Source organism: Bidens hawaiensis, unplaced genomic scaffold (assembly GCF_021521415.1).
Source record: "Bidens hawaiensis isolate Kalapana, Puna unplaced genomic scaffold, B.hawaiensis_p1.1 tig00000602_1, whole genome shotgun sequence".
NCBI lineage: Eukaryota > Viridiplantae > Streptophyta > Magnoliopsida > Asterales > Asteraceae > Bidens > Bidens hawaiensis.
In genome coordinates, this window is record NW_027491037.1 from 43624 (window position 1) to 115712 (window position 72089).

Sequence of the window (72089 nt, forward strand, 5' to 3'; positions counted from 1 at the left end):
CTCGAATCCTTTTTGTTATCTTCGTAAACAGTGAGTTTCACGGCCCCTTTTACTATTTTTAAACGTTTTTATTAGGGGGGGAGATAACATACTCCAACAATGTAGATTTTGTTAATTTATTATATATCACTTGTAAGGCTAAGCGGCAAACAAACCAACTAAAGTCCTTCTAAACATCGAACCGGTTAGTATTTGGATAATAGCAAGTCACCTTTGAGTAGTACTACTGGGTTTGACAAACCCCACCCAACTCTAAACTCGACTGTTGGTCGAGTGAGTGTAATCTTTTCTAACACATTACCATGGTCGTGGTTGACATGGTGGCAAGGCAATTGATAAACAGTCAACTTCGGTGTCGAACACTTAGTAATGCATGCTTCATAGGTTAGCTACCTATTGATATATAATTGACTTAACACTATCTGGTAACGCTAAAACGCAAACGCTTTATTTGTATAAACTTGTGAACTCACCAACCCTGTGTTGACACTTTTAGTATGTTATTCTCAGGTAAACGAGGCGGGTATGCGGTATAGGACATGCATTCGCTAAACACCATTGCTTTAAAAACTTCTTTAATTTTTATCTTGATAACTTGGGTTTTTAAGTCGTCCTGTGTGGCACAACTTTTGGGTTTATAATTTACGCTTCCGCGTTTCATTTAAGACTTGATGTCTTGTTGGTTTTGAAAACTTTAAATATGGTGTTTGATTATAACTAATGATTCTGATCCTGTTAGTTCACACCCTCTGACGGTAAAACTCCGTTAGCGGATTTTGAGGGTGTGACATAGATACATCAGTGATCCAATCTTGGCTCTATATTAATGTTGGTCTAAAGTCTCTCCCTTTTCATTTGCTGCCATCTTCTCATGTGTGTCCATTAGAGTAGAAGTTGTCTTCAAATCTTGGCACTTGAACTTGGTTAAGATGTCTTGAACATATTTGGATTGGTTGATGAATATTCGATCAATTTTCTGTTGAACTTGCAATCCAAAGAAGAAATTCATCTCTCCCACAGAGTTCATGCTATACTTTGACTTCATGACACTTTCAAACTCCTTACACATATCTTCATTGGTATAACCAAATATGATGTCATCAACATAAACTTGAAGTGGAAGTAAATCTATGCCTCTCTTCTTATAGAATAACGTCTTGTTAATAGCTCCCCTTTGGAATCCATTAGTAAGTAGATGGTTTGACAACTCATCATACCAGACTCTTGGAGCTTGATGTAATCCATATAGAAGTTTGTTAAGTTTATACACTCTATATTGATACTCAGGATCTTCAAAACCTGGAGGTTGAGTGACATATACCTCCTCATCTATTTTTCCATTTAGGAAAGTAGATTTTACATCAATTTGAAACACTCTTATATTATTTAATGCCGCATATGCCAAAAAGATCCTTATATCTTCTAGTCTAGCTACAGGAGCAAACACTTCTTCAAAGTCAATCCCCTCTTCTTGAAGACATCCAAGGGCAAGCATTCTTGACTTGTTCTTTATCACAATCCCTCATTCATCCATATTGTTTCTGAAAACCCATTTGGTGCCATTGCATATTTACCACTTGGTTTATCAACAAGCTCTCAGACTTGCAAGCTTCAAAAGTGTGCTAATTCCTCCTGCATTTTTTCTACCTAACTGTTGTCTTTTAAGGCTTAAACAATGTTCTTTGATTCAATTTGGGATAGAAAACATGAGTATAGACATATATTTGCAGTTTCAGAAGCACTTCTGGTCACTCTTTCATGCATGTCACCAGTTATGTTTTCAATGGGATGATTCCTTTGGATAGGAGAAGTTTGAAAGACTTGAGTTGAGCTCAGATTTGTATCCAAGTTTGAATCATTTAATTCAGGTTCATCAATGATCAAATCTTGTACATCATTGTTCAATTCAGCTTCTTCCACATTCTGATATGTGGTGTTAGATGTTGAAGCACCAGTATTGGAGAAATTGAGGTTTTGAAACAAATTTTCAAAAATAAACTGAGTGTCATGTTGAGTTTGGTCAGCTGGATTTCAATTTGATCTCCAGGTGTTTCATTATGATCTAGCTCAACATTTTGCATATTATCTTCATCTTCTTCAGAAATCTCCTTTTAAATAAGAATTCAGTATGAATGTTCTTCATTGTCTTCATGATAGATTTTGAAATATTTGATCAACTTCTCCTAATCAAATAGGCAACTTGTTCCATCAATTATAATGTATGATGATTCAATCACACTCAAGTGATCTTTTGCATACACTTTCTATGCCTTTGAGTGTGAAGAGTATCCAACAAAGAAACAGTCCAGTGATTTTTCTTGGAATTTGTTTAAATAATCCTTGGTTTTTAACAAAGAACATTTCATCCAAAATGTTTGGAAACCTGATTTAGGGCTTCCTTTTAAACAAAATCTCATAAGGAGTTTTGTTTTGTTTCTTGTCGAGATGGACTCTGTTCTAAACATAACAAGCAGTGTTTATAGCTTCTACACAGAATGATACAGGTAGATAAGCATCAGCTAGCATTGTTCTTGCAGCTTCAATGAGGGTGGGTTCTATTTCTTCTTTCAGCTACCCCATTTTGTTTAGAGTTCTTGGAGCGCTAAACTGTTGAAATTTTCCTTTTGCTAAACAAAATTCAGTCATCACTCCATTTTTGAACTCTGAACCATTGTCACTTCTCATTTGCATCAAGTTGATTCTCAATTCTTGTCGCACAACTCTTAATCAATTCTGCAGCTTCATCCTTTGAACTTAGGAAATACACCCAAATAAACCTTGAGTAATCGTCTATAATCACTAAACAATACTTCTTTTTTCCAATGCTTGGAACACTTACAGGACCAATGATATCCTTGTGAAGAATTTCAAGCACTTGTTCAATAGAGTTAATGAGTTTTGTTTTGTGAGATGATTTGTGTTGTTTTCCCTTTTGGCATGAAACACGGTTATCTTCAAGTATAAACTCCATTGTAGGTAAACCAATGGCATGTTCACCTATCACAAGTTTGTTCATGTTCTTCAAATTTACATGACACAACTTTCTATGCAATTGCTTTGATTCATTTTCAGATGCTTTAGACACAAAGCAGGTCCCACCTCTTGAAATAGCATTTTTTATCCTTAATTCATACAAATTACCATTTCTTTGTGTCATCATGATCCTTTCTAGTGGAATCACAAACTCTGATTTCAAAATGAAGCAATGATATTCATCAAAGCCAACCTTATAACTTTTATCACATTCTTGTGATATGCTTAAAAGGTTATGCTAGAGACCTTCAACATAGAATACATTTTATCACATGAGACTTTCCCATTTGTGGGAATTCCTTTGCCCACAATCTTCTATCTATTTTCGTCACTACCAAAAGCAACTGGGCCTTCAAACTTCTTTTCATAGCTGACAAGTGACCTTTTATCACAAGTCTTGTGCCTGGAACATCCACTATCCATGTACAATATATCATTGATCTCTGTGGATTCCTGCACACCTAAAAACAAAGTTGATTAATTTTGTGATGAATCACAAGCCAAACTTGCTTGTAAATCATCATAAACATAAACGGAATCAATAGTTTAAGATGGTTTGGGATCTTCATAGACTAATTCACATGACTCATCAGTATCATATCCAGTCTCAAATTGCCTTCCGTAATAAAGAACAATGCTTGTGCACTTTTCAATAATAGTTTCCAATTTTAGGATCATTCTTGGAGACTCGTCTTTGGGCTTCCACAAGAACCCTCTTGGTTCATAACCACTTTTCAAAAGGAACTTCTCATCATCATATAATTTGTGTCCTTGTTTTCTTTCAAAAACTTTCCTTTTGATTTGTCTTTTCTTATCAGTTGCTGTTGAACCATTAGAGTCAACGGATTTTTCTGAACTTTGAGATATGAATGATGATTTCTTTTTCAGCTTCATTACAATCACCTTTTCTTTCTTCTCAGTCACTTCTTCATCCTTATTCTTACCTTTACATGTTCCATCATCAATTTGCATTCCTTTCTCCAAGTATTCTTCATACCTTTTCTGCTACTGTGAAAAGGTTAAGGCATAATTCTTTCTTGACATGAATCTGTGTGATGTCCATACACATCACACTGTTTGCACCAAACCTTAACCTTATGTTCAGTCAAAGAGTTTCCCTTCTTAAATCTCTCACTAGGTCTTGGGGGTTCAACGCCAATGGTTTTCTGATGAGTAATTGGTTTTCCCAAATCAATTGAGATTGATTGGAAAACATCAATTTTTTCAGTGCTTCCGTCATCAGACCCCTTGACAAAAATGACCTTCTCTAGCTTCACACATCTATCATTTATTTCTCTTTCCTTCTTTGGGCTAACATATCTTTTTGCGAAGTACTCCACATCCCCAACATTAAAAAGTTCGTGATTAGAGAATACTGGGTAAATAGGTAAATACTCATTTTCTCTTTGTTTCTTCATGCTTTTTGTATATTGTGACACTTGGTTTCTTGTGAGGACTTATGTTTGTATTAGTGATTGCACTACTTTTCTTTCCTTGATATCCTTCACAAATGTCAAAAGGCTTGTGGTCTCTTCTCATTTGTTCATTATGTTTCTTCTTTTGGGTGTTATTATGGGTAATCTATAAATCTTGTTTTTTGATCTTTTGTTTTTCTGATCTTTACCCTTGCTACTTCCACAGCTTGAATATTTATCAATTGAATTGCTTGAATCATCTTCAAGTGATTCAACTGACTCAATCTTTTTCATAATGACTTCAACATCAACTGAATTTTCACTCTCACTATCTTTTTTTTTCCATCATTCAATACAAATTATCCATCATCAACTTTCAATGAATTCTTCCTTCTCACTGAATATACTCTTAAACTAATTCAAATAAGCCTCTCTTTTTTCTTTGTGAATCTTTAAGGAATAATTATCATTGAAAGGTGGTGGTACAACCTCCTACTTGTCTTCAGGTGTTATCTTCCCCGTTTCCCACATATATTACAGTGGCTACCAAATTCTAGAGAAAGTCAACTTCAACATGAAGTTGAGTGTTCTTCAATTTTCATCCATATATATTTTTTATAAACCTTCGATCTTAGTTGTATATCTTGACTGAGTCTCATAACTATCCAAACAGTCTTCTTCTAGACTCTTGATCTGGTTTTCATATGTCCTTTCACTTATTTCATACACATTTATTATGCTTTCTTTCTTGAAGCATTCACCTTGCCACTTATTAATATGTTTTCTTAACGAATCATTCATTTCAAGTAAATATAAGACAAAGTGATTAGAATGTACCAGGGATGTTGAAGGTTCTACCTTCTCATTGATTATAAACATGAATGCCACATTAGCCTTTTTGTATTTCATCTGCATGGTTGCTCCAGTTAAACAAACCATCTTGTGTTTCTTTAGCTACATCAACATTCCCTTGGTTTCTTGGTTGATTTGCATTGGCTCTGTTTTAATTCACAGGACTTTGGTTATATTATGTTGATTTCTTTTGTGTGGTAGTTGTTGTTGGGGAATTAACTGTTGAATGTTTTTCTATTGATGGAAATTGTTGTTTTGAAACTGTCTTTGTTGTTGACCCTGATTCTGATTTTTTGTTTGAAAATGATTTCTCTGAGGATAGTTCTTGTGGAAATTGTTGTTCGGAAACTGACTGGGTTGACTACACTCTATAGCAAAATGACCAGACTACTAACGGTTGTAGCATATTTCCTTTGATTTATCAAATCCAATCTTGTCATTTTAACCATAAAAAGTTGATCTACATGTCCTATTGTACAACCTCTTACTTCTCAATGCCAACATAGAAACTTGCCACTTTAAATCCATGTCCTCTAAGTCATTAGCATCAATTTGTTCTAAATCTTCTTGCACAACACTTGTGTGGATCAGGTTCTTGGCAACAAATGCATTATATGATTCAGTAAACACGGAGAATAAGGTTTGGTACTCATTTCCTTGAGCTGAACTACTTGGAACATAAGGAGCATGTCCACTACCCATAGAAGAGGAATCTCCATCATCAATCATTTGTACATTGAATCTTTGTTGTCCAGATTGACTGCCTGATGCTTGAATTTATGGATAAACTCTACGAGTTTCAACGTTGAAGTCATTTGGATCTTTAATTATGGGAATCTGTTGTTGATTCTTTGTGGACAGATTTCCCATTGGAGAAATCAAGGCATTTGCCACTTTGGAAACTTGGCTTTTCTCCTTTAATCATGTTATTCTCAATCATCTCATGCTTAGCAGCTTGAAGGAAACAGATCACATCATCAAGCTTAAAGATGGGAAAATTGGCTTTCTCCTTTATGAACTTGCTGGCAGTGTACCACTCATCAGACAATGATGACAACAATTTCTTGTTAAGATCAAAGTTTGTGATAGCAAGATCAATTGTTCTTATTTCATTAACAATTGCCACAAATATTTGCAACACAGATTTTAGCCTTTCTCCTTCTTTAAACTTGAATATGTCCAGCTGTTGTTTCAATCTGTCATTCTTTATGTCTTTCAACTAAGTATTGCCTTCAAACATCTCCACAACAGCATCATACATGGCATTTGTAGTAGTATGATGGTTCACACTAGTCAGAATTTTCCATGAAATACCTATTTCAGCATTGAGAGTGCCTTGTCATCTCTTTTCTTCATCTGCCTCTCAACTGATTGATTGTTATTTGTTCCTTCAAAAGGAACATAAGGACCATTTTTTATGGAATTCCACGGTTGAGTATCATTGTAACTCACAACGGCTTCAAACATCACCTTCCATTTTATATAATTTTCCTGTCTTAATTATTTTGGAATTTTGTTAGTTGACACTTCTTAGTCATCCATTTGTTTGAAAATTTTGTCAAGTGAATGAGGAACAGAAAAGCTGATGTCACTTTTCAATGAAACAATGCTCTACTTATGTCTTAGTCTTCAACCTTAAATCAAATTAGATTCAACGAAAGCTTCTCAATCAAACTTCTTAAGCAACACAGTGGTCTTCACATGAGCAAATACAAGCTTTGATACCACTTGTCAAGACCGTTAATCTCGTAATCCACAAATACTATTGACAAGAACAATTACAAAATGAGAATGTGAAACCCCCTAGATTAAAGTTGGCGGAATCAACAATAATCAGGGTTTTTCTTAATAACACTAATCTGTCAAACATACTATAAACTCAAAAGATTTCCATTCATAATATTCAGTGAAATACAATAGGAAATTACTTTTAGGGTTTTAGGTAGAATGCTAGGTGCGGCTCTGCCTTTCCGTATAAAATATTTTGTATGCCTAGAAAAGTGTGTGTTCAGCCGTTATCATAAATGTGAGATAGTATTCTATTTTATAGGAACTCCTGCAAAATCTTCTAGAAACCCTAATCATTGTAAAAACATATTAAACATATTCTGAGTTATTACAAGTGTCAAATAGGTCTTCGAGTAAACTTTTGTCCCTATCGAGCAGACCTTGTAATCCTTGAGGTGCTTGAACATTCCTTCGAGTATGCTTTTACTTAGAATATTTTCCTAAAAACATATTCTTCAAGCAGACTTCAAACTTCATGATATAACACCAACTTTGCTCGGAAATATCTTAAGAGCAAACTTGTTCTTCTTGATCTCTTCAATATTTTTTCATAAGACTTATTCCAGCAAATATATTATACTCTGGTACTGAAGCTTGCTCGAGATTGAACTTTTCTTATAGAAGTCCATAAAATAATTCATTTTACTTCTAACAAGTATGCTTGCGATCATCTTATTGAATCCTTGCCCGACCCACCAAATTACTTGCTAACTTGGTTTAAGCTTGGATAAGTCAAGAGTATGCTCTGAAACAAACCTTGCTCAATTGAAGAACAACCTTGCTTGATGAAGTGTAGTTTTCTCGAACCTTACACTTAGAAGAATTCAATAAGATAACCTTACTCAAATAACATGCCTTTCTTGAATAAGTGCAAAGCTTTCTCTAAGTTCCTGGTTTGCTCGAATTCCATACTTAGCATATTTTTGATGAGGTTGACAAGATTTCAATCTTCCTTGATCATACTTTAGGCCCAACATTTCTGTTGGATAGAACCTCTTTTAAGAACTTAGGATATTTTGGCATTTGGGAAATGTCTTCTATGAAAGGAAGGTGAATATGCAATTGCTTAAAGAGTTCTAGGAATTTGCCATATTATGCCTTCATCTTTTCCTGCTTTAGTCGGGCTGGATAAGGAATTAGTTGAACATATGGTTTCACAAGTTCTTTGCAGGTTTAGGAATGGTTGGAACAATTTAATTATTGGGTGTGTTAAGAACCACAGTCTCACCCTCAGATGGGATATGTGTGACTTGTGAGTTGTTTGTAATAGTTCTGTCTCCTTAGGGTTATGGCATTGACTTGAGCGTTGGGGTTGGTAATTGTGTTATTAACGAGTCGTCAAGGTTGTATTTCAGAAAGTATTTGGGCTAACTGACCTACTTTGTTTTCGATGTTTCGCAAAGAAGCCTTCTGTTTCCTTAGCTCCACTTCGTTCTTTAGGAATCGGTCTTCGGTCAATTGGTGTGAAGCGTCGGTACTTGCTATGAGTTGTCTTAGTAGAGTCTCCATTGTAGATCCACCATTCGGTTGCTGCCTGGCACTTGCACCTTGAATATGGTATGGAGATTTAGGTTGATAGGGTTTGATTTGATTAAAAGGTCGTTAAGTAAAGCCAGGTGGAGCATGATTGTTGGCTCTATCCCTCCAACTAAAGCTAGGGTGGTTCTCCAACCATGTTTGTTAGTGTTGCCATACATGTTATTATGTCGGCTTACGATATTACATTCTTCGATCGTCATACTTTGGCAGTATTTTGTGATCTCCCCCACACTTGTCACACTTTACCTTTACTTTGACCAGCTCAGACTGAAGTTGTTCAAATTTTTTCGAGAGTGCCTCGAATTGTGCAAAGATAAAGGTATTGTTGTTGATATGGTGTATGCCTTTTTGTGATGGGGTTGATCGAGGTGCATTATAGGCAAAGATTTTCCTGGCAGTTTTTTTTAAGATCTCGAATGCCTCATTCGGAGATTTGGTTCTGAGATCTCCACCAGTGACGTGATCGATTGCTTGTTAGTTTTGGCTAGTTTGAGCATCGAATAAGGTTTGCACTTGAAGCCACCTGTTTAGTCCATGGTGCATACATCATCAAAGAAAGCTCATGTATCTCTCCCATGATGTGTGTAGTGACTCGTCCTCATCCATCCGGAATCTGGTGATGCTGCTGCGATACTTGGCAGTTTTGTTAAGTGTAAAGTATTTATAAGAAATTGCTCTACCTTGGTTGTTTTATATCCCTCCAGTTCATTCTTACTCCTTCGGTTGCTTTTCGTGTCGTGTGGACATCGTCAAAGAAAGCTCATGTATCTCTCCCATGTTGTGTGTAGTGACCCGTCCTCATCCATCCGGAATCCGGTGATGTTGCTGCGATACTTGGCAGTTTTGTTAAGTGTAAAGTATTTAAAATAAATTGCTCTACCTCGGTTGTTTTATATCCCTCCGGTTCGTTCTTAAATTCTTCGGTTGCTTTTCATGTCGGAGTGTGTGTTCTTCGGTGAAAGTGGCGTTCGGGTTTGGAAAGTGGTGAAACGAGTTTGGGAGTAAATGTAGAGGACATACACTACTTAGGAAAGTAAATAGATCTAAAGGGCCTAACTAAAACTAAGCTAAGGTAAGCAACTTATGAAACTATAAAGATAAAATCAAAACTAAAAATAAAGAAAATAGAAAATAATTTTGTTCTTTTTGATAGGTTATTAAATATATACACAATAAACAACGGTTTAATAAATAATTGGATTATTTGTAAAAATTCACCGTGTATCCCCAACAACGAAACGAAAAACTTGATGTGTGCGCGATGGTATAGAAAAAGTGTGTAAGTTTTTCCTAAAGGTTGTTCACACAATGTGTTGTTTAACTAAACCACACACAAATAGGCAAGTGTACCCATCGTATATGTACTAAAGTATAGGTAAGAACCAAGTATCGATCCATGGACACACTTGTTTGACTTTCTAATCGTTGTATTTATTTTAACCGGAAGTAAACATCATAGTGGATTATGGGTTGATAAATAAGTTTTAAAGAAAAATTTAAAAGCATAAATTAAAGGCTATATTATTGTGTTTTTATTTGTTTTTATAGAAATGATCAAGGATATAAGTGTATCATCGTGGTTAAAACTCCTCTTAACTTAGTTTAACAATTATTTGGTAAACATGTGATATGAGCCTGACTAAATGTAAGATATGTTTTTTTCATGATTATTAAAGAAAAAGATATGCATAACTTCATGATCTCCACTAAAACAACATTTTATGTAAGCAAGTAGTTTATAATAAGTATTTATAATATAACTTACTTTAAAGATAAGACAATCTCTTAAAAATACTAAGCGAATTGCCATTGATATTTTAGTAAAATTAACTTTTGTGTTATACTTAAAATATCATTTAAGATTAGTTAAGTTGTAAAGTATTAACCTTGAATTATCAAGTATTAATTCACACAACTCTTGAACAATTATAGAACTCATGTAATAACCACCCAATGGTTGTTTAAAATAGGTTATGTTGTACACTCACTTGACAAATAATTAGCTGATTTTAGTGAATGAACATCAACAATCCATTTTCACAACATTGTCGATAGTTCCCATTTTTAAATTATCAATTACTACTAATACTTCATTTGGTCCATATCAATATTGGGATTTATGTTTTTTTTTCCGACAAGCCCTTACAAGAATGGAAGTTCCCCAGGTTATCATCAAGCTTGGTACTCGGTGTCTCTTTTACGTTGTGTTCCTGAGTTTACTTAAGGAGAGAAAGGAAAAGAAAGTGTATGTTTTTCCTTTCCTTTCTTTTCTCTTTCTTTTCTCTCCGTTTTTCCTTTCTCCCCAACTTTCTGTCCTTCCTATTCTTTCCAATTTGGAAAGAAACCAAACCCCACCATCTTACTCTTTACTTCCCTACTATTTCTTTTCCATTCCTTTCTTTTCTTTCATTTAATGAAACTCTGGAACACAAATATTCTTCATTCCTTTCCATCCATTTCTCCTTAAATGAAACTTGGGAACAAAAACATCTCATTATTTCCATCCATTTCCTTTCCTTTCCTCTGTTAAGTAGAAATCGGGAACACAGTATTAAGGTTAACCTAGGCCTCACAAGACTAGCAATTTCTCGGCTTATGGTAAAGCTCAGCACCTGGGGTATATTTTAAGAGTAATTTAACATTCCTCATCAATTGATAATTATAGCTTAACCTTTATTTGTATAAATCGATCACATGTTTAACCAATATTATTAAATGTCAATTAGGATTCATTGTAAACCAAGATGATACTATGAAAGGTTAGCCAATAGTAAGCATAATGTTATACATCGAGGTAATATATAAAACATGATCAAATTAGAACAATCTAACCAATTTGGATGACTAATCTTTAATGTTAATGACTTCTTCTAAGAGCTTAATATCCTTGATCTTCAAAGGTTGGATGGATGGGATAATTCTCTTATTAATAGTAGTGAAAGTGAGTGGGTGGAGTGTATTAAGTGCTTATCCAAGTCCATTGAATGTGGTCAATGTTCATTCAATTTTTAGGCTGATCGTTGCATCAAAACACACCCGTGTTTTGCTAAACACGACCATTGTGCCCTTTTTGTCACATTGTACTTAATGCTCGTTGTCAAATTGTACGTCAGTAAAGAGTCCAAATTTTTCTTTTTCTCTTGTACTTTCAACAAGTGGGCTGTTTTGGTAAAACATGGCCTTGTTTAGCTTCAGAATCTTCTATTTTGTCTTTTCCTCTTATTTTTTTAAATATGGGTGTTTCGAGGTTAACATGACCATGTTATGATTTCTTGAATTTTGTCTTTTCTTAGTATGCTCTAGACATGGTCATGCTTTGATTCACCATGGGTGTGTTGAGTTGGTTCTCACCTTTTTTTCTCCGTTTTTTATCGTATATCAGCTCATTTTATTCTTTAAAGCTATATTTACCTACAAATAGAAATTACAAAAACTAGTGGTTATTTATTCAAATATAATTGTCGATATTTCGCTTATTTGGAGGTATTTTATTGTCGAAAAGATGTATAAATCATTATACGTCAATTTATCATTTCATTTGTTAAAATCTAACATACGTCTTTATTTGTTTAGGATAATCAACCGTGATTCTCAGCCTCTTTTGTTTGACTCATCATACAAACGTCCTCATTTTCAAGGTGAGTTTTTCATAACACATTTTTTATCTTTTAACATTATTGGGGTGTAACATGATACCATGCTTCTCGTTATTTCATGATCATTGTTTACAAACCGATTTGCAATTATGTCATGCATGTTAATAATATTCTTTCATATTGTTTATTATGACTATATGTGTATAATGTGCAATGTTTTTTATCTCTTTATGGTTGGGACATCAAACATCAAAGCGGGAGGGTCCGACGGGATGTACCTGCGCTACCTATCCTTCAATTTCGGTTGTTGAAAATGGTGGTATCATTATCGTTCCGCTAGTTGGGGCGGTATGTTTGGTTGCTTTCCATTTTCTTATGTTTGAATATATTGCATTCATGACAGGTGAATCGACAAACGTTTTACATATATATATTTACGCAAAACTTATAAAAGCTCACCAACACATGTTGTTGATTAACATATATTATTTTAAACGTGTTGCAGGTTGAATTCAATGATGTGCTAAGGCGAAGATCATTAGTCGACGAAAATGCCCCTCAAGTTAAGTAATGAATAATATTTGTTTTAATAAGATGTAATGATAGTTGTCGTTAATAAACTATTTGTGTAATTGCGAATTTATGAAATAAAATAATTATATTGTCACTATTAATAGTGTTAAAAGCTTATGAGTGATCTGTATGTTACATCTTGGGCGTATTCCTCCTAAAGTCGGAATGTTACATGAACGACTGCTACTGTGTGGAATCGATTTTGGGGCCTTGAACGATAATGGTGGTGGTCCTGTTGAGAATGCTGATGGTGGCGGTTGTGGTGGGTGGTGGATTGCATATAGATGAGATGGTTAGATGATAATGATGCTTAGAAGATGACGAAGGCATATGATTTTATCATCCGTTTTAATTTATAGAGTAATAAGACGAAAATGCCCCTCAAGTTAACGTTAAAAATAGATGGGGTTATTGAATTGGACGAAACTGGCAAGACTTGTTAAACGATAAGGGTCCAGATGCTTAAAAACAAACTTTTTAGACGAAAATCACATAATTGGCCGAACATCAGGATGATTTCGGCACTTTACTCTTCTTAAAAAAAACATTTACATATAAAAAGGTTTGTCACATTATTATATATATTAATTACCAACTTTCTTAAGCATAAGGGTTATACTCCTAGCTAAAGGGGTTATACCCTTTACTTCACATATACAAATTACAAAGCAAAAACCTTTTAGCCTTTTCTTTTTTATTATTTACGTTTCGATTTAATACTTGAGCGTACACGCCCCAACGGACGTGCATATTGAACGTTTTACATATAACTTTTGTTAGGATTAACTGTCTCGATGCAAAGCACGGGTATGCCTGCCTTCAACACAAAACTTGAATAAAACGTTTTAATATTACTTTTTCATAGGTTTACGCCCCCCACCGCAACGCGGGGGCTTAGTACTAGTTTATACTAAATGATCACTAAGTTTAGACTTTGTTTATAATTTTTCTTATTGGATTTCACAACATAACGGTTTAGAAGTCTTTCAATCTGATTGCCCCTCTGACGTGGTTGTAGAAACAAATTCCAACTCAACTATGGCTACATAACCGACATCACGTGAGTTAAAAAACTTTTAAATTGAAGGACCAAAAATATTAAAAATTATTGTTAAGTTTCTAAACACACATACACACACATAAAAGAAAAAAAAAAAAAAAAGAGCCCAAGTTTTTTCACCAAATAAACACCATAAATCCCAAATAAACAAAACAAGTTGTTTTAGTTGGGGTTTTTTTTTTGCTAGTAAAATCATATACTATACTTATGAGCCAATAAATATATATTACTGGAAATACATTAGTTATATTTACCGAAAAATATAGAGACTACCTTTAGAAGTTTAGAGCTCAAAAACAAGAGAGACTGGAGCACCTTCCACCCCTACAAAGTTCCGTCCATGCATATGTTGTACCGTGTAGTCATGTAAACAAGATCCAAGCTTCTAGCAGCAGCAGCACATCATGTCCCCTTGTATAATATTACACATGGTACATAAAATCTATACAAAAAGTGAACATGTACGTATGTTTTACTTACAAAATCTTACCCACGTATCAAATTCAGAACTTGGCACACCGTTACATTTTATAAACATGCATAACTTACACCATAATTAAACAAAAAGAGGTAAAAATATGGATCACAAAATACCCTAACAATTACATTATAATTCAAAATCAAAGCCCAATTCCCAATTCCAAAATCTCAAGCACAATACATAAATAAAGTTTTTCGTAGTTTTAGTGATTTTGCGTTAATGCAAAACTTATATGTATCATACTGGTTGTGTGCCGTCTGAAGTGGAATCTGGAAGAAGGTGATGGTGCTGCGATCCGGAGTCTAAGTCGTCCGAAATATTTTTAGACGGATTTAATTTGCTGTAAATTGAATAGAGTGTAAGTTGTGCAAACCCAAGGATAAATCCAGTCCCATTTGGTACCTAATAAAATTAATAGAAGACAGTTAGTGTGATTTATATATAATGTGACCGGGTTAATTATTTTTACAAAATTAATTTATAAATATATAACGGATTGTTCTCTTCGTAAAATAGTTATATACATATCTTAAATTTAGTGCCAGGCTAAACGTATCTCCCTCCCTTACTAACCATACCCCCCCCCCCCTCTCGAACTTTTATTTTCCCTTAACATTTGTAATTGACATTTTATTCCCTCTTATTTTATTTTATACTTATCTCAAAATATCAAATAAAAAACCATTAATTTTTATTTTATTTTACAGTATTTTTATAAATTTTTATTATTGATTTATTATTTTATTTCTGTAAGATCTTATTGAATGTTTGTTTATTTTTTTACATGTATTAAAAAGTTTTGTATACTTTCTCTAGATAGTTTTTTATTTTATTTTTTATAAAATGTATTAAAAACAATTTGAATTTTTTTTGTTAGGTTCGGATACATGAGATTAATGTTACATGAGAAAATAGTTAAATTTGTTTATCAAGTTGCATTTATTTCACCATTTTATTTAAAAAATAATAATATACTTTTTTATAAGAGAATGTAAGCAATCTCTTAATTTTTTTATTAAATGCTTTTAAATATACATAAAAAGATAAATAGCAAAAGAAACAGTAAAAAGAAATTAATCGTATTAATGTAAAACTTGAGGGAGGTGTATATTTGGTAAAAATAGATGAGTGGTACGTTTAACAGCATCCTAAATTTACTATTATAATATACAAAAACCGTTGTTGTGTCACATGACACCTAATTGTCCCAATTTTTTGCAAAGTGGCATCATTGTTGTTAAATTTTAAAAATTATAACCATCTAATTAAAAAAGTTAATAAATATATTAAACATTCCATATTAACGATTTATCTATAATTTTTAGTAGTAAATAAATTAAAAAAACATATAAATAAAAAAACATGTGTAGAAATTTTAAAACTCATTTTAGTGTTTGTAAATTTGTGTTGTGTGTTTTTAGTTTATTAGTGAGATAATTATTTGTTGTGAATAAAATCTTTGGAACATTTCGGGCAAGTTAAACTTTTATTCGACCTTTTAAGTAAATTGGTCAAATTTGCTACTTGTGTTCTCTCATAGTTGGCAAAACGGACAGGTCGTGTCAGTCGGCGCAACGCATAGAAACCGTTTTGGTCGGTACAAGTTAGGGTCAAAACTGGTTATTTTAAGAAAAAATATTCATTTTGGTTCCGAGCATGTTTTCTTCACACTTTTTTTTACATTTACCCAAAAAAATTTAAAACTCACTATAACTGTTAAGTTTCTTATATGTTGTTGAAGTTAAGTAAAATGTGTGTAAAATATGTCAAGATCATATAAAATTAAAAGTTTAATAAGATGGCATGTTTGAAAACGAAAAAATTGTGATAAAATGCCTATAACTTTTTTAGTGTTACACTTTTTTAGGGATATATAGACAATTAATAACCGATTTTTTTTAAAAAATAAAATATTACTTATAATTAAGAAACAATTTTATAGTAAAAAAATAAGCGGGTCATAGGTCTCACCAGACCCAGATAGCTTTAAAATAAGTTATAACATCTCATTTATTTGTGAAACTCTTTCATAATCAAAGGGGGATAGGTGGTCGACGGCCACAGGCCCGACACCCCGCTAGGCTCGAATTTATTTTTAAAAAAAATATGTATATTTGTTAAAAACAATATGTATATTTGATGTTTAAACTTAATTACATAATCACTAGCTTGGTCTAGCCTAATTTGTGACATGTTTAATCTTTTTTTATACAAAAGTTTATTACACAACGTAAATTATAATCAAGTAAGCTTATTTAAAAATTAAGGCCCAAAACTTTTGCTTTCTGTCCAAATTTTTTTTTGCTTTCTCAAAGCCGACTTTGTCATCAAACCCTAAGTATTTTATTAACTTTTTTCCAATAAAAAAATTAAAATCCAAAAAAATATATAAATATCAAAAACGAAAAATGTAAAACAATCTCTATAGTACGGAGATAAAATTAGTTTGTCAGTGTGTGTGTGTGTTAACTGATTACTTGTAAGGTTTGGTAACTTTTTTTCTCTTTATCAAGAGATTTATAATGAGATTAGAATTATCTAAAATCGCTAAGATAACAACCCCCCACAGAGATTAGAATTCTCTTTCAACATACAGAATATAACCCCACACAACCCCCCACCCTTAAAAAAATGAAGATTGGCGTCGTTACCGGGGACACGGTTTGAGGTGATTAGAGAACGGCCCGAGTTTGGAGACTTGCCTTTTGTTGTTTTATAAATATAGATTAATATAGTTTAATTTAGTTTTCTTTTCTTTTAAATAGTTTAAATTTAGTTTTAATTAATTTTCTTCCACTACTATCTAGTGCCCGTTATCTGTTTTTGTTTAAGTGTGCAGTAATGGAGACTTACGGGAATTGAGTCAAAGAAGAAAAATGTTACACCATTTGGCAGATGGAGATAAAGAGGATTCTGGATTGCAAAGAGAAAAATCGAGTGAAACCTCGGTTACGTTTAATGTTTGATTTAAGGGGGAATCTTCTGGGTTATGAAAACTCATCTGGTGAATTCATTGAGCAAATACCAGATCCGGATGAGGTACTGTATGATTGGTTACGTATCCATCATGATACAAATCCAAATGCCCCATTTCCGACCCAAAAAGCTTTAGATGGAATTCGGTTTGGTTTAATGAGTACTTCGCAAATTAGTGAGCCGGTCATCAAATTTGAGAATGATGGGATGGAAAATCAGTTAGAGGAGTATGTTCCTTCCTGGGAAGATGAGTTTAGGGGTGAGTTTGGTGACGAGTTGATGGATTTTACAGTGATGGATGATGGAGAGTTTGACCCACTTGGTGATTTGAAGTTGCTCGAAGATCTATTATATAATGAGCCAAGTGTGGGGATCAAGAAGGAGCTTTGTGAGGAGAGCCATGAGGTAGTAGGTGATTTAGTTCTTCCGACAGTACTCCTTGATTATGAGAAACCAAAACATGAACCGTACTCAATCTCCATTCGGGACGTGTCGAGGTTTAAAAAGTTGGCTAAAAGAGTTAGAAGGAGGATATCTGGGCTCAAAGATTATGGTTTGATAACGAGTTTGAATTCCCCACCTCACTTTACTTAATCATTCCAGGGGGAATTCACGAATTGGTGGTTCGAGCTGAATTCAAATTTTCAAGACCACATGAGTTTTGCAGTTGGTTTCTTCCCTACTAATTGTAAACGGAGAGTGTTGAGGAGCATTGATGGGAAGCGGATAAAGGAGAAGCCTCCTGATTGAGGTTTCGGGAGCAAGTATGGCTGAGACTTTTTGTGTAAACTTAGCGCTTCCCGAGAGGCAACCCGGTAATATGTTTCATTTTATTTTAATTTTGGTTTTGTTTCTCCGATACTCCAATTGGTTCTTTTCTTGTTTGCAGGTTATTCTATGGTTGGTTGATGATGACGGTTGATGAGATGATTATAAACAAGTGTGGGGATACCACTTGTTTTAGAGGAGTTGCGTTCGTTCGTGAGTGATAGCTTGGTATAGAGCAATTGAGTTTTAAGCTTGCGTTCGAATTGGATGCCATGGAACACGATTCATGAGGCATATCGTCATATTTACCAAGGGAGTCTGTTCCACTTTACTTATATATGAATGTGTTTTAATTTTTGTCTTTTTCCTGTCTCATTGAGGACAATGTGAGATTTAAGTGTGGGGATGGGAAACTGCGTTTTTATATTAAACCAAAAAAAATCAAATATTTTAAATAATAAAAAAAATTGAAAACTGTCCCAGATTTTAATGAAATTTTGCAGATAATGGAAAATGATAGAAAAATTTGAAATTGGTTTCTTTAAAACTACTATTATATAAGAGATTAAATAAAGATAACGCACTAAACTTGGGATGTGTCGGTAGGTCCAACTAGCTTTGATATTCCTCTTTAGCATATTTCATATATATATATATATATATATATAATAATTTGAAAAATGGTGAAACCAAATTTCGATGCTTAGGGAGGATTACCATAATCTAAAAACTTTGATATGGTAAGACTTAGATGCACTCAAACCAGCACACTACTACATGTCCATCTTTGTACGAGCTTAGAAATAGTTATATACTTTAGGGTGATATAAAAAAGAGAAAAAAAAAGATGAAAAAAAAAGAAAAAAAGTATGTTATGAAAGTTATGAGTATTCCGAAAAGTTGTTCAAAAAGCAAAAGAATGAGAAAGTTATGTATTGTAAAATGCCAAAGAAGCATTCTCAAAAATAGAAAAAGAGGCCAAAGTTGTCCATACTAGACAGGATTGAGAGTTTACGCGTTGCCAAGGGGATAATGACTCTGAGGTTATCGCTATTGGGGCTCAAGGTTCTTAGTCAATAAATATCAAATTAGGGATTTATAGGACAAAGTCCAATAATATTTAGGAATAGATCGTACGATCTTCACATGACCATTCATCCATCAAATTTCACCGAGTGCATTTAATTAGTACTATCAACGAGTCATTGGCTTATGGTGATTTGTCAAACCAGTCTGCTTTGACTCTAGTTTTTCTACCTCTCTTTGTCTGAGATGGGGTAGGTGTAGCTGTGGTTTTTGAACTTAAAACGCTTAATGCAATTGAGTGCTTGATAGGCTAGTGGTCGGGTTTAAGTGGACAACAATATCGGCAATCGCAGTTTTTGCGTTTATCTGTGCTTAAAAGATAACCTATATGTTTTAAAAATCAGTTTCGAATTCTGATTCCATTGCAAAATACTTTTTCAGGGACGAAAAAAGGTTCAGATGTGGGGATATTTGATGTGGCCTAAAATATATATAATTTATATAAATGTTTACCATATTTTTAAGTTGTTTTGAATTGGTTTTTATTGAAAATTACTCGTTTCTAGTTTATATATAAAGTTTATAGGTTTTATGAGACAACAAACTAAAATGAAGTATTTATTTCTAAACTTGAGAGTAACGAGTAAATAGTTAAACGAATGTATTGCTGTTATTATTTTTATTCTCATGGAATCAATTTGAATTGTTTATAGAATATGCATTATTATCTATGAATTTAACATTTTAAATTTATGAACATTAATTTCAAAGTCTTTTGTTTGATTCGTACAGGAACAATCATCGTTTTTAGTGGACCATCCACTACTCGAAAACTAATTAAGGCTGAGGGGTGTGGAGCGCGAGAAAGGGCACGTGAGGCCATCCGCTCGCGCCCCGGGGCGCGAGCACCACACCACCGAGGCGCGAGAGGGGCGCGAGAGGGGCGCGAGCGCGGATTTCCAGGCGAGCGCAAGGGTGATCGCGGGAGAAGAGAGAGGAAAAGCTGGTGGGCCCACCCAAAAGAGCCGTTGAGCTCGGGTTTTTTTTTAAAAAAACCTTTACAAAATCCTATATAATACCCCTAAATCAACCCATTTTAACCATATCAAGCACAACTTCAATCTCCAAACTCATATATAATATCCCAAACTCCTTTATAAAACCCAAAATTTTTTTCCTATATATAACCCATTTCATATAAATCAATTACCACAACTTCAAAAAAAAAAATCCAAAAACAACCCATCGTCCCAATTTTTTTTTTTAAAATAATGTCGTCGTACTCGTCTGATTCCGACTCCTCCGAAGAGGATGATTTGCTTCTTCATGTAGGGGGAGTTTTGACCGCAACCGTGGTCAATCTCTTGCAAAATCAAGCCCATCAACCCCGACTCCCGAGGGTTAGAGCACCACCTCGTGATCGTGATCGATCGGGTGCTAACGATACTTTGATGAGGCATTATTTTAGCCCTCAACCGGTATACGCGGACTCGGATTTTCGAACTCGTTTTCGAATGAGCAGACAATTGTTCACGCGTATAGCGAGTGATTTAGAGGCACGGTATCCCTTTTTTCAACAAAGGGAGGATGCTAGGGGTCTTCCCGGTTTTACCCCTCTTCAAAAATGCACGGCTGCTATCCGTCAATTAGCGTACGGCATCTCGTCGGACGCTTTGGATGAGTATTTACAGATGTCGAAAAGGGTTGCACGTGAATCCCTTCATTTTTTCTGCCAAGTTAAAAAACATTAATTTTACTTTTTATTTAATATTTATTACATTTTTAATACATATTGTACTTAGGAGTCATATCGACTTACGCTCGGAGATATCTGCGTAAACCTACAACGTATGACATCCAACGCATATATGAGGTGCACGCAGAAAAACATAGTTTTCCTGGGATGCTAGGTAGCATCGATTGTACGCATGTTGGATGGGCTATGTGTCCAACGGCCTGGCGAGGTCAGTTCCACCGTGGTGATCATGAAGGGCCGACCCTCATACTTGAGGCGGCGGTGTCACAGGATCTTTGGTTTTGGCATGCTTTTTTTGGTGTTGCTGGGTCAAATAACGACCTTAATGTTATCGATCAGTCACATTTGATCAACGACCTTATCGACGGGGTTGAACCACCTCAATCTTTTGTTGCAAATGGAGACCTCTTCAAGTACGGGTACTATCTGGTCGATGGTATTTACAACGAATGGGCTGTGTTAGTTCAAGCTTTTACAGATCCAATCGCCGACAAACGGAAGTATTTTACGAAGAAGCAAGAGTCTGCTAGAAAAGATATTGAAAGAGCTTTTGGAGCTATAAAAAAACAATATTATGTTCTGACGAACCCGATACGTTATTGGACTCGGGAGAGGATAATGGACGTCGTCTACACGTGTCTTATCCTACACAACATGACGTTAGAAGACGAGGGCAAAGCTATATGCCAAAACTACCAAGGTGACATTCCGCCACAACCGTCCACAATCAGTGATCAACAAAAACTTCATAACATAGCAAATATCAAGAGCCGTGAGATACACGGGGGTCTTCGACATGAGTTGGTTGAACATTTGTGGGCGAGGCGACCAGATGATCTTGTATTAGATTAGTTTTATTATTAAATATTATTGTTTGTTTAATTTTTAGTATGTTTTTTTTTATTATGAATTTTCAAAAAAATGTGTGTTTTTTTAAATAATTTCTTGTTTTTTTAATAATACGTTTTTTTAATACATTTATAAAAAAATAAAAAAATAAACCGCTCGCGCCCCCTCTCGCGCCCCTCCACACCAGGGCCAGGGGCGCGAGCACCACAACCAACACCCATCTTATCAAGTTTCTCTCTCTGCCACACGTCACAATATTATTGGCTGGAGCCCCCACTCGCGCCCCCTCTCGCGCCCCCCACACCCCTCAGCTTAATATTTACAAGGAAAAAAAATAAAAGATTAGAGCAGCCCGCTAGCATGTTATAAAAAGTAATTGGGGGCCTCTCATATGTATGGGCCGTGGATACTAAGTCCACGTAAGAAAATAAAAAGGAGCTAGAGGAATATTTGGAGGGGCTGAGTGGGTTCATACCCTACTGCCGCAGCGAGAGACGATGAAAGAAGCAAGATAGCTAGGAGGATTCCAGCCACTAGAGGGTTCGAAGTTGATTTTAAAGGGGGACAAGTTTCTGGTTTGGAGTTTTGAAGTTTTAATCAAGTTTGTAAGTTCAGATTTGATCATTAAACGTAACTAATAATCTGATTTTTAAAGACATGATGATCATTATTATTGATATTTCCTACTTTTCTTTCATCATGCTTGGCTAAAACACTTAGAACTACCTAGGTTTGGTTGATTCACGATGTGTTAACGATTGTTTTGGGTCGAGTAACGAACATGTAATTGATTTTCTATTGTCAAGTTCATATTATTATGATTTTATTCTGTGATTGCTATCGAGTATGCTCAATATTATATTAATTAAACTCCGTGTTATTTTATCTTTACATGAATTAGTTTTGTGTTTGGTTTAGGATTGCATGTTAGACTAATTACTTGGTGTTTTTGGTTGTTTGTGGTAGACGTCACCATAGGGTTTGATTGGTTAAAGACTTAAAGTTGTTTATCTCAATGGTTCATCTCCTTTTAGTTGGACCAAGACATTAGGAGTTGGTTTATCTCTTTCGTCTATTCGATTTAGTTTGCCGTTGCAAGACCACGTGCGGTTTTCTAGCCGTTGATTAGGTTAATTTGTAAGCCGAATTATTTAATCTTTAATATTGAATTACCCCTTATTCCCAAGGTTTGTTAGGATTACGGGTCTCAGAGGAATTTGTGATTTTGATACGGACCAAGTAATAAATCAATTGGGTACTTAGAAAATCAATTGTGTTTTATCCTTTTTTCTAGACGTTTTTAGGGGTCTTTAGTAAAGCTAACCATGGGGACCTATTTTCCCTTATTATTGTCTAGTGAGATCATCTTTAGAACCCAGTTTTATGTGTTCGTTGTCACCCGAGCGTCGTTGATAGTCGTCAAGATACCTTACCTAGGTGGTTCACCTTCATCATATTTGAGAGCTTCGTTAGTGCCGTTAAGTCTCGTTAAGTTTCTTGTTAGTTTCGTTAAGTTAAGCAAGTTAGTTAAATTAATTAAAATAAAATAAAAATTTATAAAAATCAATTAGTTATTAAGGTAGGACTTGGATTGGGGTTTATAATCTGAGCCGTTCTCACGTGTCTTCGAGTTCGATATCCGGACTTTCCTTTTCTTTGCTATACGCGACCGGTACACTTGCCGTTTGTGTGAACTAGGATAGATTGTTTGGTTTTTTAAAGCTTAGTTGCGATTCGTGATTATTATATATATATTTTCGCACATCAAAGATAAAGTAGAAAAACCTCCGATAATAAAAAACGCAAGTATAAAATCCTATTTTTCGATAAAGTATCACTAAGATGACCCATTTTCACCTATAGTTTCGGTTGTTATATGTCAGGAACAGTTTTGTGAGAACGAAAATTGTTTAAGAGGAATATTTAACACATTCTCAAACAACTATTGACATAATATAGCTGGAGATATTCTTGAAAATACTGTTAAATTTTCTTTAATCATATTTATGATAAATATTTTGTAAAAGATATTATATCAAGTTGTTTCTAATAAATAAATGTGTATCTTTATTTATTTTATAAAAAAAGAAACACACAACTAATAAAATTTTTAATCAGATTGAAGTTTCAGAAATTGGAAAGCGACGTTGGATGCGCGTCGTGGATCACGTTATATCCACAGCTAGTTTCTTTAATAATTTCATGGGTTATTAATATTTTAATTAATCAAGACATTTTTAATAATTGTTGATCTTTATCTAATATATTATCCGCTAGGTGAGGTGATATGATGATACAGTGTTTGAGAGCCGTGGCAGAACTCAAACACATAAATTGAGGGCGTCAAAACGTAAAAAAACAGATTTTTATACACTTCTTAAAATACTAATAGTACGTTAAGTCTGATTTATAAATTAATAGGTTTTATCCCTTGTATTACGAGGTTTTTTTTACATTATTCGCTTTTAATTTTTATATATATGTTTGGATTTTTTAATTTTATTTATTGTAAGAAGGTTAATAATGTAATTAAGATTTGATGATGAAAGAGTTTAACAAATAAAAGAGATGTTAAAACCCGTTTTAAAAGCTATGATGAGATCTATGATCCGCTTATTTTTTACTATAAAATTATTTTTTAATTGTAAATAATATCTTTTTTAGGAAAATAAGATATTAATTTTTAGTATATCCTATTTTATGGGATTTCATATCAAATGTTTGGTGATATTAGTTTTAAATTTTATGAGATATAACGCGTTTAAGTAATATTCGGGTTTGGTAAGACCATACTCGTAAATTCGGGTCAAATGAATGAGAAACCTCCATTTACAAATAATGCAATATGGTGGCTTGAGAAAATGTAAAGAGCAACAACTAGAGAGTTTTTAAAGCTTTCGTTTATATATATTATAGATTATAGGTAATATAGTATTACATAGCATTAAAAACAATATCTTTTAGTTTAAATAGTTTTTATAGTTTTCATGATTAACATTTCAAAATAAGAAAAAGACTAGAATAGTAGATAGAAATAATTAATGGTTGTAGTTATAAAGGGCCCACATTTGTAGATAAATGATTGTACTACCTTCAGTTTTGATTTTAAAACACGTTGTTCGTTTCAAATATGAGGGAGAAGTGACCACGTCTATCATATAATTTGTTAGCCTATCTGGTAGGTCGCATGTACCCCTCCCTTTATGTATTCTATCTTAACATACAAAATTTCTTGATTTGGCTGGATCTTTTTGAACGACCAACTATAAAGAATAAACTGTAGTTTTTCGGGGTAACTCAAGTTTAAAAGACGACCAATACACCCACAATCATAGAGAGCGTTAAGTAACCTAAACCACCATCTCTTGTTTCGGTAAAAACCAGCCCACAAAGATAGAACCAGGTTCAGGGAGGGAACCATAGGAGGGTCCGGGGGGTCACCGGACCCTCCGACGACTAAACTTTGAATAGGAGTAATTGACACCAAGATCGTTTTTACAGGTTTTGGCCCTCACAAATATACTAAATAATTTAAGTGAAGAGAGAAAAGGAGTTCAGAAATTCTGATTCATATATTTTCTGGCTAGCGGCAAAGGTAGCGGTGCTTCAACTGTAAAGTAAATGTTGGAATATGTGTGGGAAAGGTAAACTGAGATGATGGACTTCATTTGTCTTTTTCTGTTTTGAATTATTAACTATTTTGTATTTAGTAAATTTGATGATCAAACTAATATCAACTAACAAGTCAATAATAAATAAAATATACAACTAACACAAGTAAATAATGATTATTATGGTGAATTTCTAAAATTCCTTTTATTTATTACTTTTAATTTTAAAACTTAACTTGAGTTATTTACATTTTACTTAATTTATGGTACAATCAATTTATATCTTTATTTGATATAGGGTTTTATTATTGTTTAAAATAACAATTTTCACTTTGCTATAAATAGAAAAGGTAAGTGTCGTACGGCCGTTCTCATGTTTGCACCAAGTCGATTTGTTAATAGAAATAGTTGTTACGCGTTAGAGAATATAAAAATTTTATTTTGACCCTCTTGTCGTAAATTTCTGGTTCCGTCACTGACCAGGTTTGATCGTATTCAAATTTAAGACTCTATGGCCTTTGACCGAAATTTCCACCTCCTCTCCAATCCTAGTTAGCTAAATCTCATTAGTTGTTTGAAACTATCATCTATTCAACTCACACTTTAAATTATCATAAGTTATATTATTTTAGTTTATAAGGATTTTTACATATATTCCATTGCTAAGAGGGCTTATTACACATTTCCTCAATCCTTAAAAGCTAATAACATATTTCTCCATCTCACTTGTCATTAACATATTACCCTAGGGAACAATAAAGCTTATTTCTTCCCAGACATCTCATCCATGACTCTGTTCCACCTGCAAGCAACCCTAAGCCGCCGGCGACTAGCCCTAACTGGGGATGCTTATTTCACCTGCAACTCAAGATTAGGAATGGTGGAATCAAACGGCGGTGAGAATACTAGAGCTAGTGTATCTAGTGTGGTGGTGGCTGGTCAAGGTGGTTTACGGTACGTTTCGGAGGCAGTAACCGGAGGAGATGTTATCGGTACTTCCTTCCTATCTATGCTGCCAGTTTTGTTGAAAACCTAGAAATCTAAAATGGTTTGATTGGTAGCAACATGGTGTAGGGTAGTTTGAAGATGATGATGAAAGGGTAATTGTTGTTGTATGTATTGGTTTGTATTTCCACCTTAACGTAGATGGCTACTGTTGCCTCTTCCTCCGAACCATACAACTTCAATTTCTTGTTAAATATATCAAAGCAATTAAGCATAAAGGGTATATGTACATGAACTTAGAATTAAACAAACATAAAGCATTAACAATAGTTTTTGTTTATCGATTTTAATTTTGATTATTGTAAAAATACTTTTTAATATTTTCTCACGTTAAAAAAAATCGACTCAAATTGAATTTATTAGCTTCAATATGTTCGTCTTAACACCGATTCGGTTTGGGTTTAACATGGGGATATATGTAAAATTGTTATTAAGAAGGGGATATATGTATTTAGTTTTTTAGTTAGTTTATTAAGGGTAAAATAGTCATTTAATTAGGAAATTTTAATAAAATGAGAAGATATGTAATATATGTGGTTTAGAGAGGAGTAATATGTAATTGATTTTTAAGGGATGGACAAATATGTAATAAATGAACTTAGAAAGGGGATATATGTAAATGCCCCTAGATTATATGTATATACACACTAGCGGTGCTTAGTCGAGTATGTACAACACTTGAAAGTTGTTCACGGTGCTTAGGCACGATACGATAAATTTATACGTAGCTAAATAGTCGAGTATGTTATTTATACAACTTATTAATTTTTGCATAGGCTTACCTTTTTATAGAGTAATGTGGTCCCTCAACTTTCTTTCTTATCAGTGTGGGATAAAAAAAATAATGAGTTATTCTTGAACTTCATACAAAAAGGTAATAGTTGTATACTTTATAGTACTGTACAATAACACTTATAATAACTTAAATTTTAAATTTACGTATAATTAACTTTTTTTATATGTATTTATTATAATGGAGATATCTATACTCAAGCTTTTGGATCAAGCAATCTGGAAGTCATAAAAACAATTTCTATGGTTAAGCCTTAATAAATTAAAGGGACGAGGGAGAAACAACATACCAAGAGGAACCAATCTTGCACAAGAATGGCGTAGAAAGTCCATACCCCGCCATTAAGTAAGAGAAAGAGGCTTAGAAGAAACGGCATGTACTCTACACTTTTAGTCGTCAACACTAGTTTCTGCATAATTAAATGATATAATCACATTACAAACATGCGAAGCAAGATCGATCAGTTTTTTTTAAAATATATCTTGATATGATTCTATAAAAGGGAATCATTCAGTTAATAATTAATAATTCAAATTTTAAAGAGTACGTTTGGTTGGAGGTAATGAAATGTAAGGGGAATGAAATGAAAGAAGGAATGGAATTGATCATTACCACTCATTTATCTTATTTGGATAACCTATTAGAATGAAATGAATTATTACTTTCAAAAGAATTGTAGGAATGATATATAAATCATAAAAACACTCATATCTCAAAATACTTTATTTTACCAAAAATAAAAACTACAATGGCAATGGTGGTGGTGGTAGCTTCGGCAACGAAAATGGTGATGGCGGTTGTGGTGGTAGGGGGTGGTCAAGTAGTGGTAGAATTGGTAGTGATGGCGATGGTGGGGTGGTAGCTAGCGACGGTGGTGGCAGTAAAGTGGTGGTGTCAAGCAGCAACAACGGTGTGGCAGCGATGGTCATGCGGTGGTGGTAGCGCTGGTGGTGAGGTGGTGGTGATAGTGGCGGTGGCTGTCAGATGGTGGTGGTGGTGGTTGTTGTTAGGTAGTGGTGTTGTTGAGAAAGTAGGGTGCATGAGGAATAAAATGAAAAAAATAGGGGGGGGGGATGAATTGTTTTGATGAAATGAGATTCCGTATGTAATGGATGATTCCATTTCATTGATCAAACAAACACAATTTTTTTCATTATCACGCAATGGATCATTTCAATCCCCTTGTTATTCCGACATACCAAAAGCTACCAGAGTGTCACACAAAAGTATTCACACTTTTTTCTATTAATAAAATCAGTCAAATTTAGTGTGGTTCCAAATCTTCTGAAATATATTTATATATGTATGTATGTTAAAAATCAATTTAACTAATTGACCTAAATAAAAAATATTTAAAACTTGATTACTACTTGTGTTAATAGTGCAAGTTAATTACAATAACCAACTCACTAAATTTAAAAATAACTTCAATATTTATAAAAAAAACAACTTCAGAAAATGTAGTTATGGTTGTTAGAAAAGTAAATAGTGTGGAAAAATCTTAAAATATTATTATCGTCTCATGATATTATCCCAATAAACAATTAAAGCGGAAGAATATTGTTAATGACAAATTACAGTCATGTTAGTTAATAAGAAATTTTATTTCTATTAACAACAATGAATCTGTATAAGCCTACCTGTTGTGTTATGATATGACACGTATATACGCATGTGTGTATGGTTTCGTTACAATATTTCTAAAGGAGGTATCAAAATCTTACCATGGCAGAAAGAGGGGAAGCATACATGACAATATTAAGAGCTGCACCCATGAAGCCTATCACATCAATCCTCATTTCTCCCACCATTGCAAATTGCGTCACCAAAACTACCCCTGCGAACACCAACACATCAACTATCCCAGCAAGCTTAGCTGTTTTCACCTGAGTGACATAATCAAACTAAGTGTTAAAACTGAAATAAAGAGACTAGTGTCTTTGATAATATTTTAAATTCCCGTAGATTATAGAATGAACTGATGCATGAACACACACATACATACAAATTAACGGGTCAAATAAATACTATTAAAACTTTAAAAATTTTAAAATTACGTGTTAACTTGTAAGTAGATTAAATCGATTCACATATAATTATTGACGAGTGATCATACATTATACACAAACTAAAACACAAAACAGAAATTTACCTTTAGTTGGTATGTTCATAATATATGCGTTAACATGTGAGTTTGTTCAAATAAGAAAGACTCAAAGCATGTATGAATTCAATTCATACAAAATTTTACGGTATTTAGAATTTTTTTAAAACTCTTAACTATAGGCACATATATATTCAGTTAATTACATCTACAATAATTTTCATATTAATTTAGATAAAAATTTACTTTATTACATTTAGGGAATATTTTTCAATGTAAAAAAGAAAAAAACATGATCTCTCTGTTTGGAATGGGTAATGGAATGAACACATGAATGAAATAGACGAGTTATTACTTGATGCATTGAGAATTTGAGATGTTTGGAATGGATCACTACTATTCTATTGAGATGTTTGGTTACCATATAGGAATGAAATGAGTTATTACTTGACGCATTCCCTTTGGGTCTTTTTGTTATGAGGTAATGAAATGGACAGAGGAATGAAATGAACGGGAGAATAGAATAGATAAAGAAATGGAATAGATCATTACTATTCAATTGTCTTTGTTCGATTACAATGTAGTAACTAGGAATGGAATGGCTCATTACTTTATGTTGTTAGGTAAACAGTAATGATGAATAAATAAAATTGGTGGAGAGCGGCGATAGTGGTGGTGGGCAGTGGCGATCGAGGATGATGGTTGGTGGAAGTGGTAGTGGTAATGGTGGTAGGTGGTGGCGATGGTGGGCAACAAGCGGTGGTGGAGAGAGGTGGTAGGTGACGGCGGTTGGCGGTGGTTGGTGATGTTGAGTGGCGGTGGTGGGTGTTAGTGGTGGCGAGAGATGGTGGTGGCGGGAAATGATGGATGGATGGCGGAGATGGTGGATGGTGTGGGTGGCGGCGACAATGGTGGGTGGTGGTCGGTGGTAGTGGTGGGAAGGCGGTGAAAGTGATATAAGGTGAAATATGGGACGAATTAACGAAAAAGGGTGGTAGATGGAATTAATTTGAGGTGTTTTAGAGAATGTACAAGATAATATGATTCCATTTCCTTAGTTTACAAACACTTTTTTTTCATTTTTTGTGATGGCTTATTTCATTCCGCCCCCATTTTTGCATACCAAACACTACATTTAAGTAATAATAATGTTTTTAAAATGATAAAATTGTCTTTTGGAACCACTAATAATAAGTATACATTATTTAATAAAGCATAGCTAGTTTATTCACTAGCTTAAGTAATACATATTTAAAATGTATGTCTAATTAAAATTAAAAGGTATAGTACATACAGGTTGTTTAATAATCTAGTACTGAAACATTAAAATATCTAACTACTAAAATGTTGGGAATATTTCATGGAATAATAACTAAGTTTCAAAATTGTTCTAATTAGGTTACTCATACATATTTTTCCTAAATAGGGTAACTAAATCTTCAAATAGAGTCTCACCGATTTTTTGTGCATCAAGAAAGAAATGAAGAATAAGATGTGGGGGTCGGAATTTGCAATATATGTAGTTAAATTTATAAAATTTTAAAAAACGTTAATTATATTAAAATTCAAAAATAAAAAATAAAATTCACGTCGCCAATCATCGTCAACATAGAAAAACAAAGATAAAAGGATTTCTTATGTGAAACAAAAAAGAAAAATGCAAAAAAAAAATGTTAAAAACTTTAATTTAATAAAATATAAGAGTTAAGTGACTTAATTAGAACACTTTTTAAAGTTAAGTGACTTAATTTAAACACTTTTATAAATTAGTTAGTATTATATGTAGTTTCCACTAAAATGTTTCACAAAACATTAAACACCAAAGAGTGTAACTGAATGAACCACACATTATATCTCAAACTGATTTAAAGATATTATCTTAAGAGAGCCTACCAAACAAATGAACAGCCCCATAACCTTTAAAATTTTGAATGGTCGTAATGAAGTAGAACATAGAGAAACATCAATGAATGGATATAAAATGGTCAACTTGTCAGAATTATTAATTTACAAGTATCATTGTGAATCAGTCCAACTGGCTTTAGCGCCAGGCGGCCAGGTAAGGCGCTATTCGACCCTCGACCCCTCAATGTTGAAACCTCTGCTGGAATTCCTCTAATCGTATGTTCTGATGAGGAATCCGCAGATGGTCCTCCGTTGGTGCGGAAGAAGAGGGCTGCCGGCGGGAAGGGGAAGGAGAAGGTGGCCTCCACTGCCGATCCGGTGCCTCGGTCTGATTCGGAGACCGAGAGCGAAGAGGTGGTGGGGAATCCCGGTGGGGAATCCCGGTGGCGATAAGACCACCATTCCGGAGGCTATGACAACTGTCACCGGAGAGCCCAGGATGACAATGGTGAGCGGCGTGAAGAGGCCGGCTCCATCGGGTTCATCCCCGCCTGTCCGTACATTTAGGCTCAAGAAAACCCGTAAGTACAAACTTCCTTTATCTTTAACTTCATAGCTTAATATCATTAACACTTATCTTCTTTGTGCAGGCGTGGATGTTGACGCATTCCAGGGTGGAGCGCAGAGGAGTACCTCCCCGCCAATGACGGCAGGCCCGGTCAGCCTACCTGAGGCGACGACCCAGGCGGCTGCGCCTGCTTCCACTGGTTCAGTTGCTCACTCCGTTGAGCCGACTGTTCCAGCTGTGATGACGTCACCGCCGGCTGTCAGTGCCATTTTTACCACATCTTTCACTGAGCCGGCGGTTACCTTTGCTGCGGATTCCGCGGCGGCGACCGCGGCGGCTGTTACCATGCCTCCGTCATCGGCAACGACGGCCGAACCTTCAGGTATGCATGGGGCTTATCGCCAACCTCTGCCTCCTTCCCATCTGCCTGACCTTTTGGATGGATTTCCCTTGGGTTCAGGTGATGGGTTTGGCGGCTATCGGCCTGTTATTGACCCTACAGGTGCGTAGGGTTCTTTTGGCCCATTTTATATATTTTTTTATCATCTTTTCCTAACTGCTTTATGTTTTTTGCAGTGTCGGATTCCAATGAAGTGTATGTTCCACGATGGAACATTCGCCGAGGAACAACCCTTCGCACCCCTGTGGAGTGTGTGGAGTGGGCTCGTCACGCTGCTCCCGGTGGTGCGTTGGGGGAAGCCATGGCTAGCTACCAGGAGGGTAGGCTAACCAATGAGCTTCGGGTTCTCCTGACCCGGATGCAGCCGCGCGTCGAGCTGCTTTGTCGTGAAAACGACAAGTTAAAAGCAGCTCGTCTTCAAGAAGTAGCTCGGGCGCGGGCTGTCCGGGAGGAGAACGTAAAGCTTACCACAGCTGCTGCGGAAAAGGAGAAGGCCTTCAAGGCCCTCGAGGTTGAAGTTCAGGCCCGGCTCGAGGCCCGTTCCAAGGCTGCCCAAGCTGTTAATGAACAGCTTCGACTGGCTAAGGAAACTGCAAGGAACGCAACCGAGAGGGCCACCAAGGCTGAAGCTGTTGCTGAGCCTCTACGCGTGGAGAATGAAGAGCTTAAAGCCAAATTAGAGGCTCTCCAGCAGGCTCATGATGCCTTGGCGATGGAAGACGCCAAAAAGCTCCAGGAGATCTTGGACCAGAGGGGGGTGCTTGACCATACTGAGCGGAAGCTAAAGGGCGTCGAAGAGGCTGCGGCTAAAGAAGTGTTGCTTGCCAACCTCAACAAGAGTGAAGCCGAACGCGCCCGTAACGAAGCTCAAGCTGCCCTCCAAGAAGCTCTGGTTGCCAAGGAATGGCTTCTTCGAGAAGCGTTGTCTCAGGTATGCTTTTCATGTCTTTACGCTTTTCTTTGTAAATAGAAAAGGTTCTGATACTTGTATATTTTCTTGTAGGTTGTGCATCGGGTCTTCACGGAGACGTCTTATGACGATGCTATGAGCGCAGCCCTCAACGCTTCTCATGAGGATGGGGAAAAGGCCGGCTTCCTGCTTGGTCTAGGGTTCGTTGAGAAAGGCATCCCGCCTTCCAACTTCCCTTTGTACAATGTTGATACTGAAGCTGTTTACGACCAAGCAGTGAATCAGTATGCCGCCTTCCCGCATCCGGTGGTGGAGAAGGTGAACCAAGTTGCTGCTGCTGATGATGGGCTAGCTATCCTTAAAGCTTTCCTTGAACTGCCACGCTCTACTGACGGTGCTGGTCCAAGTGGAAGTGGCCCTGAAGCCTGATCCTGAAGATCCCTTCCCACTGCTAGGATAGATTTAGCTTGTATAGATTTATATTCTTGTAGGCGGGTAGTACCCGGCCATTCTTGTAACTAATCATTGTGAAATATAAATCTTTGTGCGGGTAAGACCGCTACTTTTACTGGATTCCTTGCTTTATAAACGTTATATGACTTGCATACTTTAGTTTAAATTAGCAATTTTCCAAGTGTTTAGAATAAGTTAACCTTTGAACGTGGTAGATAATAGGTTGAAGTTTTGCTTCCTCTTTCGTGATTGTGCGGGTAGGACCGTCACTTGCACTTAGTAGGATGGCTAAACTTTACCTACATCTGACCTGCGTGGAGGTTTTCCTCATCTTTTTTGAAATTTCTAAGTGTTTAGGATAAGTTAACCTTTGAACGTGGTAGATAATAGGTTGAAGTTTTGCTTCCTCTTTCGTGATTGTGCGGGTAGGACCGTCACTTGCACTTAGTAGGATGGCTAAACTTTACCTACATCTGACCTGCGTGGAGGTTTTCCTCATCTTTTTTGAAATTTCTAAGTGTTTAGGATAAGTTAACCTTTGAACGTGGTAGATAATAGGTTGAAGTTTTGCTTCCTCTTTCGTGATTGTGCGGGTAGGACCGTCACTTGCACTTAGTAGGATGGCTAAACTTTACCTACATCTGACCTGCGTGGAGGTTTTCCTCATCTTTTTTGAAATTTCTAAGTGTTTAGGATAAGTTAACCTTTGAACGTGGTAGATAATAGGTTGAAGTTTTGCTTCCTCTTTCGTGATTGTGCGGGTAGGACCGTCACTTGCACTTAGTAGGATGGCTAAACTTTACCTATATCTGACCTGCGTGTAGGTTTTCCTCATCCTTTTGTTAGAAATTCTGTTTGGAATAAGTTAACCGTTCGACGCGCGGTTGTCAATAGGTTAGTGTTCAGTTTCCTCTCATGATTCATGCGGATAGACCGGCACTTTCATTTAGTAGGATGACTGAACTTTTCCCCTTCAACTGACCTGCGTGAAGGTTTGCCGTTTTTTGGGTTTATGCGGGTTTTGCCGCCTTCCCCATGCAACGACTTTCACACTTATGTATGCGGTGAAAACCGGCATCAGTGTTGATAGTTCATAAAGTATAAATGTAAAATCATCAGCGTCGATGTTCTAAGGAGAATCATTTCCATTAGAAGTGGCTCTGGGCCTTTTCTTTACAAATTTGGAATTGATCTACATGCAAACTGTGTAATTGAGCTCCCTTCCATGTTGTTGGGATGGGAGTGCCATCGAGCCGATATGCACCTGGTTCGGGATCTCGTTCTTTACGCAGCATGTAGTCTCCACATTGAAGCTGGAAATTTTATTCGTGTTTTCCCCAGCTGGGGTTCTACACGGATCAGCCTGCTCAGCGTTCATTGCGCCACGAGGTGCGCGAGCGTCCCATCTCTGACAAATGCTTCGACCATGTCTTTTACGTCTGTGCATTCTTCAGTGTTGTGGCCTTTTGTCCTGTGAAAGTCGCAGTATTTGCTCCGATCAGCATTGGGACGATGTCGGATTATTGGAGCCTTTGGCCATGGGAGCTCCTCAGTGGCGAATATCTCGGTGACGCTTTTGGTGAGTGGCGTCCATCTGGAGTTCTGGTTCGACCGTACGTTATCCCTTCCGCCTAACCGATGTTGCAAGCCGGATGAGGTGTCAAAGTTTACCCTTGACTGCCAAATGCCTAGCTTCCGCTTTTTGTTTAATCGGGCACTGAGGACGTTGTCTTCTCTTGTTTTCTGGGTGTAGAGGTTTGTGCTCTGTGGGAGATCTCTACCCAGTTGCCTCTCAGTTTCCGCAAAGCGTTTAGCTGCTGTCATGATGGCATCCCATGTGGATGGCATGCCATCTTTACCCGTTAAGGTGCGGATGAGCTCTGGGTCGTTCGCGCCCTGAATAAAAGCAGCGCGAACAAGATCTTTGCTAATGTTACCCAGACTTAGCTTCTTTGAGTTGAAGCGAGTGATGAAGTCTGGCAAAGATTCATCTTCCTCTCGAATGCATTTGAGGATTGTCCATTGCTCCTCGGTATACTTTCGTTGTTGGCTGAAGTGTTGGCTAAACTTCTGTTGGAAGTCTGCCCAGTCGTAGATGTGGTTGACCGGTAGACGATCGAACCACGCTCTAGCAGCCCCGACAAGCGTCATTTGGAACATGTAACACCACGTAGGTTCCGTCCAACTACTGACGGTTGCCCCCGCTATGAACCTGTTCAAATGATCGTCTGGATCAGATATACCATCATAAGTGCCGATGTTGGACATCTGTTTGGCACTTTTTGGGGCGATTGCTTCCGCAATGTCCCTTGCAAATTTGGACGTTCCCGCATTTGCCACAGTTGGTCTGAATGTTTTGGAGAAGTCACGTGGACTTCCACCTGTGTTTTTTGGTTTGAAGGCTTATTCAAAACGCCTTCTCGGTTGGGAGTCCGTTTCCTTACGCTTCCCTTTTGCCCTATGGCGAGGGTTCGCGTCGGTGTCGGATTCCTCCGAGTCATCTTCCAAGTATTCTTCGAATTCGTCAGCCTGTTGGACGGAACGCAAGCGTTCGTCCAACTCAGCTTGGAATTCCCTCTGACGTGCCTCCGCCCATGCCTTAACTTCATCGAGTGTTTGGCGGGGGAGTCTTGTTTGTTTCTCTAACTGGGTATCGGTGAATCCCAGTGAGCGATTATTTACTTCACTTGCCCCAGCTTGGGTAACTGGGGTAGTGTTCGTAAGATTTACTTCACTTGCCCCGGCTTGGGTAACTGGGGTAGTGTTTGTAAAAACTATGTAGCCGGTATTCCCCCCAGTAGCTGGGGTTGTGGTTACCGGAGTTTCTTTAACCATCTTTCCAGAAGTTTGAAAAAACTGAAAAGAAATGAAGTTCTAGCTTTTATGCACGGATGGCGCCAATGAAGAAACACTAACCGGACCCCGGGCAGATTACGGATAACCTGGGGGTTAGATAGATGTTTCCCACGAGGGGTTAGACCCAGAAAAGATGGTTCTTCTGATAACCTGCAAAACAGACACCGTGAGCTTGTCACTGAGAAGGGGGGGTTCCTCCTTGTGACCACCCTCCGGCGTGAGAATCAGACTAGATTGCTCTTTAAATATAAATGTATATTAAGAGATTGCTAGAGCAGATATCAGGTATAATATGATGATAATATGATAGTAATGTGTTAAGATAAGATGATCATACCATTTGGGGTATTTATAGCCGAAGGTAGGTTTCCAAGGAGGTGTGGCCGGCTGAATAGTATTCCTGTTCTACCAACTGTGGCCTACGCACGTGCCCTGCTGGTAGTTGATGGGTAGGCAGCGGCTGACAGTGACCAGGCCTGCTGTGTAGTATTCCTTTTCCACCAACTGCCGGCTATGCACGTGGTATGACAGGAGTTGGTGAGTAGGCAGCGGCTAATAGTGACATACAGTACAGGAGTATGCTGCTCGCCATACTGTTGTCAATAAGCTGTCGTATCTTTAGTCAGATCTTTTGCCCATACCTCGTCAGGTACAGTACAGAAGATCTTCCCGTATCGTACGGACTGGCTTAGTTGGGCGGAAGTATTCCCCCTCCCGCCCTTGTGCGGGATTGTTCCCGGCTTTGCTCATTCCTTCAGGTGACACTGAATGATTGAGAGCTAAGTGCCTTGTGCGTGTAGCCTTGCTGCGCGGGTGGCCTTCCCTGATGGCTTGTATCCGCAGCTGCGGGAACAGGCAGAGTCCACCATTGGGAGGCATTTCCTGCGGGAACAGCTTGCGTACTGCGCGTAAGGACGTCACGTCTCTGAGCATGGTAGGTCCTGCGGATCCAGTTGGTTTTCTGCGCAGACGTCCCTATTCAAGGTGAGTCTTGCGGGTCCAACTGGGCTCTGCTGGACCTACCTCTTCAAACCAAAAGTAGTAACTAATGTTTTATAATCATTTGATAGTTTTATTTGTAGCCACAATATATCTATATGTTTTATATTTCCTAAAAATGAAACAGATATGTCATGTGCCACTTAATTATCAACTCATGTTGTTTTCTAACCAAAAAGTTAAGTTGGCATATAAAGGCGGAAACATGTCTCCAAAATTTATCTATTCATATACATTTTAATAAACTTATAGGCTAGGGACCATTAATTAATATATGAAAATAAACAAACAAATAAATAAGTAACTCACTCTTGTTCTTGGAGATGCATAGATGAGGAACAATGTAATATAAGCAATCTCTACAACCACGCCAAAGCCGTTCACAGTTGCCACCAAGTAACTCCCTGGTTTTGTAATCCCATAGTAAGTCCATAAACTCGAATTCAGCAAAGTGCAGATATAGGGAAGGCTTTCAAACTCTTCGGTTGATCTTTTTTTCACTATTCTCAAGAAAGTTTTTCTACAAATGAGCATCACCAACCTACCGTCAAAAGCAAGGAAGATATCGAACAAAATGTGTGGAAGAACACATATTTACTTACACTGGGGAGAGAAACATAAGAATTGAAATGATATTGCCTGAAACAAACAACAAAAATGTTAGATTTCGGAATTAAACTTGGTGATCAATCACAAAAAGTAACGTCTGTAGCGAAGATATACCGACAATTCCGACATAAACATATAGATCGTTCATCTTAAAAGATCAAACAGATGCGAAAGAAGGACGAAAGAAACAATGAGGATATTGAAAGAAAATGATAGTGTTGTGTTTCAAGAAAAACAACTCAGATGTTATATAAAATGGGAAGAGCCCTACTTGCAATTATAATAGTATAATTTTTTGTTATGACTTGGTTACAATATTGGTCCCACGAAATGAGATCTTTACATATTGGACGGTCGGATTTTATTTCATAAATTATTACCTGTACGTTTTCAAAAACGTGATATATATCAAATTCATTTGCTTGAATTAAAAAATAAATATGAAAGCAACAGGGTTTTCAAGATAAATAAAAAAATGAAAAGTGATTTGCTTTGTCACCAATATTGTTTTTACACTAGATTATTATTTTTATAAGAACGATTAGACAAAATTCTGACATTTTAGCATATGATTTTTCGTAAATTTAATCTTTTAGTCAAATTGATTATTGGATAGGTAGTTAGTTTACTCTGATTCGTCAATATGCTGAGAAATTTATCATTGAATGACCAAGTCTCCCTCTCTAGGTGTACACAAAGCTAAGAGCATTCACATTCAATATATTAAAATGAGTAGAGTTTTTATAATGTAAGAAGTGGTTTAAGATGTTGTGAGTGGAATAGAGAGAATTACAATGATTTTTCTGTATATTTGAATAGCTACTGTTCATTTCATACAATTTTTTAATATAATTTTAAAATTGGTTGTTAGTGAATAAAATAGAAAATGTGTTGATAAATGTATAAAAAAAATTATTTTATTGAAATGAAAGATAAATGTAGTGATCGTTAGTGTAATTTTAGATTTAAAGATAGTGGATAGGATGTGAATACTCTAATGCCTGGTTTTGGTTGAGGTGGTTGTTAATAGAAAGTAAAAGAAGTTTTTCGAAAATTTATGGATGGCAAACATTTTCTTAGGATTATATTTTGCAAATACTAGGTGTTAAGAGTATGAAACAATAATAATAGGATCGTTAAATTCTCTTTTTCATTATACCTCGATATATAAACGAATATAATTCTCTATTATAGGATAAAGATAATTACAATAAATCATAAATTCATGGAAATAATATTTGTGTAATATAAGTCTATTACACCCCCACAGTCGAAGCGGGATGAGAGTGAATGCTGAGACTGGAGCGAAAGTCTTCAAATAAGGGGCGTGATAGACCATTAGTAAAAATGTACGCAATCTGATACAATGAAGGGACGTGAAGAATGCGAACCTGACCCCACTGAACCTGCTCGCGAACAAAATGAATGTTCAGCTCGATATGTTTGGTTCTCTTATGTTGGACGGGATTACCGGATAGATAAATGGCACTAACATTATCACACTAAACAAGAGTGGCCCTAGAAAGAGAGCGACATAGTTCAAGTAGAAGATTATGAAGCCAACATATTTCGGCAACAACGTTGGCAAAATCCCGTTATTCGGCTTCAACATTCGATCTAGAAATTGTGGGTTGTCTTTTGGAGGGCCAAGAACTAAGGCCGGAACCATAGTAGACACAATATACCCCGATGTGGAACGCCAAGTGCCTGGACAACCTGCCTAGTGGGCATCTGTGTAGGCAAGTAATGGCAGGTTTACAGACTTGCCGAGTGTGAGGCCAAGGTGTGTGGTACCTTTAATATAATGGAATATGCGTTTCAGGGCATCCCAATGTGTAGCCATTGGAGCACATACATGGACTTTTTGGTCATATTGGTATATGTTCTTATATTGTTATATTATGATGTACTTCACTTCTATTAATGAACAAAAGAGAATATTGAAGAGATATCTTTGACTTTTTCACCTTGTTATGGTTTCCGCACAAAACATTTAGAGTAGATATCTTCATGTGTTCGCACACATCCATTTAATGATCTTATAATGGACTTTTACTATTATCAGAGGCATTAGCTTAGTATCTACTTTGTAAAGCCCAATTCATCTCTTTTCTACATTGTTTTTATTATTCCAGAAGATGTAGCCATTCAAACCTTACCAAACGTTCACATATTGTTGTATTATTGGTTTTAAACATTATACATAAAAGTCAGATCATTACATCTTCAGTTTCTCTACAAAAAGTTCCAAAAACTATCATTGTCAAACATATACGACACATAAGTCCTCAAAGTATAATCATATGCGTCGTATAGCTCAAAGAATTCATATACTTACACGACACATAACTTCTATGTATATCATATCCGACAGATGTCTTTCTCTGTGTTAGTGTCTCAAAGTAATTCATCAGCTGATAAGTACTTATACGCTGTGTGGTACTTCTGGTTCAAACAAACTTATGCAGTGCATAATGTTATACGTCGTATACATGCTTACATGTGAAAGTTTGAACATATACATTAATTGTTACTTATAATCTATAAAGAATTATACAGTGTTGAATAAAGAAATGATAGTTGGAGTAAAGAGATTAGATGAAACTTGGAGGATAATTAGAATGAAATAGCAATGGAAATAAGAAATGTGGATGGATTCATGAAAGGTGAAGATCTAATCATAAGCCGAAGGAAAAGTCTAAAATGTCAAATCTTATAAAGAGATGTTCGGGAAGCATAATGTTCATGGGTTCTACGTCTTAATGAGTGAATGATGACCTAGTTTAAGTAGAAATTTAATGTGGAGTGAATGAAATATTTACTGCTTAGATATCAAGACCAAGAAATATATAAGGGGTAGTGTGTTTAAACATAATGTCTATCGATTATGATAGTTAGTGATTTGGAATGTATGAAAATGTGTTGGAACATATGAGTAGCTAATACAGCGGATATGTGTTTATAAGAAACATTTTTTAAGCACCGATTAAGACATATGCACTGTATATGTTGGTCATCATGTCTATAAATATGAGTTTAGCCTATATGTTCTTTGATCTTTTTGGTCCTATTGGTACATACTCTTATATTGTCATATTATGATGTACTTCGCTGCTATCAATGAATAAAAGAGAATATTAAAGAGATATCTTTGAGTTTTTCACCTTGTTATGGTTTCCACACCTAATATTGTAGAGTGATATCTTCATGGTGTACGTACGCATCCATTTAACTATCCGATAATGGACTTTTAACTGGTATTAGAGGCATTGGCTTAGTATCTACTTCTAAAAGCCAAATTTCCTCTCTTTTCTACATTGTTTTTATCATTCCAGAAGATGTAGCCTTTCAAACCTTACAAAACGTTCACATAATGCTATATTCTTGGTTTTGAAAATTATACTTAAAGGTCAGATCATTACATCTCCATTTTCTTCATAAAAAGTTCCAAAAAAATCACTTTCAAACATATATGGCACATAAGTCCTCCACGTATAATCATAGATGCCGTATATTTCAAAGGAACGCAAAGACATACATGGTGCATAAATTCAATGTATATCATATCCATCGGATGTCTTTCTCCGCATAGGTGTTTCAAAGTAGTTCATTAACTAATAAGTACTTATAAGCTATGTGGGACCTCTGGTTCAAACAAACTTATACAGTGCATAAGTTTATATGTTGTATACATGCTTACATGTTGAAGTTTGAACATATACGTTAACCGTTACTTATATGCTATAAAGAATTATTCGGTGATGAATCAAGAAGTGATTGTTGGATTAAATATATTAGATGAAACTTGGTGGATATTTAGAATGAAACAGCAGTGGAAACAAGAACTGTGGATGGATTCATGAAAGGTGGAGATCTAATCAAAAGCCTAAGGAAAACTCTAAAAATATCAAATCCTATAAAGAGATGTTCGGGAAGCATAATGTTCATGGGGTCTACATCTTAATGATTGAATAATGACATAGTTTAAGCAGACATTTAATGGGGAGTGAATGATATCTTTATTTCTTAGATACCAAGACCAAGCAATATACAAGGGATAGTCTGTTAGTACATAATGTCTATCGCTTAGGTCTTGTGTGTAGGTCTTGATAGTTAGTGATTTTGAATGTATGATTAATGTTTTGGAACGTATGAGTAAATAATACAAAAGATATGTGCTTATACGACGCATAGGTTATCCATTATAATTGTATATGTTGGTCATTATTTCTATAAATAGGAGTTTAGCTTATATGTTGTTCTATATTTTTGGTCCTATTGGTACATGTTCTTATATTGTCATATTATGATGTACTTCATCGCTATGAGCAAAAAGAATATTGAAGAGACATCTTTGAGTTTTTCACCTTGTTATGGTTTTCGCATATAACATTGTAGAGTAGATACCATCATGGTGTTCGCACACATCCGTTTAATATCATACAATGGACTTGAAACTGGTATCAGAGGCATTGGCTTAGTATCTACTTCGAAAAACCCAATTACTCTCTTTTCTACATTGTTTTTATCATTCCAGAAGATGTAGCTGTTCTAACATTACCACAGGTTCACATAATGTTATATTCTTGGCTTTGAACATTATTCTAAAAAGTCAGATCATTACAACGTCAATTTCTCCACAAAAAGTTCCATACACTATTACTTTCAAACATATACGGTGCATAAGTCCTCAACGTATAATCATTTACGCCATATAACTCAAAGGAACACAAATACATACACGGCGCATAACTTCAATTATTCATATCCATCGAATATCCTTCTCTGTATAAATGTTTCAGAGTACTCCATCAATTGATAAGTACTTATACGCTGTGTGGGACTTCTAGTTCAAACAAACTTATACAGTGCATAATGTTATACGTCGTATACATGCTTACATGCTGAATTTTGAACATATACGTTAACTGTTACTTATACGCTTTAAAGAATTATACGGTGATGAATCAAGAAGTTATTGTTGGAGTAAATGTATTAGATGAAACTTGGAGGATATTTAGAATGAAACAGCGGTGGAAACAAGAATTGTGGATGGATTCATGAAAGGTGGAGATCTAATCATAAGCTGAACGAGAAGTCTAAAAATGTCAAATCCTATAAAGAGATGTTCGGGAAGCATAATGTTCATGGGCTCTACATCTTAATGATTGAAAGATGACCTAGTCTAAGCAGACATTTAATGGGGAGTAAATGAAATCTTTATTGCTTAGATACCAAGACCAAGCAATATACAAAGGAGAGTATGTTAGTACATAATGTCTATCGCTTAGGTCTCTTGTGTAGGTCTTGATAGTTAGTGATTTTGAATGTATGATTAATGTATGGAACGTATGAGTAAATAATTTAGCGGATATATGCTTATACGACGCATATGTTATCCACCATATAAGACATGTACACTATATATGTTGGTCATTATTTCTACAAGTAGGAGTTTAGGTTATATGTTCTTCGATATTTTTGGTCCTATTGGTACTTGTTCTTATATTGTCATATTATGATGTACTTCACCGCTATCAGTGAATAGAAGAGAATATTAAAGTGATATCTTTGAGTTTTTCACCTTGTTATGGTTTCCGCACATAACATTTTAGAGTAGATATCTTCATGGTGTTCGCACACATCCATTTAACGATCCTATAATGGACTTTTAACTGGTATTAGAGGCATTGGCTCAATATCTACTTCGAAAACCACAATTAAACTCTTTTCTACATTGTTTTCATCATTCTATAAGATGTAGCCATTTTGGCCTTACCACGTGTACACATAATGTTATATTCTTGGATTTGAACATTATACTTAAAAGTCAGTTCATTAAATCATCAGTTTCACCATAAAAAGTTCCAAACACTATCACTTTCAAACATATACGGCGCATAAGTCCTCAACGTATAATTATATACGCCGTATATCTCGAAGGAACGCAAATACATACGCGACACATAACTTCAGTGTATTCATATCCGCCGAATGTCTTTCTCTGCATAAGTATTTCAGAGTAGTTCATCAACTGATAAGTACTTATACGCTATGTGGGACTTCTGGTTCAAACAAACTTATGCAACGCATAATGTTATACGTCGTATACTTGCTTACATGTTGAAATTGAACATATACGTTAATTGTTACTTATAAGCTATAAAGAATTATACGGTGATGAATAAAGAAATGATTGTTGGAGTAAAGATATTAGATGAAACTTGAAGGATATTTAGAATGAAATAGCAGTGGAAATAAGAATTGTAGAAGGATTTTTAAAAGGTGAAGATCTAATCATAAGCCGAAGGAAATGTCTAAAATGTCAAATCTTATAAAGAGATGTTCGGGAAGCATAATGCTCATGGGTTCTACATCTTAATGAGTGAATGATGACCTAGGCTAAGCAGATATTTAATGGGGGAGTGAATGAAATCTTTACTGCTTAGATACCAAGACCAAACAATATACAAGGGGGAATGTGGTTAAACATAATGTCTACTGCTTAGGTCTTGTGTCTAGGTCTTGATAGTTAGTGATTTGGAATGCATGATAATGTGTAGGAACGTATTAGTTGCTAATATAGCAGATATGTGTTTGTACGGCGCATATTTTATAAACCGATTACATAAACGCCGTATATGTTGGTCATCATGTCTATAAATAGGAGTTTAACCTATATGTTCTTCAATCTTTTTGGTCCTATTGGTACATGTCCTTATATTGTCATATTATGATGTACTTCACTGCTATCAATGAACAAAAGAGAATATTAAACGTATATCTTTGATTTTTCACCTTGTTATGGTTTCCACACCTAACATTGTAGAGTAGTATATATCTTCATGGTGTTCGTACGCATCCATTTAACGATCCTGTAATGGACTTTTAACTGGTATCAGAGGCATTGGCTCAGTATCTACTTCTAAAAGCCCAATTTCATCTCTTTTCTACATTGTTTCTATCATTCTAGAAGATGTAGCCGTTCAAACCTTACCAAACGTTCACATAATGTTATACTCTTGGTTTTGAACATTATACTTATAATTCATATCATTACATATCTAGTTTCTTCAAATAATTTCCAAAGAAAATCACTTTCAAACATATATGGCTCATACGTCCTCCACGTATAATCATATACGCCGTATATCTCAAAGGAATGCAAAGACATAAACGGTGTATAACTTCAATGTATATCATATCCGTCAGATGTCTTTCTCCGCATAAGTGTTTCAAAGTAGTTTATCAACTAATAAGTACTTTAAGTTGTGTGGGACTTCTGGTTTACACAAGCTTATACATTACATAAGGTTATACGTCGTATACATGCTTACATGTTGAAGTTTGAACATATACATTAACTGTCTCTTATACGCTATAAAGAATTATACGGTGATGAATCAAGAAGTGATTGTTGGAGTAAATATATTAGATGAAACTTGGCAGATATTTAGAATGAAACAGCGGCGGAAACAAGAATTGTGGATGGATTCATGAAAGGTGGAGATCTAATCATAAGCCATAGGAAAAGTCTAAAAATGTCAAATCATATAAAGAGATGTTTGGGAAGCGTAATGTTCATGGGCTCTACATCTTAACGATTGAATGATGACCTAGTCTAAGCAGACATTTAATGGAGAGTGAATGAAATATTTATTGCTTAGATACCAAGACCAAGGAATATACTAGGGAGAGTCTACTAGTACATAATGTCTATCGCTTAGGTCTAGTGTGTAGGTCTTGATAGTTAGTGATTTGGAATGTTTGATTAATGTGTTGGAACGTATGAGTAACTAATACAGCGGATATGTGCTTATACTACGCATATGTTATGCACCGTATAAGACATGTACATCGTACATGTTGGTCATCATGTCTATAAATAGTTGTTTAGCTTATATGCTCTTCGATATTTTTGGTCCTGTTGGTAGATGTTCTTATATTGCAATATAATGATGTACTTTACCGGTATTTGTGAACAAAATAGAATATTAAAGAGACATCTTTGAGTTTTTCACCTTGTTATGGTTTCCGCACATAAAATTGTAGATTAGATATCTTCATGGTGTTCGGACACACCCATTTAATGATACTATAATGGACTTGTATCTAGTATCAGAGGCATTGGCTCAGTATCTACTTCGAAAAGCCCAATTAATCTCTTTTCTACATTGTTTTTATCATTCTAGAAGATGTAGCTATTCTAACATTACCATGGGTTCACATCATGTTATATTCTTGGTTTTGAACATTATACTTAAAAGTAAGATTATTACATCGTCAATTTCTCCACAAAAATTTCCATACACTATTACTTTGAAACATATACGGCACATAAGTCCTCAACGTATAATCATAGACGCCGTATATCTCAAAGGAACACAAATACATACAAGGAGCATAACTTCAATGTATTCATATCCGCCGAATATCTTTCTCCGTATAAATGATTCAGAGTACTCCATCAACTGATAAGTACTTATACGCTGTGTGGGACTTCTGGTTTAAACAAACTTATACACTGCATAAGGTTATACGTCATATACATGCTGAAGTTTGAACATATACATTAACTTTTACTAATACGCTATAAAGAATTATACGGTGATGAATCAGTAAGTGATTGTTGGAATAAGTGTATTAGATGAAACTTGGCTAACTATTTGTAGTTCTCGGCTAACTATTTCAATTCTCGGTCAACTATTTCAGTTTTCGGTCAACTACTAGGTTATCGGTCACCTTTGGTTCTCTGCCAACAGAACAATGAACAGATTTGGGCCTGATCAATTTGATTTGGGCTTTGTGTATTAAACTTTAGAGTTTCTCAGAAATGAAATTACTTTTGGACTAATTGAACTAAAATGGAACAATTAACTAACGGTAATATGTCATCCAATGCCTCACTTTATCAAGAACTGGACTCCATAACGGGGAACACCAGTCGTGTGCCCCGTCTTCTGTCTAATGAGGGGTTTAGCGAATGGACGTTTCAATTAGAGAAGTATGTTAAGATGAAAGATGCCTAAATCTGGAGAAGTATTGTTAGGGGACCTCAAAGAATCACTTATCAACGTGAGAACACAACTGAAGTTATTGTAAAGCCTATTGCTTTGTATGATGATGATGATCTTGCTAAAGTTGAGGAGGATGAAAAGGCACTCTCAACTTTAACTATGGCACTCTCACCTAAGATTGCCCTGGGTTTTAGAGAACTGCAGTCTGCTAAGGAGTTGTGGGAGGCACTGATCGAGGTGTATGTAGGAAACGAAGACATGAAGAGAAGTCGCCAAGACCTGCTGCGTCAGAAATTCAATATGTTTAATCATGTTCTAGGAGAGTCGTTGGAGACTCAGCTTCAAAGGTTCATAGCCCTGGTGACTGAGATGTGATCTGCAAGCATCAATCTAGCAACTTCTGAAATAAACAACAATTTGGTGAATTCACTTCCTAAAAGCTAGGATATGAATGTTGCTGTTATCAAGAAAACTAAAGATCTCAACAGAATGTCTATTTCCGTGATGATGGCTACTATTAAGGCATGTGACATGGATGACAAGCAACATGCAATAAATCATGCAAACTCTTACAGTGCAGCTGGGTACAACGTTGCTTCCAACAATGCCCTCATCTCACAAGACAGTTTCTCAATGTTCAAGACCACTCAACAACTTCCACCTCAAGGAATGTTTAAATCCACTCAGGGTCAATCATCTTTCATTCCATCACAACCAGCTCCAGTGTTCTTTACTAAGTCTGCTCAATCAACTGCTGAAAATGGTAAATCTCTATCATCTGGCGATGCTCCTGGTAAGAACTCCAGTCGGATTCCCTCCATCCCAAAAGAAACTCAAGAGAACATAGCTCTAATGGCGGGGTTCATGAACTGCTACAATGCATTCCTAGCTGAAATTTGGTTCAACCTGTAGTTGCTGCTGAGCTCGACAGATCCATCCTGATGATGTTGAAAAAATGGATATCTCTTGGAAAATCGCCATGACAGTATTTTGGGCTAAGAAATTCACCAAGAGGACGGGAAGAAAAAATTGGAATATGCCAAATAATCAAAAGGTGGCTTTCAACAAGGACACTCTAAGATGCTACAACTATCACGAGCCAGGTCACTTTGCTCGTGAATGCACCAACCCAGCATAGGAGGGAAACGTGGAAAGGGCACTAGTTCCCGTGGGAAATGCTAGAGGAGAAGTTGGCCGTAGTTCAGGAAATGGTGAGAGGGGTTTAGTTACTCAATAATTCTCTTGGGTTGGTCAGATGGCCGCTCTCAACATCAACAATCAGACCACCAACTTTGCTCATATTGAGGACACTGAGGAAGAAAATTCTACTGAGGAGCAAGTCAAGGAACTTCAATTTGCATTCATGGCCTTCATTCCTCCCGGCTCATCTTAGGTAAGCTTTCAATCATGTTCTCAAGATTGCATTGATAAAATAAATTTATATAAGCTTCACAATGATAACTTGATTAGAGACATGGAAAGAGTAATATCTGAAAAGTTTAAACTTAAGAAAAATGAAAAAGCTTTCCTAGACAAAATAGAAGCACAGAAAAAGGACATCTCTAAGCTTAAATCTGATTTCAGTATAAAAAGTTGTCACCACCTAGATGCCAAACAGGAAATCACTGAACTAACTGCTAAACTGGAAGCCTCCAAGTTATAAATTCTGAATCTAAGTAGTAAATTTGAAAGAGCTGAACTAGACTTTAAAAAATTTGATGGTTCCAGTAAAGTAGTCAATTCAATGATAGAAAATCAGTTATGGTGGAAAGAGAATGAGGGTGAGGGTATAGGATATAGTCAGATACCCCCACCATATAATGACAACTATACAGGTCTTCCTCTTACCAAAGAGCAAGAAGAGAAGGTTAAAGTGTAACGATTCCGACGAAACCCGGTATACCCTAACCGGTAGACAATAGTTACGTCATATTTAATGTCGGGTACATGAATTACCATAGTAATTATACGAGAATACATGGTTCACTGTATTGATTGTACGTGAATATATAATTCATCGTAATGAATATGCGATTAATCGATCGATAGTTATTGAAACCCGAACGAATCGAGGGTTCAATTATAGACGATATCTATGATAGTTAGTGATTTTACGAAGCATTAATGCTTCGGGATAAGTAAAGTACGGCACAGAAAAAGAATTTCGATTTAATGATACGTCGGTACATTAAACGAAACCTTTAATACCAAACCAAGCAAGAGACGATCGATACGTGTTGCTGTAAAATTTATGCCGAACTCATATTTTCACAGAACTCATATTTTCACAGAAGAGTTATGCCGATACCCGTCGAAAACCGTTGTCATTTGAGAAGGGTGAAAAGGTATATTTGAAAGTATCACCGTGGAAGGGTGTGGTTAGATTTGGAAAGGCGGGGAAATTAGCCCCGAGATACATTGGACCATTCGACATTATTGCAAAAATCGGTCCTGTAGCATACCGATTAGAACTGCCTGATGAACTGAGTGCAGTTCACAACGTGTTTCACGTGTCGAACCTGAAACGGTGTCTGTCGGATGAGACATCGGTATTACCCTTAGAGGGTGTTCAAATAAGTGATAGGCTCAACTTCGTAGAGGAGCCCATTGAAATAGTGGACGGTAAGATCAAGCAACTTAGACACAATAAGATCTCGTTGGTCAAAGTTAGATGGAATTCGCAACGAGGCCCAGAATTTACTTGGGAACGAAAGGATGAATTTCGGAAGAAATACCCCCACCTATTTCCTCAAAAGGAAGTAGTTGACGTGTAAAATTTCGAGGACGAAATTTTTATAACGGGGGGAGAATGTAACGATTCCGGCAAATCCAGGTATACCCTAGCCGGTATATACTATTTACGTGTCATTTAATATTGATTATATATGAGTTATAGTACGTATATACGAGTATATATGATTCATAGTACGAATTATACTCGATTATATAGTGAATCGTATTGGAATTACAATTAACCAATGAACGATTATTGAAACCCGAACGAATCGGGAATTACATTATAGACGAAGTATATAATGTTTAGTGATGTTTGCGAAGTATTAATGCTTCGGGATAAGTGAATTTTAGCACAGAAAAAGGATTTCGATTTATTAGTACGTCGGTACGATAAACGAAACCTTTAACATCAAACCAAGCAAGAGACGATCGATCAAGCCGAAAAAGATGCGTAATTATTAATAATATGATGTTTTAATGTCATGGTTTAAGTTTTTAAAGTTTTTAAATCAGTTTTATGTAAATTTTATTTTAACCCGAAAAACGACCATTTTATGCTCGTTTTAAGCCGAATTACGAGTTTAAACGAGAAACGAACTGAGCCAGATTATCCACAACATTATCCGGATTGCGTAATCCGAATGTGTGGCCTAGAATTGATGTGTGGGGCCCACCCCCATCCATCTTAATGGACCGATCGGTCCTTTTGTTTGTATTATTCATTTCATTTTCTTTTTTTTACCACACATCTCACACAAAACTCTCTCATTTCCTTCATCATCCATCCACAACCCTTGATTTCTATCAAGTTTGTAAGGTAAAAACATGGTTTAGTTGGTTAAATCATAGTATTGATTTCATGTATTTGAGTTGTTTTGCAAGAACAAGAGGTTCCAAGTGAAATATGGGTGAAAACCCGAGATGGAACCGATCCTTGCACGATCAAGTGATGTATACAAGTTATACACGGGATCTTGATCCAAGAAAGTAGTTAAAAGAGTTTAGAACGAAATTTTACGGTTAAAATCTTGTTAAAATGAGTTTCCAAGTGAAAGATGGGTGAAAACCCGAGATGAAACCGACTCTTGCATGATCAAGAGATGTATACATGTTATACAAGGGATCTTGGTCCAAGAAATGAGTAAAAAGAGTCGAGAACGGATTTTTACGGTTAAAACCTTTGTTTTTATATCAAAACCGACACTATGAAAGAAATGGTTTGATTGTTGGTGTAACTTGCTTGGTATAGTGTTATTGTGCTTGTAAGTGTTGTATCTATGTAACGATTCCGGCAAATCCAGGTATACCCTAGCCGGTATATACTATTTGCGTGTTATTTAATATTGATTATATGAGTTATAGCACGTTTATACGAATATATATGGTTCACAGTATGAATCATACTCAATTATATAGTGAATCGTATTGGAATTACAATCAACCAATGAACGATTATTGAAACCCGAACGAATCGGGAATTACATTATAGACGAAATATATAATGTTTAGTGATATTTACGAAGTATTAATGCTTCGGGATAAGTAAATTATAGCACAGAAAAAGGATTTCGATTTAATGGTACGTCGGTACGCTAAACGACACCTTTAACACCAAATCAAGCAAGAGACGATCAATCAAGCCGAAAAAGATGCGTAATTATTAATAATATGATGTTTTAATGTCATGGGTTAAGTTTTTAAAGTTTTTAAATCAGTTTTATATAAATTTTATGTTAACCCGAAAAACAACCATTTTAGTCCCGTTTTAAGCCGAATTACGAGTTTAAACGAGAAACGAACTGAACCAGATTATCCACAACATTATCCGGATTGTGTAATCCAAATATGTGGCTATGGTTTGAACTTGTGGGGCCCCCCACACCACCTCATTAGGCCGGCCACCCCCCCACACCCTTTTACACATTACATTTTCTTTTTTTTACTTCACAAACTCTCTCAAAACTCTCTCAAACTCTCTCAAATCTCTAACTCTTTCAAGTTTTCTTCCAAGATCATCACATTTTAACCAAGATTTTGAAGGTATAAGCATATTACAATACATAATCTTTGGTGTTAATTACTTAGTTTGAGTTGTTTTTGCAAGAACAAAAGGTTCCAAGTGAAATACGGGTGAAAACCCGAGATGGAACCGGTTCTCGTATGATCAAAGGATGTATACAAGTTATACAAAGGATCTTGATCCAAGTAATTAGTTAAAAGTGTTTAGAATGAATTTTTACGGTTGAAATCTTGTCAAATGAATTTTCCATGTGAAAAACGGGTGAAAATCCGAGATGAAACCGACTCTTGCATGACCAAGAGATGTATACAAGTTATACAAGGGATCTTGGTCCAAGAAATGAGTAAAAAGAGTCGAGAACGGATTTTTACGGTCAAAATCGTTGTTTTGATGTTTTAACCGACACTAGGAAAGAAATGGCTTGATTGTGGGTATAACTTGCTTGGTGTGGTGTTGATGTGCTTGTAAGTGTTGTATCTAGCGGCTAGCAAAGGCTAGAAACCGAGATCCTTGCGATCTAAAGCTAGAAAACACAAAATAGTTCGGTTTTCGTGTGTTTATGAAATTTGGACAGATTGTTGTGTGCTTAGAGTCGGGTCACGAAATTTCACAGAGATGATCTACACATGAAAATATGAGATTTGTGAATTTTTGGTAATTTTTGGATAAAAGATGAATATTTGGTGAATTTAATGCTCGGTTTTGGCCAAAAATAGTGAAAAATAGCAAAACATGATGAAAAATCCCGGAAAATTTAAGATAAGTTTTTTTATAACATATAAAAGTCACCCACAAAATTTGAGCTCAGTTGGAAAAGTCTAAGTAGGCTTTTCGGTGAAACGAGTTCTAGGGCTTTCTAGCTCGGTTTTGGGTGAAAATGGCTTGAAAAATAAGTTTTAAATTCTGGAAAAATTCCAGGAAGTTATGAGGGTGATAGAGATCATCCCAGAAAAATTTGGGATTTTTCTAAAGTGTTTTGGTATTTTTGACATATTTAGTGTTTTAATAAGATTTAAAAATAGATAAATAAATGTAAATATAGGAAAATAAATCTGGAAAAATTCCAGGAAGTTATGAGGATGATAGAGATCATCCCAGAAAAATTTGGGATTTTTCTAAAGTGTTTTGGTATTTTTGATATATTTAGTGTTTTAATAAGATTTAAAAATAGATAAATAAATGTAAATATAGGAAAATAAATCTGGAAAAATTCCAGAAAGTTATGAGGATGACAAGGATCATTCCAGAAAAATTTGGGATTTTTCTAAAGTGTTTTGGTATTTTTGATATATTTAGTGTTTTAATAAGATTTAAAAATAGATAAATAAATGTAAATATAAGAAAATAAATCTGGAAAATTTTTACAAAATTCCTTACTAATTAAGTTTTGTGCAAAATTTCAAGACCCGAGACTAATCGGGTAATTATTTGTGCTAAAAGAACATAAAAACAAGTTTTTAAAGCTTAAAACGTGTAAACCGGCAAAGTTCGCATAAGCGAGCTGACTGGTACATGAAAACTCTAAAAATGGACTATTTCATAAATCTAAGTAAATTAAGTAAAAATAAATCATCCGAAAATAATTCGGATGATTTGGGTAATTTTACCCGATTTTACCGTTTCCGGCACCGAAACGACGGAAACGGGCCCCACGGCCAAACGGGGTGTCAAACCGAGCTATAATTTCATCACCTTAATTAAATTGACTGTCAAACTCTAAGCAATGTCACAATCTGAGTCCTTAGAAGTGTCACGGGGTTAACATTGTCCCCGAATCGAGTACAGTACTGGGTTAACAATGTTCCCAGATGTACCGATTGATACGTATTTAAGTTATGGGAATTATATAGTAACGACTAGATATTATATTACAGATCCAGGCACGTAGCTGTTCCTTATATTACTCACCGACTCACAAAAAGGTGAGTTTTCACGAGCCCCTTTTAATGAATTGTTTTAATTATATTTTCCCGGGGCGGAAAACATGTCTTATTTAAAGTATTTAAGTACATACCGATCGTATGGAAATACTTGTACATTTATATATATATGGTCTGATGCACATAATATATAAAATGTTTATCATGTGTTATTGTTCTGGGGTAACATAGTTCCCAGGGATATTTATTGTTCTGGGGTAACATAGTTCCCAGGGGTTATTATTGTTCTGGGGTAACATAGTTCCCAGGGGTTGTTATTGTTCTGGGGTAACATAGTTCCCAGGGGTATTTATTGTTCTGGGGTAACATAGTTCCCAGGGTTTATTATTGTTCTGGGGTAACATAGTTCCCAGGGGTTGTTATTGTTCTGGGGTAACATAGTTCCCAGTGGTTATTATTGTTCTGGGGTAACATAGTTCCCAGGGGTTATTATTGTTCTGGGGTAACATAGTTCCCAGAAAGTTAATGGAAATGTTCTGGGGTAACATAGTTCCCAGCATGATTATATTGTTAATAAATGATTATTAAAATGATTTGTCAGTGTTTATTTAAATTAGTGAAACTCACCAACTATTCGTAGTTGACCCGTTTTCTTTACATGTTTTCTAGGTATGCCCAAGTTGGAATGATTGATATGTGCTTAACTATCTGTGCTACCTATTGGAAGCTTGCTGCTCTATGTTTTGTAATGAATTTATTAGTGTCTATCGGTAAAATATGTGTGTAACACCTAGACAGTAATGAAACTCGCAACAATGTAATATGTTATAAATTAATGTAGTGGTATTTTCCTTATAAGCAATGCTGTTGATATCAGATGTGTCTGTGGCATCCCGTGTACGTTTCCGCTGCGGTTACGGGGTGTTACAGAACTTGGTATCAGAGCCATTGGTTATAAAGAATTAGGATGTCTGAAAAAGATACCTAAAATATAACCAGTAGCTCAAGTATTATAGGATCTGAATATCAACTAATAATATATTGTGACGAGATCGGGATGAACTTGGATGGACAAGTGGGTTATTATGGTCCGGAACATAATAACAGACTTGTCTGCACGAGGGAATTCAGGGGAAGTCACGGGGAATTTAAATAGGTAAAATTGGCAACATATGTGTAAGTATATGATAATATTATTATGTGGTAAAATTGTATAAGTAAGTGCATGTTAATTTGATTTTGAATTACACTATAAAAAGGGACTATATGTTTGTTAACTTGTGTGCAGGTAAAAATGGCAAGAACACCTAGTGTGTCGACGGAAGAGGACCCGGAAGAGGTCAGTTCCAGGGCCTCTGGAAGCCCAAGTGTAGCACCCAGCTCCGAGCCTTCGGAGGCTAGTCATAGTACTTCTAGACAGACCACCCCAGCTAGGAGTGCTAGTTTACCCTCCCCTGCTAGGGTTACCAGGTCTCCTACCCCGCCCGCACCACAGACCGCTCCGATTCCCCCCAGACACGGTCCCCGCCTCACGGCGCGGATCAGTGCCCCGTATGTTCCGCCCACCGTTACCCCACCCAGATCCACATACCACCGGGGCGAGTCTTCCCGCCCCCAACCCGAGCCTGCGACCCTACCTGTGTGGGGTCTTCCGAGGCAGGAACGGGACTTGGCGGCCTGGCTACGTGTTCTCACCGAACAGGTGAACGAGCACTCTGCCGCCCTGGTCGTGGGGGTACAGAGGCGAGCGTACCTCGGGGATAGCATACAGGACCACCAGTATGCTACTAACCAGTTAAAGAGGGAGTGCTCATACTCCCACTGGTTGATCGGCCAGATGGAAACCCGAATCCGGGTCATGGCGGCGGTGTTGGTGGTGCTGGTGGCGGTGTTGGTGGGGTTGGTTTACCACCATGTGTAGATGTGTTAGATGGTAGAATCTTGAACCGCTTTTTGATACTCCATGTGAGCAGTTAGTGGTGATGCTAACATGGAGTGAATCTTGTTTAGTTATGATACAACCACTGGCCCATAGGGGGTCTCTTGTAGGGCATATCATTATCGATACTTCTGGGTATCATGCAAGCACTGACCCATTGCGGGTTATGTCGAGGATGATACCAACATAGGCCCTTTGTATTAAAACCTAGTTATGTAATGTTGACTGAAAGTATGTAAACTGATGTTTGTGTAATATGAATCAATGTTTACTAATGAATGAAATATGTATTGTGTTTTATGATTTGAGATGGTATTGATTATATGTATTTCTTTGATGATTGTGTAGAATGGCACCGAAACGATCAACGAAAATATCGGAAGTAGATGTGAGCCGTTTGATTGCTCAACAGTTGGAGGCGGCGATACCGGATATAGTATCGCGCATCGCCGCCAGTATTAATAACTCGACCAATCCAACCCCTCCGAGCAATCAAACGCCCATAAATAATGACGGGGAACAAAATGCTAATCCTCCAAGGAATGATAACACTATTCCGAGTAATGACGCACCGCCTAGGGTGGTCGTTACTGACAGCAATGGCCCTATACCTACGGTAGAGACAAACCGTACGGAACCAATTCGTGCATCCAGGGGATGTTCGATCAAGGATTTCATGTTGTGCAAGCCATTAGAGTTTAGCGGGTCAGAAGGACCGAATGGGTTAGTTAAATGGATAGAGAAAATCGAATCAGTGGTGAATATTAGCAACTGTCCCGAGGACTGTATCGTTAAGTACGCCACCTGTACATTCACCGACCATGCCTTGACATGGTGGAACACCATAGTACAGACTCGAGGTCAGGTGGCGACAAACCACATGACCTGGACGGAGCTTAAGGCTCTTGTGTTGGAACATTTCTGTCCAAAGAATGAATTGCAGAAACTGGAAAATGAGTTGTGGAATCTGGAGATGAAGGGGGCGGACCACTTGGGTTATACCAATAGGTTCAATGAACTGTCACGATTAGTACCATGGTTGGTCACCCCGGAGACGAAAAGGGTGGAACGTTATATTTGGGGACTTACTCCAGTAGTGAGGAGTATAGTCAACGCGGGGGGACACCGGACGTATGAAAGTGCAGTGACACAGGCTGGCATAGTCACGTATGATTTCTTGCGGAGCGGATCACTAAAGGTGACAGGAGAATCCGCTGGGGGAAAACGGGGTGCGCATGATCATAGAATCCAAGAAAAGCAGCAAAGCAAACGAGCTAGGCCCGCTGCCCAGAGCTATGCCATGACTAGTTCGGGCGGAAGGCAAGAACCGCAGAAGGGAACGTTTCCTAGGTGCGGGAAATGTGGTTACCACCATAGTGGCGTGTGCAAGGAGGTGGTGTGCCACCGGTGTGGCAGGGTTGGACACTACGCACCAAATTGTAAGACAAATCTGAACAACCTGAACCGACAACCACAACCTATTCGGGCGCAACCATTTAGAACTCAACCAGCCCGACAGCAGAACCCGCAAGGAAACCAGATGGTGACCACTAGCCGTGCTTGCTACGAATGCGGCAACACGGATCACTTCAAAAGGAACTGCCCGAAACTGAATCAGGGAGGAAACGGGAGACAACTCGCGGGTCAGCCATCGTCGTCCAATCCGGCGCGAGGCCGAGCATTTGTGATGGGAGCGAACGAGGCGCGCCAGGACCCCAGCGTAGTGACAGGTACCTTCCTCGTCTCTGATCATTACGCTTCTGTATTATTTGATACAGGCGCCGATAGAAGTTTTGTCTCCGTTAGATTCCTTTCGATAGCAAACCTTCCTATTGGTGAAACCATAGAACCCTACACCGTAGAGGTCGCTAACGGTAAAACCATGATAGTTAATCGGATTGTTCGGAATTGCCCTTTTATTCTGAGCGAACAATCCTTCCTGATTGACTTGTTACCGGTAGAATTGGGTAGTTTTGACGTGATAGTGGGAATGGATTGGTTGGCACGTAACAGGGTAGAAATAAACTGCGAAAAGAAAACCGTCAAGATCCGGGTGTCGGATGACGAGGAGGTATTAGTGCATGGAGAAAAATCCGGCACCATGATACCATTCATATCCATCTCAAGGTGTTGAAATATATACGTCAGGGATGTGTGGCGTATCTAGCGAGCCTGACGGCCGCTGATTCTGAGGAAAAACGGGTGGACGATATTCCCGTGGTACGCGAATTTCCACAAGTTTTTCCAGAGGAACTTCCTGGTTTACCGCCAACCCGACAAGTCGAATTCAGAATCGATTTATTACCTCAAGCCGGCCCTGTTGCTAAGGCCCCTTACAGACTTGCACCGTCCGAGATGCAAGAACTATCCAACCAGTTGCAGGAATTGTTGGATAAGGGGTTTATACGTCCCAGTTATTCCCCGTGGGGTGCACCTGTACTATTTGTGAAAAAGAAGGACGGAAGCCTTCGAATGTGCATTGACTATAGGGAATTGAACAAATTAACCATAAAAAATAGGTATCCTCTTCCCCGAATCGATGATTTGTTCGACCAACTACAAGGTGCGAGCTATTTCTCAAAAATTGATCTTAGATCGGGATACCACCAAGTTAGAATTCAAGAGGAGGATATCCCAAAAACCGCGTTTCGGACTCGCTACGGCCACTACGAATTTTTAGTTATGCCTTTTGGGCTAACAAATGCGCCAGCGGTGTTCATGGATCTCATGAACCGAGTCTGTAAACCCTACCTCGACAAATTCGTCATTGTATTTATTGACGATATTTTGATATATTCAAAAAGTAAAGAAGAACATGAGCGACATTTGATGTTAATTTTGGAGCTTTTGGATCAGGAGAAGTTGTATGCAAAATTCTCCAAGTGTAACTTCTGGTTACAAGAGGTGCAATTCCTCGGTCACGTTATAAACCACCAAGGAATACACGTTGATCCGAGTAAGGTTGAAGCTATTAAGAATTGGCAAGCGCCTAAATCTCCGAAGGAAATCCGCCAATTCTTAGGCTTAGCTGGATACTATCGTCGATTTATAGAGAACTTTTCCAGCATCGCCCAACCTTTAACCCTCCTGACTCAAAAGGATCGGAAATATGAATGGGGTGAAGAGCAGGAAACGGCGTTTCAAACGCTAAAACAAAGATTGTGCCAAGCGCCAATCTTAAGTCTTCCCGACGGAGACGATGGATTTGTTGTATATTGTGACGCATCCCGTAAAGGGTTAGGATGCGTGTTAATGCAAAATAAAAAGGTCATAGCCTATGCGTCTCGACAGTTAAAAGTTCATGAGAAAAACTACACTACTCATGACTTGGAACTGGGAGCAGTCATCTTTGCACTTAAAATCTGGAGACACTATCTCTACGGTACAAAGTGCACCATATTCACTGATCATAAAAGTTTGCAACACATATTCGATCAGAAAGAACTGAATATGAGGCAACGAAGATGGGTCGAGTTGCTGAGTGACTATGACTGTGACATACGATATCACCCTGGCAAGGCTAACGTTGTAGCCGATGCCTTGAGTAGAAAGGATCGAGTCAAGCCACTACGCGTGCGAGCGTTGGGGATGATAGTCCAGTCGAGCCTTTCGGATTTGATTCGAGTCACTCAACGCGAGGCGTTGAAAGAGGGCCAATTGGATAAAGAAGGACTTTACGGGAATGAGAAGAATTTCGAACAGCGTGTGGACGAAATTCTCTATTTCAAAAATCGGATTTGGATCCCGACCCTCCATGACCTTCGTGATTTGATCATGGATGAAGCACATAAATCGAAATATTCCATACATCCGGGATCAGATAAAATGTACAAGGATGTGAAAGAATTTTACTGGTGGCCAGGAATGAAAAAGGATATAGCCACATACGTCGGCAAATGTACGACGTGTGCGAGAGTTAAGGCGGAGCACCAGAAACCTTCGGGAATGTTGCAACAACCGGAAATTCCGGAATGGAAGTGGGAGCAGATCACAATGGATTTTGTGACACACCTCCCCAAGACGCCCCGAGGTCATGATGCAATTTGGGTAATCGTGGATCGATTAACCAAATCAGCACATTTCATTCCAATTAGGAATAATTATAACACTGAGAGACTTGCGCAAATTTATATAAATGAAATAGTGTCTCGTCATGGCATCCCCATCTCGATCATCTCCGATAGGGATAGCCATTTCACCTCCAAACTTTGGCAAGCTGTCCAAGAAGCGTTGGGAACACGTATTGACCTAAGCACAGCTTACCACCCTCAGACCGATGGCCAGTCTGAGAGGACCATTCAAACTTTGGAGGATTTGCTTCGTGCCTGCGTACTGGACTTTAAGGGAAATTGGGATCAACATCTCCCACTCGTTGAATTTTCCTATAATAACAGTTACCATAGCAGTATAAAGGCAGCACCTTATGAAGCATTGTATGGGCGGAAGTGCCGATCACCACTTTGCTGGTCTGAAGTGGGAGACCCGCAGATCATTAGATCGGATCTGGTCCAGGAGACGACCAGCAAGATTCTTGAAATTAAGAACAACCTAAAAGCCGCGCGGGACCGGCAGAAGAGTTATGCCGATACCCGTCGAAAACCGTTGTCATTTGAGAAGGGTGAAAAAGTATATCTAAAAGTATCACCCTGGAAAGGAGTGGTCAGATTTGGAAAGGCGGGGAAGTTGGCCCCTAGATATATTGGACCATTCATTATTACTGCAAAGATCGGTCCGGTAGCTTACCGACTAGAACTGCCTGAGGAACTAAGTGCAGTTCATAACGTGTTTCATGTGTCGAATTTGAAAAGATGTCTGGCGGATGAGACATCGGTGTTACCCTTAGAGGGTGTGCAAATAAGTGATAGGCTCAACTTCGTAGAGGAGCCCGTCGAAATAGTGGACGGTAAAATCAAGCAACTTAGACACAATAAGATCTCGTTGGTCAAAGTTAGATGGAATTCGCAACGAGGCCCAGAATTTACTTGGGAACGAAAGGATGAATTTCGGAAGAAATACCCCCACCTATTTCCTCAAAAGGAAGTAGTTGACGCGTAAAATTTCGAGGACGAAATTTTTATAACGGGGGGAGAATGTAACGATTCCGGCAAATCCAGGTATACCCTAGCCGGTATATACTATTTGCGTGTTATTTAATATTGATTATATGAGTTATAGCACGTTTATACGAATATATATGGTTCACAGTATGAATCATACTCAATTATATAGTGAATCGTATTGGAATTACAATCAACCAATGAACGATTATTGAAACCCGAACGAATCGGGAATTACATTATAGACGAAATATATAATGTTTAGTGATATTTACGAAGTATTAATGCTTCGGGATAAGTAAATTATAGCACAGAAAAAGGATTTCGATTTAATGGTACGTCGGTACGCTAAACGACACCTTTAACACCAAATCAAGCAAGAGACGATCAATCAAGCCGAAAAAGATGCGTAATTATTAATAATATGATGTTTTAATGTCATGGGTTAAGTTTTTAAAGTTTTTAAATCAGTTTTATATAAATTTTATGTTAACCCGAAAAACAACCATTTTAGGCCCGTTTTAAGCCGAATTACGAGTTTAAACGAGAAACGAACTGAACCAGATTATCCACAACATTATCCGGATTGTGTAATCCAAATATGTGGCTATGGTTTGAACTTGTGGGGCCCCCCACACCACCTCATTAGGCCGGCCACCCCCCCACACCCTTTTACACATTACATTTTCTTTTTTTTACTTCACAAACTCTCTCAAAACTCTCTCAAACTCTCTCAAATCTCTAACTCTTTCAAGTTTTCTTCCAAGATCATCACATTTTAACCAAGATTTTGAAGGTATAAGCATATTACAATACATAATCTTTGGTGTTAATTACTTAGTTTGAGTTGTTTTTGCAAGAACAAAAGGTTCCAAGTGAAATACGGGTGAAAACCCGAGATGGAACCGGTTCTCGTATGATCAAAGGATGTATACAAGTTATACAAAGGATCTTGATCCAAGTAATTAGTTAAAAGTGTTTAGAATGAATTTTTACGGTTGAAATCTTGTCAAATGAATTTTCCATGTGAAAAACGGGTGAAAATCCGAGATGAAACCGACTCTTGCATGACCAAGAGATGTATACAAGTTATACAAGGGATCTTGGTCCAAGAAATGAGTAAAAAGAGTCGAGAACGGATTTTTACGGTCAAAATCGTTGTTTTGATGTTTTAACCGACACTAGGAAAGAAATGGCTTGATTGTGGGTATAACTTGCTTGGTGTGGTGTTGATGTGCTTGTAAGTGTTGTATCTAGCGGCTAGCAAAGGCTAGAAACCGAGATCCTTGCGATTTAAAGCTAGAAAACACAAAATAGTTCGGTTTTCGTGTGTTTATGAAATTTGGACAGATTGTCGTGTGCTTAGAGTCGGGTCACGAAATTTCACAGAGATGATCTACACATGAAAATATGAGATCTGTGAATTTTTGGTAATTTTTGGATAAAAGATGAATATTTGGTGAATTTAATGCTCGGTTTTGGCCAAAAATAGTGAAAAATAGCAAAACATGATGAAAAATCCCGGAAAATTTAAGGTAAGTTTTTTTATAACATATAAAAGTCACCCACAAAATTTGAGCTCAGTTGGAAAAGTCTAAGTAGGCTTTTCGGTGAAACGAGTTCTAGGGCTTTCTAGCTCGGTTTTGGGTGAAAATGGCTTGAAAAATAAGTTTTAAATTCTGGAAAAATTCCAGGAAGTTATGAGGGTGATAGAGATCATCCCAGAAAAATTTGGGATTTTTCTAAAGTGTTTTGGTATTTTTGACATATTTAGTGTTTTAATAAGATTTAAAAATAGATAAATAAATTTAAATATAGGAAAATAAATCTGGAAAAATTCCAGGAAGTTATGAGGATGATAGAGATCATCCCAGAAAAATTTGGGATTTTTCTAAAGTGTTTTGGTATTTTTGATATATTTAGTGTTTTAATAAGATTTAAAAATAGACAAATAAATGTAAATATAGGAAAATAAATCTGGAAAAATTCCAGAAAGTTATGAGGATGACAAGGATCATTCCAGAAAAATTTGGGATTTTTCTAAAGTGTTTTGGTATTTTTGATATATTTAGTGTTTTAATAAGATTTAAAAATAGATAAATAAATGTAAATATAAGAAAATAAATCTGGAAAATTTTTACAAAATTCCTTACTAATTAAGTTTTGTGCAAAATTTCAAGACCCGAGACTAATCGGGTAATTATTTGTGCTAAAAGAACATAAAAACAAGTTTTTAAAGCTTAAAACGTGTAAACCGGCAAAGTTCGCATAAGCGAGCTGACTGGTACATGAAAACTCTAAAAATGGACTATTTCATAAATCTAAGTAAATTAAGTAAAAATAAATCATCCGAAAATAATTCGGATGATTTGGGTAATTTTACCCGATTTTACCGTTTCCGGCACCGAAACGACGGAAACGGGCCCCACGGCCAAACGGGGTGTCAAACCGAGCTATAATTTCATCACCTTAATTAAATTGACTGTCAAACTCTAAGCAATGTCACAATCTGAGTCCTTAGAAGTGTCACGGGGTTAACATTGTCCCCGAATCGAGTACAGTACTGGGTTAACAATGTTCCCAGATGTACCGATTGATACGTATTTAAGTTATGGGAATTATATAGTAACGACTAGATATTATATTACAGATCCAGGCACGTAGCTGTTCCTTATATTACTCACCGACTCACAAAAAGGTGAGTTTTCACGAGCCCCTTTTAATGAATTGTTTTAATTATATTTTCCCGGGGCGGAAAACATGTCTTATTTAAAGTATTTAAGTACATACCGATCGTATGGAAATACTTGTACATTTATATATATATGGTCTGATGCACAGAATATATAAAATGTTTATCATGTGTTATTGTTCTGGGGTAACATAGTTCCCAGGGGTATTTATTGTTCTGGGGTAACATAGTTCCCAGGGGTTATTATTGTTCTGGGGTAACATAGTTCCCAGGGGTTGTTATTGTTCTGGGGTAACATAGTTCCCAGGGGTATTTATTGTTCTGGGGTAACATAGTTCCCAGGGTTTATTATTGTTCTGGGGTAACATAGTTCCCAGGGGTTGTTATTGTTCTGGGGTAACATAGTTCCCAGTGGTTATTATTGTTTTGGGGTAACATAGTTCCCAGGGGTTATTATTGTTCTGGGGTAACATAGTTCCCAGAAAGTTAATGGAAATGTTCTGGGGTAACATAGTTCCCAGCATGATTATATTGTTAATAAATGATTATTAAAATGATTTGTCAGTGTTTATTTAAATTAGTGAAACTCACCAACTATTCGTAGTTGACCCGTTTTCTTTACATGTTTTTCTAGGTATGCCCAAGTTGGAATGATTGATATGTGCTTAACTATCTGTGCTACCTATTGGAAGCTTGCTGCTCTATGTTTTGTAATGAATTTATTAGTGTCTATCGGTAAAATATGTGTGTAACACCTAGACAGTAATGAAACTCGCAACAATGTAATATGTTATAAATTAATGTAGTGGTATTTTCCTTATAAGCAATGCTGTTGATATCAGATGTGTCTGTGGCATCCCGTGTACGTTTCCGCTGCGGTTACGGGGTGTTACAATCTAGTGGCTAGCAAAGGCTAGAAACCAAGATCTTTGCGATCTAACGCTAGAAAACACAAGATAGTTCGGTTTTCGTGTGATTTAGTGATTTTGGACAGATTGTAGTATGCTTAGAGGGGTCATGAAATTTCACAGAGATGATCTACACATGAAAATATGAGATCTGTGAATGTTTGGTAATTTTTGGATAAAAGATGAATATTTGGTGAATTTAATGCTCGGTTTTGGCCAAAAATGGTGAAAAATAGCTAAACTTGATGAAAAATTCTGGAAAATTTAGGATAAGGTTTTTATAACATATAAAAGTCACACACAAAATTTGAGCTCAGTTGGAGAAGTCTAAGGGGGCTTTTCGGTAAAACGAGTTCTAGGGCTTTCTAGCTCGGTTTTTGTGAAAATGGCTTGAAAAATGAGTTTTGGGTTCTGGAAAATTCCAGGGAGTTATGAGGATGGCAGGGATCTTCCCGGAAAAATTTGGGATTTTTCTAAAGTCTTTTGGTATTTTTGACATATTTAGTGTTTCAATAATGTTTAAAAATAGATAAATAAATGTAAATATAAAAAAATAAATCTGGAAAATTTTTATAAAATTTATTACTGTCAAAATAAGTTTTGTGCAAAATTTCAAGACCCGAGACTAAACGGGTAATTATTTGTGCTAAAAAGGACATAAAAACAAATTTTTAAAGCTTAAAACGTGTAAACCGGCAAAACTCGCATAAGCGAGCTGACTGGTATATAAAAACCTAAAAATAGACCATTTTCATAATACTAAGTAAATTAAATAAAACAAAATCATCCGAAAATAATTCGGATGATTTGGGTAATTTCACCCGATTTTACTGTTTCCGGCACCTAAATGACGGAAACGGGCCCCGCGGCCAAACGGGGTGACCAAACCGAGCTCTAATTTCATCACTTTAACTAAAATATCAGTCAAACACCATTTATGGGTCGGGTGTGGTCAAACTCATTTTTGAAACTTAAAAACGGATAACCGTGCTAGGCACGCGAATCGAAGAAAACATAAAAATGATAATTTTGACTGTCAAACTCTAAGCAATGTCACAATCTGAGTCCTTAGAAGTGTCACGGGGTCAACATTGTCCCCGGATCGAGTACAGTACTGGGTTAACAATGTCCCCAGACGTACCGATTGACATAGATTTAATTTACGGGAATTATATAGTAACGACTAGATATTATATTACAGATCCAGGCACGTAGCTGTTCATTGTATTACCCACCGACTCACAAAAAGGTGAGTTTTCACGAGCCCCTTTTACTGAACTGTTTTAAATATTTTCCCGGGGCGGAAAGCATGTATTTATTAAAATATTTAAGTACATACTGATCGTATGGAAATACTTGTATATTTAAATATATATATGGTTTGATGCATAGAATATATAAATTGTTTATCGTGTGGGATTGTTCTGGGGTAACATAGTTCCCATAGGTTATTATTGTTCTGGGGTAACGTAGTTCCCAGAGGTTATTATTATTCTGGGGTAACATAGTTCCCAGAGGTTATTATTGTTCTGGGGTAACGTAGTTCCCATAGGTTATTATTGTTCTGGGGTAACGTAGTTCCCAGAGGTTATTATTGTTCTGGGGTAACGTAGTTCCCAGAGGTTATTATTATTCTGGGGTAACATAGTTCCCAGAGGTTATTATTGTTCTGGGGTAACGTAGTTCCCAGGGGTTATTATTATTCTGGGGTAACATAGTTCCCAGAGATTATTATTATTCTGGGGTAACGTAGTTCCCGGAGGTTATTATTGTTCTGGGGTAACTTAGTTCCCAGAGGTTATAAATGTTCTGGGGAAACATAGTTTCCCGCATAATAACATTGTTTAATAAATGATTAATAAAATGATCTGTCAGTGTTTATTTAACTTAGTGAAACTCACCAACTATTCGTAGTTGACCCGTTTTCTTTACATGTTTTCTAGGTATGCCCAAGTTGGAATGATTGATATGTGCTACTTGTTGGAAGCTTGCTGATCTATATTTTGTAATGAATATATTAATGTCTTATCGGTAAAACTCGTGTGTAACACCTAGACAGTAACGAATTAGCAACAATGTAATATGATATAAATTAATGTAGTGGAATTTTCTTTATAAGCAATGCTGTTGATATCAGATGTGTCTGTGGCATCCCGTGTACGTTTCCGCTGCGGTTACGGGGTGTTACAGATATCGAAAGGTATATTCGGTTTATGTTCGGTTTTGGAGTTTTTGGACAGATTATTGATGGTTTAGAGTTAGGTCATGAAATTTTACAGGGATGATCTACACATGAAAATATGAGTTCTGTGAATTTTTGGTAATTTTTGGGCAAAGGATGAATATTTGGTGAATTTAATGCTCGGTTTTGGCTAAAAATGGTGAAAAATAGTTAAATATCATGAAAAATTCTGTAAAATTCCAGATAAGCTTTTTATATAATGTATAAGTCACACACAAAATTTTAGGTCAGTTGGAGAAGTCTAAGTAGGCTTTTCGGTTAAACGAGTTCTAGGGTTTTCTAGCTCGGTTTTGGTGAAAATGGCGTGTAAAAAAAGATTTTGGTTCTGGAAAAATTACAGGGGACTATGTGGATGGCAGGGGACATCCAGGAAAAATTTGGGATTTTTCTAAGGTCGTTTGGTATTTACGACATATTTAGTGTTTAAATGGTGTTTTAAAAAAGATAAATAAATTTTAAATATAAAAATTAATTCTGGAAATATTTTTATAAATTTCCCCACTGTCAAAATGTTATTTTTGCAAAATCTCAAGATCCGAGGATGAACGGATATTTATTTGGAATAGAAGTGAACTTTTATAATATAAAAAGCGTAAACCAGCAAAGTTCGGGTAGACGAGCTGACTGGTGTATAAGAACCCTAAAAATGAACTATTTTCATATAACTGAGTTAAACAAGTAAAAATAAATCATCCGAAAATAATTCGGATGATTTGGGTAATTTTAAACGATTTAACAGTTTCCGGTGCGCTAAAGACGGAAACGGGTCCCGCGGCCAAACGGGGCGTCTAAACCGAGCTCTAATTTCACAACTTTAACTAAATTATCAGTCAACAACTATTTTCGGGTCGTGTGTGACGAAACTCATTTTTGGAACGTAAAAACGGATAACCGTGCTAGGCACGCAAAACGGGAAAAACGACTAATAATAATTTTGACCATTGAACTCTAAACGATATCACAATCTGAGTCCGGAGAAGTGTTTCTGGGTTAACATTGCCCCCGGAATGTGTACAGTGCTGGGTTAACAGTGTCCCCAGATGTACGAGTTAACTTGGTTAAAGTTATATTAATAATGAGTGTATAGTAACGATCGTAGGGATCATATTACAGATTGGACGTGTTAACTGATAATGATTGTTGTTACCTGCTTGCATGTGCTAAGGTGAGTTTCACGAGCCCCTTTTTCTGAATTGTTTTTAAATATTTTCCCGGGGCGGAAGCATGTTACTACTGAAATGTTTAAGTACATACTGAACGCATGGATTTGTGTGTATTTACATATATTTTATTGTACGGGAATCGTACGGAAATGTACTAAGATGGTAATTGTCTGAGTTGCTAACATTCTAAGGCCCCGGAACACGAGTGATTAACTGAAAGCCGGTAGAGTGTGGATAGTACTATTGGTCTGACAAACCCAACTGGTCCGGCATGGATTTGCTGATGTTTCCCAGCCAGTTGCACATGTCTATTTTGTTGTTGATATATAATTTTGCTATGCAATGTTAGGCATAGCGGTTTGGGGCAGGTACGTGGGCGGAGTATGCCACGGGGTTGTGTGTGGATAGTCAGAGGTTTCACTTGTGGGCTCAGCATAATTACATCTATAATATTATATTTTGATAATGATTTATCACGGTTTACTCGAATTGTGAAACTCACCAACTATTCGTAGTTGACCCGTTTTCTCACATGCTTTTCAGGTACAACTACGATGAAGTGATTGCTTACGTGCTAAGTGCTTGATGTGTGTAAGATTTGCGTGCGGGATGTTAGGATACATTATAATAAATAGAATTATGTATCGTATGGTATGATGTGTGTAACACCTAGACGGTAATGAAATACGAGATAATGCAATTTGAGGTATATTAATGCATTCAGTTTTCTTTATAAACAATGTGGTTGATATCAGAGGTGTCTGTTGCATCCCGTTTACGTTTCCGCTGCGGTTACGGGGTGTTACAGAACTTGGTATCAGAGCCATTGGTTATAAAGATTTAGGATGTCTTTAAAAGATACCTAAAATATAACCAGTAGCTCAAGTATTATAGGATCTGAATATCAACTAATAATATATAGTGACGAGATCTGGATGAACTTGGATGGACAAGTGAGTTATTATGGTCCGGAACATAATAACAGACTTGTCCGCACGAGGGAACTCAGGGGAAGTCACGGGGAACATTAATAGGTAAAAATGGCAACATATATGTAAAGTATGTAATATTATTTATGCGTGCTAATGTGTATATATATATATGTACGTATCTTGTGGGTACATGTATTGAGAAATAGGACCCGGATAAGGAACCGGGGGATGAAATAATAAAAAGTACCGAGGATGCTGAAATTTCTAGAGCATCGGTTGGTGATAAGTCGGACTTATCGGGCCATAGTTATGATATTATCAAGTTAGATCTCCCGTTTGACATTAACCAGAAATATCTAGTAACCGTCACTCCCAACCGAAATTAATAAATCCCTTACCCTACCAACACCGGTACCGTATATCCTAATAACCCCCTATGTTCACCCGAACCGACGACCCTCACGTACGGACGAATCTGTACCTGAACCCATTCCTATTCCATTAAGGTAAATAAATAAATAAATAAATAGAATAAAATAAAATAATAATAATAACAATAAATTTGATAATAAATGAGCAGATAAAAATAATATATATAAATATATATGTGTATCTCTCACTCTCAAACATATGAGTCATACCACCTCCAGATCGAGAATCACCGATTTTAGCGAACCTAGAACGCCTGAGGACAATGACTGAGCAAGTAATAGAGTTTCCCATAATAGTAATTGATAATATTTGAAGGCAACCCATGTTGCGCGATTACCTTGAACCTTGCAACTCCCTATGTTAACCTTACATCCGTTAGATGCCCATACCCATGAATATTCGAATAGAATGATTACCCATACACAAAGAGGTGTTGGAATCATTATAGCCTAGTTGGTTGTTCGTTCGTAGGTGGTATACCGTGTATGCCGGATATACAAATAGACACGGATATTATAACTCCGTGGTACGTAATCGTTTGGTGCTCACGGTGAGCATGTATCGGTTATGCTGACATGCAGAAGGATAATGAAATCAAGCATATTAAACATTAATCTTTGTGAGAAAGATCTATATGTTAGTTGGTGACAAGGGTTATGAAACATATTTAAACATTAACCGACGTCAGGTTAAGTCCTTATGATATTACATTTGTGGGACATATATACTAGATACTGGTATGTGTAATATGTATGATAATATTTGGTGTGTATGTATACCTGCTGTTATGATTGAACTGGTAACGAGTTATACGGGGAGATTAGTATTGATTACTGCGTACGGGATGAGTACGGCAGAATGACATAAAAAGAGTAACTCCAATGATGGAGATTGATATGATTCAGTTGATTGCTCAAAGATAGCAGATGATGATACCGAATGTCGTATCACAGATCACTGCTAGTGTTGATGCAAATGTGATCGCAGAATTATAGATCGAGCAATCACATGAAAATGAATATTTCAATTCTTAGTGTTATTACTAAGAGTGATAATGTCCCACCGAATACTATTACGACTACAAGTATTAGTTATAAACTAAACATGAATAGTAGTCGTAATGAATTAGATCCGGTATGAAGGATATGTTTGTTGGTTGTGTTAAGGAAATTATTAATAGTTTACTGATGGTGAAGGGAGGAATAGATTAGCAAGTGGATAGAAAAGATCGAAATGGTTAAGGATATTGGTAAGAGTCTAGAACATTGTGTAGTGAAATATGCTACAGATATGTTGGTAGATTATGTTGTATCGTGATGGAACACGATGGTACAAAATTATAGTTAGAAAATTATTACTCAGAGGACATGGTCGGAATTTAAAATTCTTGTGCTAGAGCACTTTTATTCGAGTAATTAAGTTCAGAGATTGGAAACTGAGCTAGGGAAGAAAAAAAAAATGTTGTGTGCTGATCACTTAGAACACGCTAATCGTTTGAAGGAATTGTCATGTCTGGTAACATGGCTAATTACTCCTGAAACTAAGCGAAGTGAGCGCTATATTAGGGACTAACTCCATCGATAAGAAGTATAGTCAATCCTGTAAAATATACAACCTTTGGAAGGGTTGTGTCACAAGCCAGCAGTGATATATTTGACTCTATGGGAAGCGGGGTGGAAGGACGTTAGGTGAGACGTCGAGTGTTAAAGAAGAGAAATGATAAAGGTATAGTGCAAGATAGGCTTTTGAATAAGTAGGTATGTCCTACAACCCAGAATTATACTAAGACTAGTTCTGGAGTGAAAACATGAACCGCATGAAGGGTCCTTCCCTAAATGTGGAAAATATGGTTATCGACAGGAGGAAGAATGTTGAGTGATAGTAGGCCACAGGTGTGGTAAAGATGGACGTAATGCCCCAATCGTAGAACCAATTGAAGCCATGTGAACCGGCAACCCCAACCCATTCGTGTACAACCACTCCGAACCCAACAGCTTCAATAACAATCCATCCAAAGAAATCAAATTATGCCAAACAGTCGTACTTGCTATGAATGTGGCAATACAGAACGTTTCAAGATAAATTGCCCAAAGTTGAACCAAGGAGTCGTTGGAAGATGAACCTCATGACAAGCATCAACCTCTGATCAAGCAAGGAGCCGTGCTTTTGTGAGTAGTTCGAATAAAGCACGTCATGTTCCAAAGGTGGTATCAAATATGTTTTAGTTTTAAAACAATAGGCTTCAGTGATATTTTTACGGTCGCCGATAGAAGTTAGTTCCTGTTAACCTCCTACCATTTGGAAAGATACCGATTAGTGAAACTATAGAACCCTATACTGTAGAATCGTTAACGGTAAATCCCTAATGGTTAACTAAATTGTTCGGAGTTGTCCTATTATTCTGAACGATTAACCTTTACTTATTGATCTACGACCAGTAAAGTTAAGAAGTTTTGACGTAATAGTTAACATGGATTGGCTAACTCAACACGAAGCTGAAATCAAATATGAAAAGAAGATGATTAGAAGCTCTCTTTCGGACGATGAAGCGATTAGATACAGAGAAAAGTGTACGATTTAAAAGAAAACATATAGAAGATGTTTCGGTGATACGTAAATATCCAGAAGTTTTCCCAGAAGAACTTCCTGGATTACTGCCAACCCGACAGGTCGAATTCAGAATCGATTTAATACCTCAAGCTGGCCCTGTTGCTAAAGCATCTTACCGACTTGCACCAACTGAAATGCAAGAATTATTGGATAAGGTTTTATACGACCTAGTTAGTCACCATGGGGTGCCCTAGTGTTATTTGGGAAATGAAGGACGGAAGTGTTAGGATATGTATTGATTAGGGAGAATTGAATAAAGTGGCGATCAAGAATAGGTATTCACTTCTTCGAAGTAAATGATCTGTTTAACCAACTGCAAGGGGCGATTTATTCTTAGAAAATTGATCTTAGATACAGTTATCACCAAATGAAAAATCCAAGAGGAGGACGTTGCAACAACAGCGTTTCGGACCCGCTACGGCCATTATGAATTCTTATTCATGCCGTTCGGGCTAACAAATGCGCAGGCAGTGTTCATGGAACTCATGAACCGAGTCTGTAAACTTTATTTTGACAAATTTGTCATAGCATTCATTGATGATATTTTGATATATTTGCAACATAAAGAAGAGCACGAACGACGATTAAGGAAAATT

The 72089-nt window shown here is 36.6% G+C and overlaps 1 protein-coding gene across 1 annotated transcript; it reads right to left on the bottom strand.

Moving 5' to 3' along the window:
* Positions 1 to 14249: 14249 nt before the first annotated feature.
* On the bottom strand, positions 14250 to 38174 carry LOC143637138 (bidirectional sugar transporter SWEET17-like). Its single transcript, XM_077104590.1, has 6 exons — positions 37980 to 38174; positions 37859 to 37895; positions 37566 to 37776; positions 28846 to 29007; positions 27411 to 27530; positions 14250 to 14739 (listed from the first exon to the last, which is right to left on the bottom strand). Exons 1-6 carry the CDS (start codon positions 38011 to 38013, stop codon positions 14575 to 14577), a joined length of 729 nt encoding a protein of 242 aa, XP_076960705.1. The 5' UTR covers positions 38014 to 38174; the 3' UTR covers positions 14250 to 14574.
* Positions 38175 to 72089: the final 33915 nt, after the last annotated feature.

Excerpts from the sequence above, each read along its gene's own strand:
- LOC143637138 (XM_077104590.1), bottom strand. The coding sequence starts at position 38,013 with ATGAACGATCTATATGTTTATGTCGGAATTGTCG. Across the intron at positions 37,777-37,858 it reads CTTATGTTTCTCTCCCCAGT|AAAAACTTTCTTGAGAATAG; the intron begins GTAAGTAAATAT and ends GCTCATTTGTAG. Across the intron at positions 27,531-28,845 it reads CTTCCCCTCTTTCTGCCATG|AAACTAGTGTTGACGACTAA; the intron begins GTAAGATTTTGA and ends TTAATTATGCAG.